General features: G+C 37.1%; 1 protein-coding gene across 5 annotated transcripts; it reads left to right on the top strand.

Moving 5' to 3' along the window:
• The first annotated feature begins 18,785 nt into the window (after positions 1 to 18,785).
• On the top strand, positions 18,786 to 69,277 carry LOC145669704 (uncharacterized). 5 transcript variants are annotated; one of them, XM_081737999.1, is made up of 3 exons: positions 18,786 to 18,921; positions 37,760 to 38,820; positions 68,052 to 69,277. In XM_081737999.1, exons 2-3 carry the CDS (start codon positions 37,787 to 37,789, stop codon positions 69,229 to 69,231), a joined length of 2,214 nt encoding a protein of 737 aa, XP_081594125.1. In that variant the 5' UTR covers positions 18,786 to 18,921; positions 37,760 to 37,786; the 3' UTR covers positions 69,232 to 69,277. The 5 variants fall into 5 exon arrangements, with proteins under 5 accessions (XP_081594125.1, XP_081594126.1, XP_081594127.1 ...); XM_081738000.1 differs by having other exon boundaries at positions 66,088 to 68,195; XM_081738001.1 differs by lacking the exon at positions 68,052 to 69,277 and adding an exon at positions 51,282 to 51,596.
• Positions 69,278 to 72,089: the final 2,812 nt, after the last annotated feature.

The following is a 72,089-nucleotide window of genomic DNA, read 5'->3' as shown; positions in this document are numbered from 1 at the left end:
GCGTCTGGTGGCTTCAATGGATGACTGGGCCCAAAGATTGGTACTCCAAGTGGGATAAGAGGATGGGTGTAAGGGTTAGGTGATAGGAAGTCAATTGTATTTTTCAGGATATGCTTTATAGCAAATTTTATCTTATTTTGGTATTTTTGTTTTTAGCAATACGTGTTGCGTTTTCGCTCAGCAGTGTTATAGTGAATAGTTGAGTGCAAAAGATATACATGTTTTTGGCTTTTATTGTTTATTTATTTTTTCGAAAAGGCAGTCTAAGTCGGGACCTCCTCTCGAATGGGAGTGAGAGGGAAAACTGTTAAAAAGGAAACCTCAAAATAGCCGTAATATTGTTGTATGTAAGCTTTCGAGCAAATAATAAGTGTAGGGAGTCCTGGAATTGGACGGGCCGTCCCATTTTGAAAGGATTAATCCTAATATTTAGTGGGTGTGTATAAAAGATGTGCCATTGGAACGCGATTGTCTGGTTGTGGGTAGTGTGATACAGTGGACGTATCTGTTGTAGGAGTGTGCTGTCGTAACGCGATGGAGGATTGTGTTCGTATTCGAGAATAGCTCTGTACGCTAAGTAACGTTTGCAACAGAATATACCGAGAATAATTAGCAATAATAAACTTAGAGGTGTTACTCTTAAGCGGGTGATATCAAAGAATGGAAGGGCGAGAGTTTTGGTGGAGAACAGAAGTAGTAAGGATAATGGACTTCTGAAAAAAGAGAAAAGAAAAATAATGTAATTGTGTTAATTGGAATGACTTCCGGATTTGAACTGGGTGCCGAAAGTTGGAAGGATTGAAAGCGTCTGTAGAGGATGAATAGAAATATCGAGTTAGTAATCATGAGGAGGAAATGCAATGACGTCATTGTAGAACTTGTAGATATTGAATATTCAAGTGGTATCCAACTGCTCCAAGGTAATGTTGTATTGTTGTTGGTGAGGGTAATATTTTGAATATTCTCAAACTATAACTTAATGGGATATTAAATAAATTTGATTTAAATTCGAATAATCGATCACTGGGCAATTGAAAGAGAGGATCATTTATGTGTAAAGCATGTGTTAACACTAAATGACGTGGTGCAATTCGATCATGGTGGCATAAGTCCGGCTGCAAAAGAAGAATTATATTTTCCGTTATTAACTTATGTTCACAGGGTAAAGTTACTTAACCCATTAGTGCACAAAGTTTATTAGCTATGGTATTTCAGATTATTTGCTTGTTTTTCATACAGGAGACTGCTATGGACATATTTTGATAAATATATATTTTTGTTACGTCGTAATAGGATAATTACGTACCTCTGATAAATCGGACGTTGTGCACAATAGTCACTTAAATCGTTAGGACTCGTTTTGTACTGATTCTGTATTTTCTGAAAATGTTCTTACAACGAAAGACAGTAATATACGTAATTTTGAATAACATAACAAAGAACCCATTAATATTATATATATATATACATATATATATATATATATATATATATATATATATATATATATATATATATATATATATATATATATATATATATTACTAATAAAGAAAAATACAGCTAAATTTGTATACAATTTACAGTTTGTATATTGCAGGACTGTTCTCAATTCGTATACATTGTTCATTCTTACCATTACATTACCAATTTACTGACGATATGCATGGAAATATTTAGGATGAGCTCCTCTAAGGCACTTATGAACGTAGATTTTCCTGAACATTTATGATAACCACATTTCCGTTCAGTTTTACTTCCTATAGGTCAATGATCATAGAGATCATTGCGCTAATCTTGAAGGGTTTTGTGTATTGGCCTTCCTGGTCGAAATACCGTTCCGTACTTCGTCAATAATGGAAGAGCCTTCTAAAACTGATAAGTGAATCAATGTATTTCTTGGGTTGAAGCTTGTTAGCCAATAACCAAGAATTCACAACTGAAACAAGTAGGAAATATGCAAATATTGGCTAGTATCATTTTCTCTTCTTTATTCTTGTTCTGTACGATACCACACTGATCTAGTATATCTACTCCTTTAATTCCTTTTTATTGCTGGCTATAATGTTAGGGTGCGCCACACTTATCCTTGACATCTTTTCGTGAGACCACCGACTTGTTGAACCCAACGAAAATATTTTGTTGCTCGTTGCCACCGTAACTTCATTGCTGTTGTTCAACCTATCAATGTTAGGCTAGGGGCAACTCCTCGTTCTTACTTCATTTCTTTGATGTCCCTTAGTGGGCAGTTGCGAATTCGTCCTTGCTGAATTATACATGATGCACAAATACCCATACTACTTAGATGATTCATGATATCTTTGGAAGTAAGTAATTGCCGAAGAATATTTTATACCTAGCATTAGGTGAACGCATGCTGAAGTTAGCAAACATAATACGACACTCCCATCCAGTCCATACTGATAGTCTCTTTCTTTTTCTTTTCCTGTATTCAATTGGAAACACATCATATAACCTGAATTGGTACAAATGACCCAGTTTTGGGACCCTAAGCGGATGGTCTTTCCTCTTATAAATTGTTTTGCATAAGGCTCATACTTTCATCAATTGTAATTGTTTCAAGACCAGAGCGTTTTCGGAACTAAGACGAAAACTTGCGTACATATGGTTTCAGCTTGAATAACAAATCCGGATCAGCGACTCGTTGGGGATTGTTGCCAGGCCGGAATAGAACCTTAAGGACTTTTGCAGCACTTTTCATGTTTGCAACTACGTCTGAGACAAAAAGAAGGACTTTATTGTTTTTTACACATTCTGGCGACAGAATATTCAGCGATTTTGTAAAAACCTGTGCAATTACTATGCCATTTACCTTTTCAAGAACTTTTGATGCAATCTAAAATGTTTATGTGCCTTCTTCCCCTCCCAAAGTTCCAATTAGAACTTTGCAATTGAACGTCCAAGGATATATGGAAGTTTCATCAATTGAAATCCATATATTTTTGTCAGCAACACTTTTACGAATATCGTCAATAGTACTACTGTACGCGCTATTAACGTAAATTCTTCTCAAAGATAATTCACTTGGAACTTTTTGTTTTGTGCATTTCTCGAGAAAGTTTCTAAAGGAAACATTTTTTTACTTCCGTAAAAGAATATCCGCGTTAATGAGAGGAACACAGAGAGCATTCGCAAAACTGTTAGTACGCGAAACGAGATTCGTGACTGCTTCCAAGAAGATTTTGAACCTTTTCTAAAGCTGATTTACGTGTCCTTGCAGAATTGTGTTTTGCAGTGCTTATATGGTGTTATAAAATAACGCTTTTCGGCGGAAACTACGGTTCCACATAATTTACAAAACAGTATGGAAACATCTGTTCAAAAAACAGTAAGCCCGAACTCACGATTTTTTCCAGCTTCTGTTGCCTAGAAAGACCAACATTCGGCATCTTGAAATACTGAAACGCAAATAAATGCCTGTTCTGTATCACGCACGCCTAAGGTTCACAATAACTGCTCACCTGGCTACTTCTTGAAAATAAGCATTTTCGTTTGTCATTCCAAGAACCGAATACTGCTTCAAAAGTCTAAGAACTGAATACGCACTAACACCCCCGCCTCTCCACTTGTCACATGCCAACAGGAATAGAACAGTTCTTATCAGACACCGAGATCGTTTGGCCAGATAAGAGCGTTCAGATCTGTGGGATGCAGCCATCCATGAGTAAATAATGAATAGTGGAAGAGAAAACCTGTGACAATGTCAAGAAATTGCATGTAAATTGTGAAATTGCACTTTTCCTGAATATATCATGAAAATTGCAATAATGGCACTTATGGCATTTAGCCATGATGAACTGATTTAAGCAAACGTGTCTCCTTCTAAATCAGAAAGGTCGCCCGCTTCATATTATCACCATATGTCAGTTCATTGAAACTGCAGTTTTGCAGCTTCTTACATAGTATGGAGTTTGCCCTAACATACCACCGCCAAAAGTCCGAAACATAAATATTAACAGAATGGCTACAAAGTACTTACTGTAAATAATTTTAACAAAGTTCAAATAAATGTGAAAAAACAATCTTTCTACAGCCAGTGTCAGAAGATGAAATAGCAAATTTAATAAAATCTCTCATAAACAAAAGTACAGCTGGAGTTGATGAAATTTCAAATAATTATTGAAATAATGTTTCCATCAGGTGAGAAAGCCACTTTGTCATTTAGTAAATATATCACATACAAATGGCGAGTATCCAGAAAAATTGCTGAAGTTAAGCCCTTGTTTGAAAAAGGTGAAAAACAAAAACACAAATAACTACAGACCAATATCTTTCCTACTTGTCGCTATAAGAGGAAACAATTATGTATAACACGGTAATTATTATTATTATTATTATTATAATTATTATTATTATTAGCAAGAAAATGTTATCTCAGCAAAACGACACGGCTCCCTTAAAGGTCGATCTGCAAACACGGCAATATTTAATTCCATTGACAAAGTAAGAAATATTGTAGATAAGAAAGAAAACTGTATAGGAATCTTTCTTGATTTGTCAAAAACTTTCGACACAGTTTACTTTTGACCAAAGTGGAAAGCTACGGGATATGCGCTAAAGCAAGGGACTGGTTTGGTTCATACTTAAAAAAATGTAGACAGGTCGAAGAAATAACGCACAAAAATAATAATATTCTAAAAAGCCATTTATCAGATGAATTATATATAAACTACAGAATTCCTCAAGGATCTATTCTAGGGCAATTGCTCTTCCATTTATATATTAATGATTTTTTTAAAAGGCTTATCTTCGCCAGATGTTACCCTTTTCGCTGACGATACCACTCTGCTATTGAGTGGAAAAATTGAAAAATTATTGGAACAGATTGCTAGGCAAACACTAAATGTATCTCTTTGGATGAAGAATATTAATTTTTTTGTTAAAGGGAGCGGATCCACTACGTAGTTTGTATCAGTGTCAAGAGAGGTCACCAGCGTAGGTCGCTTCTAGCGCCTGTAGTGAACTCAGTTGGTTCTTGCTTCTCAAAGTGTTTCCATCTCAACATACCAAATGGTTTCGTTTCGTTTCATTTCATTAAAGTACAGGGTAAATCACCCTGAAATTGGAACAGGCCAGTTTTTTTTTTTTTTTTTTTTTTTTTTTGGCACTGTAGATTTTTTCAGATTTATTAACATCGGCGTTATCTACTTTTTCCCCTGTCTTTCATCGATGACATTTCCAAGTGGCGTCTGTTTATTTTTTTTTAATTTATTGTAAAAAATTCGCTTTTAAGTGAAAGGCTTTCATGATATTGAAGTTTTCTGCTCGATTCTAGGCAATAGGTTAAGGAATATGTTTTCAGTGTTTTCGCGTTATTTATTGTTCTAATGGAAATGTTGCACATATTTTATGTTGATCGCTTCGTTAAGCCCTAAAGAATGTGCATTTATGTCATACTGTTAAAAATTGTACATTTGTCGCATGCTTACAACGGTGCCAGGAACGTAGCTAGGAGAGGACATGGGGGGCCACGGACCCCCTAAAAGTTGGCTTAGCCCTCCAAATATTTATTTAAAGTTATTTATATGGAGCCCATTTGCTAATATGGCTTCCCAAAATCAGAACTCTAACTACGTTCCTGAACGGTATCAAAAATTAGAATTTCTAATGTACACTCATGTCCAAAATTATTGTCGCATGTCTATATATATGTTGTTCTAGGAATAAAATTTGATAACAAATCCGTCCAGTATTTCTTACAATGTTAGTATGGGAATATGTGGCAAATTTCAAATGACGTGGCAAATTTCATGTCAAAAGAGCAGTAAATAGGAACAGTAAAACGAAAATAAAATTGCCTTGTCCATTTAGCAACATTTTATTTTACTCATTATAATTCTCATATGTATAATTCTTTTCCTATGAAATTTACCACAAACATACATTTCCCGATTATACACATAGTATCAGTATTTAAAGCAACCTGCAAAATCATTATCAAATTATATTCTTACAAGAAGACAATTATAGATATGCGACAATAATTTTGGACATGAGTGTACATAGACCCCCTTTGCTTGGCACAAGGATATAAAGCAGTTCTAGAGATGTTAATTTGATACTATTCAAGGTAACAATCTACTAGAGATTAATTTGATTTTAAGGTCTTCTACTTGGTCTAGTATCTAGCACACTTGCCTTCAGAGCTCGCTATCCAAGGTTCAATTCCGGTAAGAGATAGGGTACAGTAGAACAAAAAAATGTTCAGATACCGCTAAAGGCAGTAGATCTCCTGCAGCCACCATATAATAAGAGTAAAGCGTTAAAATAAAAAAAAGTACTGATTTTCTTGATTTTTAATTTAAAAAAGATTATCCCAACTGGTCACTAACTGCCTTGTAGAATCTTATGCCTTAGCCACTAAGCTTATTTCTGAGCACGAGCGCACCCACGGGTTACTCCGCTTACACCAGACCCTCAAAAACAAGAACTCAAAAGATTCCGTACACTTCCGTAATAAAACCACACTTCCTTAGCAGATAAATTGTTGGTGTATTCTCATAATTTGATTTTAGATTTCATCTGTACTATAAATCCTAATTTTTTTTTTAAAAAAAAATAATCTAATTCTATCATAGGGAAGTTTGATAAAATTTTAAATATGTATAGTTTTTTCAAATGCAGAATCGTTTCAATATTATATACAAGCACTGTCTTGTAGTACTGGACACCTCTCAATACAAAAAATTCTGGCTGCGCGTCTGTGTCCGAATAAGTCTGAAGGTAAACATTTTTTAGATGTATAAAGTACAGTACTATTTATAAATGAATTCAGGGAAAGGGTTTTTCTCCTCCCCCTTTCCTACCACACAACAGTGTACCTAAGTAGCAATTTGTACCAACTAGAGATCACCAGTTCGTGCTGGCAGGGTCAAAAACAAGAGAATGTCATTCCCCCCCCCCCACCTATCCCAGTTGGGTTGGAGACCGAGGTGTTTGGAATCTTGGCTAAGATAATTGCCGCTAGTCTAAATTGTGAATCAGTTAGTACAAAAAATATACTGGAAAAGGAAAAGGTATTGTGGTTATAAAATTTCATCCCTTCACTTCAGCTGTTGCTTTTGGCAATGAGATAATATCGAGTTCGCAGAAGGGAGCCTGCAAATGGGAACAGCTCTTCAATCTTCTCTTCCGTGGTCAATAAACCCTCACCCCCATTTGCAGTGACCTTCACAAAAGACTATTTCTGCTTCAGAAGAAAAATAATATTGGTTTCTTTGTCCATTCATCTGTGAAAGCTTTCAGGAATGTTTCGGAGCTCATTTGGGTGTTTCATAAGCGGCCCATACACGTAAACACATGCCTGAAGAAACAGCCCGACTTGTATGAAAAATGATAAAACCACAGGCAAGTTGATCGTGTATGGCCTCGTTCATTCATGTTGAAAGTTTTCAAAATCTTCTGAAAACATGTTTGATGTTTTTGCCGTTCTGCATGCATGTTTACCGTGTATGGGCTCGTTCATGCAAGGTGGCTGTTTTATATTTAGGTCCGCCAATCACGACAGCGGAAGAAATCACGTGAGTCTCTCCTCCGTCGCATGCCAAGGTCGTGCTGTTGCAGAAAGAAAAAGCACGCGTTTCCTCGTCCCCCACATTTCTCAAACTACTTTCAGTATGTTGGACAGCACGTTGGTACGTGTGTGGGCAAAAAATTCTTTCAAGATGCATGATGAAAGAAACCTTTCATAAATGTTGGTAATGCAAGTGCGTGCGTCTATGGCGCGCTATGAACATATTTCGCGAAAAATTCATACAGCCAGGAGTGGAAGCGGAAACTATTGAAAGTCCTGTTGTTGGCGGGAGGTGTTCCCAATCTCCACAGAATGTATACTAACAAAAATTATATTACTTGTGCTCATAAAAGAATGCCAAGTTGAACTTTTGATTTTATGTTTAGCGTCCCTTTGAGCAGCTAGGCTACATGAGACGTAGATATACAACTCCTGAAATCCGAATCGTTCAATGTACTCCCACCGGGAATCGAACACTGGATCCCGTTCACGTCGCACATAATAGCCATTAGACCAGCAGGAAGGGTCACCCCAAATAGAACGTGGATAGCAAACAAACCGATTCATTTCCCATCTTCACAATGATTAGTAGGGTGAAATAACAACTTACAAACATTATTTTGAAAAGAATGTGGTTAGTTGAATATATAGATAAAATATTCGTCGGCTTCACCCCTAGATCTCCCAGTTTGCTCGGTTTACGGCCTCTCAGTTCATGAACCTAGAACCATATTTAATTTCATTTGGGGCTTTCCTTTGGGGCTTCGCCCTCAGCCCCCCTTATCCCTTTTGATCGGCCAACGGCCTTGCATCTGATAAACTTGCAAGCACACCGAATTTCATTTCAGATCCGGAAATTCGCTCCGTGTACGGCCTCACATCTCATTAGGCGTTTACTCGACCTCATAATCCTGCAAGCACATTCAATTTCAGTTGTAGTTGCCAAAGGATTAGCTCCAATCCAGGTTTGCAGGTTGAGTCAGGTTGAGTACGTGGGGGCTTCGCCCTCAGATCCAGGGGCGTAAATAAGGGCCCCGTAGACCCTGCATTGCGGGCGGTCTCAAGCCATCAGGGGCCCCCAAATCACGAAGTGGGAAGTAGGGAATGGGGCCCACTCCACCCTGTCTGCGGGAGGACCCCCAAGCCTTTAGTTACGCCACTGCTCAGATCCCCTACATTTGCTCTGCCTATGGTGCTTCATATCATACAACTGCACATTTCCCGAATTTTTGTTCAAATTCCAAGTTTCATGTCTCTAACATGCCGGGGTTCCGAGATTTGAACATCTTTTCTTCCCGTCTCTTTTCTTTCCTTCTAGGATATACATAAAAACGCTTAATAAGCATTTGATAATCTCCATTGAAAAGTCTAAATACCACATTCCATGTTCCTAACCTTCAAAGATTCCAAGATATCGACATCTTATTATAAGAATTACAATGTAGCTCTTTTCTTCTACTTTCACTAAAATATCAAAAAATGCTGAAACATGTATTTATTTATTTTAAATGGAAAATCCCAATACCAAATTTCAAGTCTCTAACCCGGAGTGAACATCTTATTATAGTAATTGTAATCCACGTCCATTTTCTTCCCTTCTGGGCTATATTTAAAAAAAAACAACAAAAAAAACACTGAAATACGTACTACATTATTTTAAATGAGAAGTTCAAATACGAAATTCTATGTTTCTAACCCTCAGAGTTTCCGAGATATTGGCAAAATACGAATTGAAGCTCCCATTCGATTTTCCTTTTCTCCCCTTCCTATTTTCCTTTCCCTTCCGTCATTTTCCTTTTCTTCCCTCCTTTCCGCCCCATCTAAACATCACAAAACGCTAAAAACATGTCAAATGATTTTCAATGAGAAATGCAAATATCAAATTTAAAGTATCTAACGTCACGAGATTCGGTAATATTTCCATTTTATTAAAATATTTCCCACACCATTTCCCCTCTTTCCCTGTCGCACTTCCAAAAAATCATTCCCTAGTGGTACTCTACGTTACAAATCCTATGTATTGTCCTATTTTTTTTATTTTGACTTCTGTATAGTTTAGTTTTTATTTCCTTCCTATATAAGTCACTAAATTTGTTCACCACTCCAGAAGCTGCATTGTATTCATGCCCATAACTTCTTTTGCTCCACCCTCCGTCCACGTATACAGTTATCCATGGTATACCATCTGGATCTACATGGCCCTTTTCAATCGCTAATCTTCTTTCTTCCTCTCCAGCTTTTTTCATCTGACTCCAAAGAGAATCTGTCCACACCAACAAAAGATATACATTGGTTTAGAAAACAGGACATATCGTTATTTTGTTCTAATTTTGATTCATTACAAATCTCATTACCCATTTACTTTCTACTTTGAGTGATGTCAATAACGAACAAGATAAATTTCCCTAGTCATCAAGAATGTGACTCAGTTTCTCTATGATTGTGCAGAAACTATACGGATAAATAGTTATTTTTTGTCTCTGTATGCTTTGTCTGGTATGTATTGTAAAGACTAGCAACGTTCAGAAAATATCAGTTTGAATTTTACTTTGTATAAAATGTAGATAGCGACTGAGGCTTCACCTCTTGACTCCCACATATGCTCACTCTACGATCTCGCATCTAATAAACATAAAATCATCAATGTTTGGTTAGCCTACAGCCCCGCACCTTATGTCCATGCAAGAGTGCTGAATTACAGTCGAAATACCGGAGGATTTGTTGCAGAACGGTTTCTAAAACTATTTCCTTGTGGCCAAATAGCGTTCTCGCTAGCTGTGTGGGAGATTCGGGTAATATTTCGTGAAAGATCAATGGTTTAGATTTCACGTTAATTTAGATTAAAGTCTCGTATGGCTCCGGTGCGCAACCATCTCATCACACACACCATAAAGTATTCTTGACAACATCAATATGAAAATTCCACTAGAGCAGCAAAACGAGTGTGATCCACAATTCGTTATATGGCGGTTTACGTAGGTTGAGGATCATAACGAGACTATGCTCACTACACCCCACCCTTCAACAGCTGCTCATGTTGACCCCATTTTGTTTAACCCAAATTTATCCCGCATTCGCATTTAGATATGAAATTTATGCACCGATCCTGAAGGAGACGTTGATGATAATGAATGAAATGGTTGAATGAAGAAAGTGGAGGAAAGAAAAGAACCCCCTAAGTAAACGCACACAGTGATATCTGTCCGTTTGGCGCGAGATGGGATCAAATCAGGAAACCCACGTACCAGGTGAAAGCTCTATCATCCACCACGACTCAAATATTCGCAGTTAGGCGGCGAATTCATGCTTTCTTTCACACTCCCCCGTTCAATATGAAGTAGTAATGAATTTACTTGTCCTTAATTTATTTACAATTCAAAATTAGCCGCTTCGGAGACCCATCAATATGTTTCTTCTTATGAGATCGCGGTAGTTCAGTGGTGGAGCGCTCACCTATAGCGGAGGGCGTCCCTGCTTCGATCTCGGTCCCACCAATGTGGACTTTATGGTGGACAAACACCGCGTAAGTGTTTCCCTTAGATTTCTCTAATTTCCTTCCAATTCCTTCATTCCACCATTATCGCTTATTTCATCATTACAGCCTTCCTTAGTCGCGGTGCATAAGAAGAAGAAGGAAAAAAAGAGATTTTCTCAAAAGCAAAAGTAATTTATTATAAATCCGTCATATTTGATCGCTATCAAAGCTGAAATCACCGATTTATGTTCTTAAGTTTTTCGAATTTTCCACATTTTTTGGCAATTGAAACTATTACGTTGCCCTTGTAACCAGGTCAGCAACTAGAAGGGGGCAAGGGGCCAGACCTCCGTAAATTTTTCATGGCTCGCAGATCTCAATGCATCATATACTATATTAACACAAAAAATCATGAATTTATATATTTGTAACAATTATTTTATGACTTGGGCCCCCCTAACATGTTTATGGCACCCCCAGACTTCTATGGCTGGTTGCGGGCCTGCTTGTAACTAAGATTACTTTCATCGCGCAAGTTCTATTGTGATAAAATCTTCTATACAGAATTATATCAATGAAACTATTATATTAGCCACTTGTGATATTGTTGATTAGTAGGAAAGTCTATTTTTCAGGTTCTTTTTTCCCTAGAAAGATCAAACGGATTTGTCAATTATTACTTACAGGTTCCAGATCTTGTTCAATCTTGTTGAATAGTTTGAAGTTCATACATGGGATATCCATAATACTGAGGAATTCTTCTAGATGAGAATACCCACTTCCAATAGAAACAGTGCCCCAAACAGCTGCAGTATTGATTACAGATCTTTTAGACTGTTGTTCCTCCTCCGTAGAGTGACATACTTCGCGTTTGCACACGCGGCACTTGAAATAGAGGTAAGACACTAGTCCTGAAGAAAATCCATTTTTCTCTCTATGAAAATCCGTTTTTCCTAAGACACATATCTTTCTGTTGTTTTCTTGGAGCTTTACGGACCACTTGAGAATGTGTCCCAAATTTACAATTCGAAATTTGGTGCTTATATGTTGAACGGTATGGCATCCACGAGAGTGTGAATAGGGTGAATAATTGAAGGACAGATGGTGAAAAATTACTTTTTTCCTGTATGTAGGGCTACGAAATGTGTTTATCTTTTTAAAAATTCGAATTAGATTTTCTTCTCTATGACTATTATATTATCTCCTATTGTCGCTCGAAAATTAAACCAAAAAAGTAACTTTTACTTGAAGTTCAAATGTGAAACTGGTTTTGTTCTTTCGTTTGCAATTCAGATAGATTAAAACAGTTCAATTTTAGACTCGGTTTCATGACTTTTCGGGGAATAACCAAGAGTAGAAAATCATGTGGAGCAAAAGCCGCGACGAAAAAAAAAAAACTCCACGTTGCGGGCGAAAATCATGCTGCCGGAAGCTTTGATGTAAACAAACAACTGAATTTTGTTGTAGGAGGCTGAGTCCCCTTCAAGTGTGTGAGCTGACCAAGTATTTCTAAAAATTACTTAGTAGGAATAATCTGTAAATTAAATATGATTTTTAAAATGCTTTCCACTAATAAATTACGTATAGATTTAAAGTTTGAATTTCAGACCTTTTTTTTTAAAGTAACATTTCGATACATAAAGAAAATATTTATTGTTGAAATTAAATAAGAGAAATAAATCGCACGAAAAAAAATACTTTTAAGTATAAGTTAGTAAACAACGTGTATATATATATGTCTCTGCTCTAGTGACTAGCACGTTCGCTTCTGTGCAAGGGGTCCTGGGTTCGAGTCCCGAAGGGAGAGCATAGAACGATTGTGGTTCGGATTCCATGTTAACCAGTAGGACCATGTTTCATGTAGCCTCGCTGCTGACAAGGGACGCTAAACTAATATATATTTATGATTGGAGAGAAAAGTGAAATTTGCCATTGCTTCATAAAAAAGTAATTTAAACAAGAATACTTATGATATCTACTGACCCTAATTTCCATTTTTGCAAACTTGTCAAGATCAACGGGTTATCAGTGGTCGATTTGGAGGGAATACGGAGAACGTCGTTCTCCATTTACCAGAAAATCGAATATCCGTTCCCCTACTTTATTTCGTTCTCGGACGCGTTATCCCGAAATCTTAGATGATAATTTTGTTATTCAATCTATTAGAGCATTTTATATTAATACCTAGAGAGTGTTCCCCCACTTCTTTAAAGCCAAATCGACTACTGCAGGTCGTAAGATATACAAGGATCGTAAAAATAGTGACTTTTTGTTTAATGTGGCATATTGTTCCAAGCCCTTCATATATAACATTGCGAATAAAAGCAGCTATTTGCGTAAAGAACACGCTCAGTCAGACTACAAAAATAGTTTTGGAGTAAAATCCACAAAACTGGATTTACAATGTTCTTTCCCTGTATACATTTAGATAGAATGATAACAATTTTATAAAATAATCATTTTATGTTGGTTCAAAGTAATTAATAATCAGGATGGAAAGTAAAATAAATCTCACCTTTCTTTATCATCTGATTCATCCCTTGCAATTGGAACCTCCATAGAACTTTCGCTTGTTTCTTCCAAAGATACACAAACAGAAGTGTCACACTTGGAGCTATCTTCTATTTAACGCCTTTTTATCCAAGATAAACGAATAGCCTTAGAAAGCTTATTTCTCTTTCTACTTCTGGAAGGACATAGTTGCGTCCCATTTCTAAAACACTAGCTGAATAAAATTGTGCGTTGGTAACTCTGTCAAGACTTATCCAGGCTGCAAGAAGTTCCGAAAAAAAAACGTCGCCTAAAGTGGGCGGCGCCACCTCACAAACCAAGAGAGTGCATTTTACATATTACGAAATTGTTTCATGTCTTACTTTGAAATGCATATGTCTATATCCAAAACTGTGGTACCAATCAAAAGACAAATGTATAGGGATTTGCCTGATATGCAATATATAGGAATAAATAAAGTATTTTTCACAAAAATAGTGCTCAAAACTGAAAGTTTGTTCCTCATATGGAATTCAGTAGTATCAGCAATACACTTTTCCATTTTCAATTAATAATAATTTAACATCTGTCACGATATTTACGTGTATTATTATTTTATGTCAATGAGAAATGTGTAAAGAATCATATACTTTTTAAAAAAAATGTTTCTGACAATTGATAACAGAGAAAGACATGTAATAAAAATACATAATTAATAATTAATTATGCAGCAATTAATTATCTAATTTTGATTAAATCACTTTTAATCATACATATAGTCAATGTAATCGTGTTTTCATGCAGACAGAACATGAGTAATGCATTAATATTAGTAAATCTCAAAATGGCAAATGTCCCCTTAATGTTGAAAAGTCTGTTGCTATAAATTTTCATAACAAGTGCACTAAACCAATATACCCAAACCTATATCTGAACCAAAATAAAATCAACTATACAACGCGCTTCGTTTTTAGGTCTTACTATAGATCGTAACCTGACACGTTAATTTGATATAGAGTCAGTCATTAATAAATTAAAATATGTTATGCACTAAAGATTATTAGAAAGAAGATAAATTTAAAATGAGCTAAAACCTTGTACCATTCGTATTTTAGCTCTATCTTGCAATATGGCATCATGTTCTGGTAAAATTCAAGTCAGAGACTTAATGTTTTCAAAATTCAGAAGAAAGCCATAAGAATACTTTGTGATAAGAAGCCGACTTTTTCTTGTAGGAATCTCTTTAAAAAGGTCAATATACTTACACTGGATAGTTTATATTTGTATCATCTGTTTTTCTATTTGAAAGAACACTTACCAGTATTCGTAACAAATAAGGATATACATAATCATAATACGCGAAATAAGACTGATTTTCAGTTGTGTAATCACCGCTCAGGAATGTATCAAACAAGTGTAAGTTAACCCTGGAATACACAGACAAAAAAAGGTTACGTGAATACACAGGTGGGGTGCCAGCGCACCCCATACAATTTAACGCTACTAAATTTATAATACACGAACTTAACTTTATTTATTTTATTTTATCAGTTACAAGAAGGCACAATAGCAGTTTGTATGTATTTTTGAACAGACACAGCTATTCCTTACTGCACAAAATGCAGACTTCCTTTCTGTGCTCAGCAGAAACCGACTCGTTGCATCTGAAACAAAAAGATTTAGTTTTTCTGTCCATATTCCTAGGGCACATTCGACATCGTGTTTACTCTGGAAAACTAGATTTTGAATCAATTACAGGTGACAGTTCTCTTTGAATTCCAAGGATATTTCTCATACAAATAGACAAATTAGTTGGAAGATTTGTCTTGAGGCGTTCCAGCATGTAGGGTCTGGAAAACTGCAACCCAAATTTTATTTAGAAACTCCGAACGGATGGTTGAGAATTCCATTTATGGCCGTTTCTTACTAATATAGAGGCTCCTCCTATAGCTGGATCATTTTCGATGTTACCCTTAGTGTCACTCGTGCCACTTCCACTAACTTCATCATTCACTTCCGATTATACTTCAACATTGTCATCGGACTCACTGAAATTACCTTCAGAATCATAATCTTCTTCTAATGTGTTCAGTACAAAGTCTGTAAAGTTGCTTGAACCTGCACACACTTTCGCCATCATGCAAATAAACAAATATGCATGCAAAGTATCTAAAACGAATTTTGTCAAAAATGGAACTTCACATACGTAAATACACAGGTGGGGTGCTGGAGAACCCCATCCCTTGAATATATTCTCTTATAAAACGAAACAATTTGCTTCACACCCATCACCGTGAATGTCATGCTCCAAAATGAGAATACACGGAAGCACCAACCAATGTGCTTGAGAACAGAGCCACAATGGCGACGAGTATAACGTCTGGGGTGCTCCAGCACCCCCCCTTTGTATTCCAGGGTTAATTTGTACAACATGTTGCCTATTGATATAAAGTGTGAAGAAAATATGAAAAGGTTCAGATAAAAGTTAAAATTGTCTCTATCAGAAAAATCGGTAGCAGTATACGAGAGAACCCCCTGATCTGCGTTTCTTCTGTGTTCTATTACCACTTCTACATGAAATACCATAAATTTTCTACGCAGTGCAATAGTAAGTAGGGGTGTAGTATACATGAAGCTGCATCAATTTCCGAAGGAGCAGGACGCTCATACCAAGGATGTTATAAAATAGAGGATCTGCCCATACGTATCTTCATCATATGAACTCAATGAAGCCAAAAAAACAACCGAGCATCGTCTGAGCAGGTACGTTTGATTGGCTACTCTCGTTTCCGCCATGATTGTTGGCTCGGAACATTGCGATCTTAGTGGCTCGGAATGGGCAGAGTAGGTGTGGCGAAGCTGTGACGTATGGCTTCACGATTTTGTTGTATGAGCAGATCCTCTATTTTATAACATCCTTGGCTCATACTTTTAGGGATTATTCATTGAGTATGTACAAACTTACACAGGGGGTAAGAAAGCGACTTTTACTTACCTATCAACTGATACGAAAATAGAAAAAAACGTACATGTACTTTATATCTGTATGTGTAGTGCCCTTGTACTTTATCTATGACTATGTATGTGTGTGTGTGTGGTGGGGGGGAATTTGAAGCATATCGCATGTCTTGAGCACATGGATACTTCTTACGGTAATAGTATACAACGGGTCCTCATCATCTTCTGTGCGCGTGGATACTTCCTACTGTTGCACTACGTATAAAAATGACTTTATTACAATTACAAGTGGTAATAGAACACGCAAGAAACCCAGATCATGTTGTATTCACACTCCTGATCTGCGTTTCTTACGTGTTCCATTACCACTTTTACATCAAATAAAATCATTTTTATACGTAGTGCAACAGTAAGAAGCTTCCACGAGCACGTGACATGCGATATGTGTTTCAAATGCCCCACATATAAACATACACAATGTACAAGGGCACATTATTATTCTTCGTATACCATATTTAAAAGAATCCTAAAAAAAAGAACATCTGTAAGTACAAGGGCCATTTCAAGAATGCAATAAAAATAAGGGAGGAACTACCAAGCGAAAATGCGCACAGAATAAGTACAAGGGGCATATTATTGTTAATCAAAAAATATAAATCACTGTAAAAGTTAATGCCTACAATGACCTAGTGAGCAACATACAAGTGTCTAACGCCCACGTGATGAAATTTTAATAAAATATTAAAATGTCAATCCACAGAAAAGAATGACTCATTAACTAGTATAAAACATACTATTAGCAACATTGCAAAGCACCAATATAAAAACAGATAAAAATTGTACATCTTACTTACATGTGTTCCTACAGCCATATTCTGCGATCCTTCCTCCCAGTGTGCTTCCACCTACATTCAGAAAACAAAGCAGAAGCTACGTCAATGTGCGCAGAACCATAAAAAAAATGCAACTCCACGTAAGCGTAACCTCTAGCTACAACTGCAGGACGTTATACGGCCCGCAAGAAAATTCCCGAAAATGCAAATTACCAGTAAGTGAAAATAAACAACAAAAAATCACACTTCGCGTTGCGTTCAGCTAACAAAAACCTCTACAAATTGACCCCACACCTTGACGCAAAGCTCTACGGAATAACCTCTCAAACCCGTTATCTGCACAAAACCTGGTAAGCAATCACGCTACACCTGCTACTACTGCGTACAACTCTCAAACAGTTGAAGAGAGTTCGCCGTGGATCATAATAAACAAGGAGTACGATCACAAAGGTGAAATACGTATCTTGGTTTTATATTCGTATCCCCAGGAAAGTGAAACACACTCGCTTCGTAACCCCATTTTTAAGTTCTTAGATGTTCAATGAATAACCTGTAAAAGACTGCACTTCGTGCGTCCTCGGACAGTGACGAGGACTGACATATACATTATCCAAAAAATGTTACAATTTTCGTAATTTCTGTTCACGTTCGGCTAGTTTATAGTAGGTTAGGTTAGGTTAGGGTAGTTTGTATTATTTTAGTGTAGGAGTCCTGCATATGTTTCCAAACATGATAGAATTTCGCTTATTTCTACTAATATTAGCTTAGTTTGGGATAGTTTAGGTTCGTTTATGTTAGGTTAGGTTAGATTTTGTTATGTTATGGTACGTCTAAGTACTTACATCATTCATTTCTCCTGTAAATTTTGTGTTTCTATGTTCTTCTTGACCTCTTGTACTAAACCAACATCAGGAGTATAGTTGCAACGTAATTCATTATTAGATTTGGGTTACAAATAGTACTAATCCGCTATTTCTGTATCCAACCTTTCTACTTTTTAACCTTCACTCCAAGCAATAGGGAATGTATTCTTGGAGGAGAAGAAGTAAGCAATTGTTTCGACAGTGGTCGGTACACGAATACCCCCTGTTTTGTGTACTTCTTTGAGGAAGAGATTGGAGTCGAATTTTCTATATACCTACACTAAACTTCATTTTCTTTTATATTTAAATGCATTTACATCGTCTTCTCTTTATAATTTTTTTCTTTTTTTTCATTTTACGCTTTCCACTTTCCTCTAACTTTTTGACATGTGCAACTTTGCTTTCAGCCTTCTTTCACTGTCTGAACTTTTTCCCCGATTTTGACCTTTTCCTGACTGAAATTTTTTGTCCGATTGTGTCCTTTATTCCCAATTGTGTCCTGTACATTATTCAAGTTAGTTCCTGAATCAAAAATTCTGCGTCTGAGGTACACATAAGACAACTTTCTCACTGTAGCACACAGGATTTTAATGCTGGTGGACCGACCTATTTGACTGATAATGGTGGCAAGATAAGACGAGAAGAAAGGCACAAGCAAAATGAAAATATCTAAAGCAGATATCCGTAAGACTAATAGTTAATTTGTACGAAGTTACATGCATATATAAGATACAGAATCCACACGATACGCGTGTAACATTAATATTGGTAAGGCACAGTTTTTCTTCCTTCAGTTAGCGTATAAAATAATTAGAAATCTAATGTTTTACTCTTGTAACAAATAGTTAAGTCTTCGCCATATTTATTGCCAGTACTGAATAATAACTTTCCGCTTTATAAAGATTATGTTTACTATGTACGTTAGTTTATAATACACTTAATTGACTTAATAAGGGTTATGTTTAACATAAGGGGTCCAGAAGCACGTAAAAAAAAAAAGAAGCAAAATTTAGATAAACTGTTGATGCGAGTACTTAGACCTAACACTACCTAAACTAATCTATCCTAAACTAACATAATATTAGTACAAATAAGCGAAATTCTATGATTAATAATATATACATATATATACGACCACTTCACTAACGTAATGTAACACGAACTAATCTGAATTGACCTAATCCAACCTTATGTGAGCAGAAATTACTGAATTCTAATATTTTGTGGAAATAATTGCAGGACCCCTTTGGCTAAACATTAGCTCTTAATGACTAACCAACAGTGTTTCTTCCTTGGTGCGTTCATAAAAAAAAAAAAAAGGTTAGACTGCACTTTATACCGAACATTCATTGGAACCGATTCCTCGGAGCAGTTCAGATCAGTTCCCAAAAGTAATCCAATGAATCGAAGCAATCAGCAAATAAATTCTATACAAGTTTTGCAGACCACCAAATAAGCAATCATAACCTATCTTTTCACCAGCAAACTAAGATATATCATGACAATGATGATAGATTACGATTGCTAACCAAATGATCTCCCACACTCACCAAGAACTTAGTCTTCAAGTACTAGGTACAAGGGCAATATTCTTGAGAACTGACGCTGAAATATTCCGAGAAATCAATGCAGGTGAAACGCTATCAATTTTGAGATCTAAATGAGAGCTACCACCCCCCAAACCCCCCGTTCAATTACACTAAAAGCATCAAAAACAATAAATAATCAAACCACTACTATAAATCTAACGTAATAGGGAAAAAATTACTGTAAAATAATAAATTAACACTCACCACTAATTATAAATCAATCCAGCATGCCAAAAAAATTAGTTACATCACCAAAAAAAAAAAAAAAAATCATCGACGACCCAGCAGCAGCCGGAACAACCAATAGCAGACTATCCACTTCTGACTACGGCGCATTCGGCCCACATTAAATTTCCGTCTACCGAACAAAATCCCGTCCGCACTTTCGCCAATCCCAAGAGGTTCGCCCAGTACATGGCTGAAGTAGCACTCTCATTGGCCGGGTACGGACGACGTCACAAAGATTCAAGTTCAACCTGCTACTATGTGTGTTGCTTTTGTTTCTCTGTTTTGCGTGTGTGCGTGTTTAAAAACAGAGACAGGAGATACCAATATTATTACTTGTGAAATACATTGCAATATAATTCTTGATTTATGTCCACTTCTTACGTGGTACAAATAAATTATTCTTAAATAAGTCTTCGTCCAAATAAAAGTGTTATAAAACAGACTTCACATGAATGTTATTATTGACTACAATTTAACATTTTTATGAAATCATTGAGACAATGTTAGCTGGTGGTACTCACAATGAATACACTAGTTTTTGCAGAAATTGTGCCCTTTGTTATGCAACATCTCCTTTTGATTTTATATTTACGTACAGAACTTGAGTTCCACTCAGTTGATGTTGTAAAATTGAAAAAGTTACTTTTACCATGTACAAGAATGTTTCTCAGATTAACTTTACATTACACGCTCCAGTTCGTCTTTATTTGCATTCAAAAGTAGGTGTTGTTTACAAGTATTTTTGCCAAATAGCGTTGTAGTTTCGTTATTTATAAGCCATTCTTGGTTCAATTGCATGAGAAATGCCCACCAAACTGAATTAGATGGCCATTATTAGCTAGCAGTCTTTATGAACCATATAAGAATACCAACTTGAACATACAATATGAATTGCATTATATTTCGTTGGAGTTTTGCATCCCTTTCAACACCAAGGTTAGAATGAGATATGGACCTACTGCTTCATTTGAAATCCGAAGCACATGGTATTACGCCGGGAATCGAATCCGGATCTCCTGGGCTAAAGACGCGTACGTTAACGATATAGTTCCAGACATTGTAAAGTTAACCCTGCTTTTATTCCGAATAATATACCAGGGTCAACTTTACATCGCCTTAAAGTTTAAACCAGTGGTTCCAAATTCCCAGCCTTCTGAAGAGGACTTGAAGAACAGGCGAGAGATCACAAGATGAGTACAGAAATAAACTATAAAATTGTAAAAAAAAAAAAAAAAAAAAAAAATGTTACGTGTTTGGTATTTTGTCTTTCTTATACTTCCATTCGAGATTTTAAAGTAATAAATCACTTAATTAACAGATGGAAACAAGGCGAGTAGTTTGAGGTTTGGAGTCCCGTTCAGCAACAAAGTTATATGAGACGTTAAACTACAGCTTAACGTAAAATCCTAATTGCGTAAGTTCTCGCCCAAAATCTAACTCAGGTCTCTTGTGCCGAAGACGTCTATGCTAATCATATAGCTACGAGGGAACTAAAGGTGAAAAAATGGTTATGATTGCATCATCGAAATTATGATTATTATTGAAGACTTGAGATTTCAATGCTGAATCTGAAATCAGGCAAAAAAGCACATATAGCCAATGAGTGGGAGAGGGGTTAACGAGAACTATACAGGGTTTAAGGAGGCGCCAGGTAAACCGTTATGAACCACTGCTTTAAACATTATCACAATACTTTATAACCTCTTTTGGCTCTGCCCTTGTGCGGAGTTGATGCAAAGCTAGCTTGTACAGACGTCAGCACAAATTGAGCTGTAGTTTACACATTTGATGATATAATTGCATCAATAAAGACATTACAATAACATCTGGTACAAAATATGTCTCCACGACCAATGCACGTACGAACTGCAGAAGTTCGTTTTTTTTAAAAAAATTATCTGTATTCGAAACTCGTAATGTTTAAATAAGCCTATTCCATCAGCGGATTTTCATTCTGCTACGAATGCTTTCAAACAAGATTTGCATCATAATCCACTGGGCAGTGTAGGGGACCTAAGAAAGCAGCACATGGAGTGAAATTAAGAGCAATAATAACAAATCTGGAAACACTAGCTCTAAATTGTATGTTGCATTTACTGCAGATTTTGAAATCACATTTCAAAAGCTGGCAATTTAGAGGAAAAAGATAGTAATTTAGATTTGATTTTCAAATTGAATTTAGCGTTCCTTTGAGCAGGAGCCTTATGAGCTTCTGCGGGGGGGCTAACACGGGCCTCCTGTGCCAAATGTGTATACGATATCCACTTACCCATTAGGAAGCTATATGTAGCAAATTAGAAACGAAAGAGAATTTCTTAGGAACTAGCTTGTCTATGCACTGAACCATGTAAGTATAGTGTTACAAACTTATAAACAACAACACTAGACGTCTTCGGTGTGGGAGACCTGAGTTTGTTTTCCGGCGAGAACTTATGTAGTTAGGATTTTATGTTAAGCTGTATCTTCGCTGTATGTTGTTAATACGCAAAGTTCATTAATCTCATCACTTATTCTCTTATGATGATCACAAACGATAGGGTACTTCCCGTAAATATAGAAAGGTGAAATGTAGTATCCACGCTTGGTGTAGCGTGCAAGTAAACCAATGAAAAGCAACAGAACAATATTTCCCTCCTTCAAACCCCCTAAAATGGAGTGTATTTATTATTCAACAAAAAGACTTGAAATACAATCAGAAAATTGATAAAATATAAAATATGTAGCCAAGTCTCGACTTTGCAATAATAATAATAATAATATAATAATAATAATAATAATAATAATAATAATAATAATAATAATAATAATAATAATAATAAAGGAATAACAGAATTACAAAACCAATTACAAAAACAATACCTTCCAATTAAGAAAAAATGATTGCCACAACGCAGGGCCGTAACTTGTAGGGCAGAGGGTCACTGCCTCCCACCTCCAGGGAAGCTCACTTCCGTTCAAGGGGTACTCATTTTAAGACAAAATTGTATTACTCCATATACAATACGAAGATGTAATTATAAGTGAAGCATCAAACAGGTTCACTACATTACATAAACAGAACAACACACTAAATGCAAATAAAACAATAATGAGTCGTGTGCCCATTTCAGTAAAAAAAAATGTCTACTATTAGTGGCACAAGAAATAAGATATATTCGTATATTATTGTCAGATTTGTCAATATTGCCCCCTTAATTAATTTGTTGTGTATGGAGCGGACCCAGAGGAACGACCCCGCAGACGTTCGTGTGCGAGAGATTCCAAGAATTTCAGATATCCTTTGATCTTATTGGCCGATACAAATAGGACATGAAGAGTCATGACCCACATACACCGGAAATTAAGGCAAACTGCTGTCTGCTTTCGTGGCCGAGTGTTCTAGGGCAACGTTCTAGAAATGAAAATACTTTTTTTGGCATGGGTTCAAACCTTTCTCAAGGATTTTTTAAATTTTCATAACACTTTTTCATTAAAATAAGTTTGTAGTTTTACCATACGAGTCCATAGTAAAAGTAATAATAATAATAATTAGTAAAAGTAGCAGTATTAGTAGTAGTAGTAGCATCATTGATAATAATTATATTATTTATGTAGGTTACTTGAAGAAAGTATTTGAAACTACACACATCATTTGGCTCGACTAGGATTGAAACTCGAGTCAAGTTGGAGGACATTTTTCGAGTTGAGTCGAGTTTGAGTGAAACCTCGCCCGTGCCCGCCCCTACAATTCTTCTTTACCTTCTAGTTTCCAAAGAACAAAAGACGATAGAAAATATTTTCACATTCTTTGAATTATATCAACACGTGGACAAAGATTGTGTGCTATGATTATCTAACATAACTACTAGTTTATTTTCTTATCTTTGAGAAGTTGATGGTAAAATGTGAGAGCAGAGAACTGCCATTAGAGTCACCTTGGTTCGAATCCCGGTGTAGCATTTATTATTTTTTCTTGATTTGAAGGTAATGTTTACGTAATTGATATTGTAATTCTGCTTTCCTTTATTATTATTATTATTATTATTATTATTATTATTATTATTGCAAAGTCGAGACTTGGCTACATATTTTATGTTTTATAAGTTTTCTGATTGGATTTCACGACCTTTTGTTGAACAATAAACACACTCCATTGAAGGGGACTTGGCGGAGGGAAATATCATCCTGTTGCTTTTTATTTGTTTACTTGCACGCTACACCAAGCCTGGATACTACATTTCACCTTTCTATATCTACGGGAAGTACCCTAAACGTTTTGATGATCATAAGAGAGTAAGTGAATAAGTGCTGAGATCAATAAACTTTGCGTATTAACAACTTTTAAAGTATCAGGTTGTCGGAGAAATCATGACGTATTTCAGTAAAATATGAATAATAATGATTTGTGGATATACTGGAGTTATTCGGATCATGCAGTAATTATGAATAGCTAAGATGTTGAGCGTTTTGTGTAATAGTATTGCTCTTTGTTTGGTTTTGTTTTACAGATTTCACAACACATAGAAGAGGGAAGACCAAAAATTGCAAGTTCTCCATATTTTATTGTTTTACTTCAGGCAAGGGAAGAACGCACGAATAGTGTTTGTGGTTTTTACTCTCCTCAGTGTTTCTGTGTTTCCGTGAAAAACCAGGACCCGAGGCGAGAGCATATAGCAGCGTCTCCATACATATTAGTTGTCAATTTAAAGTTGACTTCTCTGGACTATTCTTTCTGCATAATACTTTACTATTTTATCACGACTGAAATCATAAAGTTTCAGCATTATTACACTGGAATCGTAAAAGTGTGTAATTACTGAATTCACTGAAGCTCCATATTTTCTTTCTCCCAGAACAATGATGACTTAGAATAGTGGCTTAAGCGTTAGTTTGGTACTGTTGGGGACGCGAGTTCCAATCTGGGTGTGGCAATTCAGTAAATTTTTACAATCTACAAAACTGATACTTCTGATGTATACTAATATGAAAAATATTCAATTTCTCTGTGTCTAAGTTGAGACGGCCTCCCTCACAGGTGAAATGCCATCAACACGAAATACGTCATGCGTATTAACTTCATTCGTAACCGTCTGGCAAGTAACATGTTTGGACAAGAATTGGTGGATACATAAGGGCTAAACACGTCCGTACTGCTATAATATGGGCCAAAACTGAGTTCCAAGGAATTGTTCGTAACTGTGCACAAATTGCAAATTGTGATCGAACTGACTACGCTAGTCACGGGAGTGATCCTATTTAAGATGTCACCTCACATTTCTACGTAGAAGTGCGAAACAAAATGCATTACTGTTATCACCTAACAAATCTTTATATTCCATTTCTTGTCATAAGATGATGATTCTATCTGTAAATCCATAAACGTAATAATATTATTGCGTTCATGTGAACATCTAAGAAACATCTGACATACGCTATATATTTTCTGTTCCTATGAATATCTTCGAGTATGTTACGTTTTCTTTCCTTCTGTGGTAATAATAATAATAATAATAATAAACCAATGATATAATTACAACACTAATTACATAAACATCTAACCATTTAGAAAAATTAATAATTGCTACGACGGGATTTGAACCTAGGAGCTGCAATGGGATTTTCTTGCTTTCTCAATTTCTTTTAAACCAATCACCCCAACCGGAGTATCGTTCCCCATTGGCACCTCATGTTCTTTCGACGTATTCCAAACACTACAGGAACACGAACACAGAAACACTGAAGATATTTAAAATGCCGACCCTGCTCTTCAGAGGAATTCGAACCCGTAGTGGATTGCGCCTTATAATCATATGGCCTAAATTTGCCACGAATTCCTCATATGAACATAAGAAAATAAACTAGTAGTTATGGAACATGAACGTAGAACTGTCTATGTCTACGCGTATTGATACACTTTAAAGAATGTGAACATAATTTCTTTTCCTATTTGGAAATTAGAAGTTGTGATAAAAACGAAACGTAATGTAAATCGGTACAATCCCTGCAACCGATGACCAGCGCCGTAACTTAGATTTTTCTGGGGGTGCAACCATTAATAAGCTTATTTTGGCCCCCTAGAAAAACCACTAATTCTTGGGCCTCCTCTTTCCAACTTTCTCTTAATCTTTATGTTCGGCCCGGATCCTGTGGGCCCTCCTATACGCGAAGGTCTGTGGATCAGTTAGTTACTCCCTGGATCCATTCCGTATATGACAAAATTATTAAGGGGACAATATTGATAAATCTAAAAGCCATACGAATAAATATTTCTAGAGCCCCTAATGGTAGATATTTTTTACTGAAATGGGTCCACGACTCATTTTAGTTCTATTTACTTTTTGTGTGCTCTTTTATTATGTAATGCGGCGACCCTATTTGATGTTTTTTCTATTTTCATGTTCGTATCTTATATGGAGTAAGAAAATTTTGTCTGAGAATGGGCCTCCTCGAACGGCGGGGAGCTTCTCTGGGGGGAGGAGCAGTTGCCCCCTGCCCCCATAAGTTATGGGTCTGCTGATTGCGTAGCCTCAACTTGAACGTTTCGTGATATTTTCCTCATTGAGGAAAGTCTATGTAACTTGTTTTTGAGTTAAACAAGGAAATCTCGAGTAAGCCATTAAGACACACAAATTTCTTATACAGGATCTTCTTGTTTATATTTGTTTGTTTATGTTATATTTGAGTATTTTGCTTATATTTTTCAATGAAACGACTTTAACTAGGAATTAGTTTGTGTGGAAGTTGAAATGGCGCGGTGTGTGAGTGGTTAGTGCACTGAACTTCTATTTGGTGGACCTGGGTTCGAATCATGGCAAGGCTGAAAGTTTTTTAAGCGTTTCTGTGTCAATTTCAATGCATACTCAGTGTGACAAGTAAGATCTTCTCCTCCAGAAAGAAAAAGATGTTGGAGTGAGGAAAATTGCAGAAGGTCTCTCAATGGAGGCAGTTATTTACAAAATTATTTCCAGTAGTTGTTCTAGATTTGATATTTTCAACTACTTTCAAGCATTTTCTGATTGATATGTGGTCATTGGTTCTATTTCTTTGAATATACACTATATAATGAAAAAATACATTACATCCACAATAATATTGAAATTAGCATATTATGATGTTCATTGGACAACACGCTCTGAACCAGAGAGATTGATCTAAGAATGTAGAAATGTTTCGTGCGTCATCTACTCAAAATTTTACTTCCATACAGACTTGACTCACGAGGAAGGTCCATAAACCGTGAGAGTTCAATTTTGATGAAAATTTGTGACAAGATTCAATTCGAGTTGCTAAGTAACGTAGTAATAGTCACTCGATGCGCAAATGCTTCGTTGAGCTGCTACACCGACGCCATCTTGAAATCTTGTAGGCAATGTCCAAGAATACCCTTTTAGCACAAAAATGAAAAAGCTTTTGATATATCTGACTTCAGTATTGTAAACCAAGGTAAATCATCTATATGCGAGAGTACTTCCAGTGCATGACCGCCATCTTGAAAGGCGCCATATTGAATCGTCGTCAAATATGATAAATGGCAAGGGGGTCATGTGGGGTATCAAATAGCACTGGAATTTACTCTTGAATTCATTTCCGTAACCAAAGTTTAGATATCTGTTTTCACGTCAGAGTTAAGAGCTCTCTCGCTCACAGGAACATACAAAAACTGAGCAAGTAAAATTTGTGATATGAAATGCGGTCGTGCAAACAGTTGCATGATTTTAACTAATGCAATAGTAGTTATTTGATCTACAATAGCCACTATACCAATCAGATCTTGAGACTAGTAAGAGATATCGTTAATTAAATTGAAATGCCTGTAGTGAAAAATGGAATAGCAGCACTGTAACAAATTATACCTATTTCAAAGTCGCTATATATATGAGTCTGTGTGTGTTGCGATTATACGTAGCATTTAAATGCTGTAATATAAGTTAGGTGGAACGGCACATATGGTTTTAAAGAATCTGTCTTGAAGTTATTAGAAAATTAATAGAAAAAAATATTAGAAAATAATATAAACTATTGCACATAAGCAAATATTAACCTACTAAACTTTTGCTCTTCAATTGTGATGATGGAGATCCAAAACGTAGTGATTAGCACACAGCATCATGGAGCAGTGCAAACACTTAACAAATGCACTTTCGTCACAGTCTTCATGACCACAGACACTATTTTCTACTAGTCTTCAGAACATTTGTAAATTAACCAACAATTGCTCCTGTTACGTACTAACATTTCTGCCAAGCATATGCAAGCATGTCCTTTAGAACTGGCGCACAAAATTGATGATACACAACAGAATGCATTTTCTTTATGAAAATTCTGCCATATAACTTGTACACCGAACAAGTGAACACCTGCTACAATTAGTTATTTATCACAGTTTTGATATGGAAACTAGTCTTGCCCTTATTATAAGCAAGTGTTTTATCGTTAAAGGTGGAAAGATGCAGATATTTAATTATTTTATATTGAAGGGAAAAGGAAGAAAGAGGCTTGTTTTATGGATTGCAACTTGGAATTGAATCTTGTAATAATCTTTACTGCCACATATTCTTAGCAGTTGTGCATGCATTCTCTTATCACTAATAGCAGAATAGACACAAGAAAAGTGAATTCTAAGTTTCCAGGTGTATCTTCTAAGAATTGGCTGTGATCTGATAATTTAAATCTCCTACATTGTGCAATGTGGCAGCAATAAATCGATTGTATTTAGAGAAACTGTCAATAAATACATTAAAGTATTTTAACTTCGTAATATGCACGGTAAATTATAGGTCGTCAAATATGAGTATTGGAAAGGAACGCAATATTCTGCAACAATGATGGTCTTTGCGTAAGGTTTCTAGATTGGAGAATAAAACTTAACACACTATAATGGACCACGTAAAATTGCCTAAAAGAGATGTTTGGTTTGATACAATTCAAAGTCCCATACGCCTGCTACGCTAAAGGAGACGTGGACCTACTGATTATAGTGGAATCCGAACCATTTTGGTCGTTCAACTAATATGTACCAGTTTATATAATTTTTCTAATATATATCCGAACAATCCCTTTGGTATTCTTTGCTTGTCCGTACTAGTAGGCATGTGTTTCATCCACCAATAGTCTATTCCATCCCTCTTTGAAATAGGTATAACTTGTAGCATGCTGATATTCCATTTTTCACTACAGAAATTTCAATTTAATTAACGATTTCTCTTACTAGTCTCAAGATCTGATTGGTATAGTTGCTATTGTACTGCATTAACTACTGCATTAGTTAAAATCATGCAAGTGCTCGCACGACCGTGTTTCATGACACAAGTTTAACTCGCACAGTTTTTATATGTTTCTGTAGGTAAGAGGGCTCTTAACTCTGAAGTGAAAACAGATATGTAAACTTTGGTTACGGAAATGGATTCAGAGGTAAATTCCAGTGCTATTTGATACCCCACATAACCCCTTGCCATTTATCATATTTGACGACGATTCAATGTGGCGCCTTTCGAGATCGCGGTCATGCACTGGAAGTACTCTCGCATATAGATGATCTACCTTGGTTTACAATACTGAAGTCAGATATATCAAAGCTTTTTCATTTTTGTATTAAAAGGGTATTCTTGGACATTGCCTACAAGATTTCAAGATGGCGTCGGTGTAGCAGCTCAACGAAGCATTTGCGCATCGAGTGACTATTACTACGTTACTTAGCAACTCGAACTGAATCTTGTCACAAATTTTCATCAAAATTCAACTCTCACGGTTTATGGACCTTCCTCGTCAGTGCTACCAACGGCCGTCAGTGCCGAGAAAAGTTAAGTGTTAGATGCTTTGCATTTGTCTAGGCGTTCTCACAACTGGAAATGACCTGGACCCCAAGGATTGGAATTATTGTACTTAGGAGGGAATTACTTTTGTCGCTGGGTGTACAAGCCACATAGTCTGAGTGTATGGCTGTTCTGGGAGCAGATTGGGCAGAGTAGTTTTTATCAGCACGGGACGCCGTAAATCGGGCTTCGAGCCCCGATCCAGTGAAACAATTTTTGACTTGGTGAATTCGCACCTACAGAGGATTTGGTGTGTAAAAATATGTTAAAATCAGTTGTTTTCTGGCTTTAATAATATATTGATAATATAACTGTTAACGTGTTCTGAACATCGAGACTGTATTCTCGAAGTACAACAGCTAGTTTGTGGTTCAAGCCACTTAGTCTGAGTGGAAGGGAACCGAAAAAGTTGAAGAGAGTAAGGTTGCTCTGCTAGAAAACTGGGTAGCGTAGTGGCTACCGCATCGGCACAGTACGCCGAAGATCCCGGGCTGCAATCTCGTTCCAGTTGTGCACTTCATTCACCCTTTCTGTATTTTGTATTTCTTCTGTTCATTCAGTGTTAAAGGTTATCAAGTGTTGTAAGGATCTCGTAAGTTAGAGGTTGTGCAACAAAGTAACATGAAAATTAAAAGATTTGTGGTTTTATGTGTAGCCACTGTGTGTAACTAGCACCGATCCCCAAATATCCATAGAAGCAGTATTAAATTTAATTTGAAACATGACATTGGTACATCCGAGTTTACAGTCTACAGTCGTAATCATGGGAAGATGAATTAAATAAGTTAAGAAAATGAATGATGAGAAATTATCGAAATGAGGTAAAGTAATTCAATAATTAGAAGTACAGTTTAAAATTCTCAGCGACCATCTTATATCAACTACTAACATTCAAAATGACCATCTTTCCAACCGTTCCGGAACGCTATTTAGCGTAGAGACCTGCACGGGTCGAATTTTTGGGCCCGAGCCTAATCCAGCCCGAACGTGCCTAGGCCCGGCCCGAAAAGTTTTGGAGATTTTTCGGCCCGAACCCGGCCCGGCCGATATGTTTTTCAAAATTCTTGGCCCAAGCCCGGCCCGGGCCCGATAAATTTTAAAAGTTTTTTGCCCGACCCCGGCCCGATAATTTTTTTAAAAAATTAGGTCGAGCCCGAATCTTTCTCAAAATTTAGTACTAAATTTGACCTAACCCTCAGAAACATTTTCTAAACTCTGGTTCACAACCTGACGCTTGCCTCCCGAATGGTACCATTGCCTCCTAGAACTTTACCTGTCATTGAGAGAACAAAAACTCCATTCCCTGTAACAAAAATCTAACTTAATTGATTTTTAGCATAAAGATGGCAATATCGTTTAGCTATAGGCAAAACATTCCCACCCCTTCTTTTTATATTTTGAGTTCAGTGAAGGTCAAGGTCAGAGCTCAATTTACCGCATAATGCCTGCAATCCTCTGTAGTGAAAGTGGAGCCGCTAAGCAACACAAACTGTAAATAGCGATTGCATTCTTAGTAACATTTTTCACGGACACACTTCTTCAACCTTTGGCTTTATTCAAATTATCGTTTAACGAAAGTCAATAATTATTAAAGAATTGCAATTGATCGGCCCAGCCCGGCCCGACCTGAAGAGAAATCAGTGTCGGCCAGCCCAAGCCCGGCCCGGCCCAAAGAAATAACAGAGTCGGCCCGCCCAAGCCCGGCCCGTGCTGGTCTCTAGCGTTAGACAAACTTAGTTCCCAAAGAAAATCAACCAAGTTTCTGAAACTAAGGTTGAATATACTAACCATTTATTTAAGGGAAAGCCTAAATAATTTCCGTTATATATATTTCTGAATTGTGAACTATGGGTGCAATTGTTCTCGCAAATTCAGGCATTATAACTCACTAAATCTTAATAAACCTTTTCTCAATGAGTGTAGGCTACATCAGGTTTTCATAGGATTATTATTGTGTTGGTCACGTTTCAAAAGAAATAACAAAAGTATATTTTTAAAGTAATAGTGATCTAGTTAACTAATTATGTGAAAATATTTTGATAGTATATGATTTGCTAAGTAAGTAATCATTTTTTAAATACCTTATATATAACTTTATATTGTAACGTCCGTTTCCGTAGCGAGGCTATATGAGACGGTTACCTATTGGCGTAAGATTCGTACCAGACAATCTCCCACAGGGAATCAAACTTGATTCTCCCGCGTTGAGGACTCGAATGCTAACCACACAGCCACGTAGTAGCTCTAACGTCGTCTTGTGTTATGTTGTAATAAGTAGCAGGTATAACCACCGAAGTAGGCGAACTTCTCAAATGATTTCTTACATCGACAAATACTACTTTGGTGTGTAAGCTTTTAAATTCTATCTAAAGGGGTAAGTCTGCAAGGATAACCACAGTTGTGCTGTTTTATTTGGAAGTCTCGCTAGTGTATGCTTACGCTGAATTACGTAATGATTTCAATTGGAAACGGTGTATGTAAGGACACACTGGTTTCGTCACCTACGTTTCCATACGTAGGAGAACATTTCCAAAGAACGTTTCTCATGCGATTTAACTCCAAATTTAGCATCACTAGGACTTCTGGCGACAAGAATGGTGATATGAAAAAGTTATCAAAAATTAGATGGGTGATGGGAAGGGGTTGACATGTACAAATAATGACCGACATTACTTTTGAACCATAGTTCATGTCATTGAAATTAATATTATTAATTGCAATGCCGATAGCGTTAAAAGTCCAACTACAGCTTTATCTGAATGGGGGTAGAAATAGGTTGTATATATATATATATATATATATATATATATATATATAATGGAAAGAGGGTAGATATTAAAGAATTTACTTTGTATGTTTTAACACTCACTAATTCTTCCCTCTCTCTCTCTCTCTCTCGGTCTATTTTACTCGTATGTTTTTGTATTTTACACACCAAAAATAAAAACAAAAGGAAACACGTGTTGATATAAGAAAAGAAGAATGACAAGGGAAGTGAAAATCATTAGGTTCGCCAGGGAACAATTTCACTCATTTTACGATAACACGCTTGGTAACACTAGAAACAAGAAGCGGTTCATTTTCACCCTTGGACTCATATATGTTTCTCTCTATATATATAATTAAAAGCTCTTTTAAATTTGGCTATTTTCTTTTTTTTTTTTTTATTCTTGAGAGAGATTTTGTCAAACATCCTAGAACTACGAGAATAAATAATTTTTGTTCATCAGTATACTATGTAAGAGATTGCAAGAATCACATTTAAGGTTTCTTATATGCAAGTAATAATGTACTATTGATCTTCAAAAATGTTTACCTCTATATAATTGTAAAGAATATTCCGATAGGGCTTGCTTTCAATTTTACAGTGTTCATTATTACTGCTTTGATTTTCTTTCGTTCGTTGGTTTTTGCACTTTAATTATTGTGCGTGCGATATATTTTTCTTTCTTTTTATTTTTCTGTTATGTACATAGATTTATCGTCCGATCAACTTCTTCAGTTTCAGAATGTTCGTGGAGGAAAAGTAACGTGTTTTGAGAATTTCTTGTAAACGAGGACTTACCCAAGCAGAAATTTACAAATTTTTATTAATATCAGATCACAGCAGCGAAGATGACTTTGAAATTTATTATAATAACTATTTTCCAGAAACATCATTGAGTGAAAACGAGGATAGTGTTAACGACCCGTATTGTGTTACAGTTCATGTTCCAATATCATCTGAAATGAGATCCAAGGAGAACGGTGGCCAGCATTTCTTACAGAATGACTGTGAAAGATGGAACTTTGGGAAATCCCAAACCATGATAATCCAACTAGTTGGAGAAGAGGTAAAGCAAACATTCTAAAAGAAAACGGCGGCCCTATATAATTTCTTATTCACAGAATAAATGATGGCGTTTTGACTGCATTCCTCCTGCTCATAGATGAATCCATTTTGCGTCATACAGAAAAATATACAGAAGCTGAAGCTGACCGTCAATATTAGGACAACTGTTGGTCAGTGTCATTGTTAAAAAATCGAAGTATGCTTTGCAATTGTATGTGTTCGTGGGGTATATTCTGCAAAATGAACATTTATTCAGGACCATTGATCCACCAGTTGGAGTCCTGCATTCTTCAGGGAAACTTCTAAGGAATGGATTTTGTACTGACAAGTTTGCACTGTATCAGAAATGCAGTGTAGATTTATTGATAATTGTATCCGCTGCTACAGGTCTAGTGAAGATTTTAGCATCGAGGAGAAACTGCTTCCCAGTGAACAAAATGTAGATTTACGCAGTACATAGATAACAAACGTGGTAAGATGGTCTCAAATTCTAGGTTGCAATTAATGTTGAAACCACATTTTTCAACACCCTTCCATATTTAGAGAAAGAGATTCGCCTCTAGATAATCAACCATTAGGTGAATATGTGGACCTTCTACTAATGAGCCCCTTTCTAAATCAGGAAAGAAATATTACTGTTGACAGTTTTTTCAATGGTATCCAACTTGCCAAAAAGTTTTTGGCATAGGGGACAATATTGGTTGCTGCTATGAACAAGTCTCAAAGAGAAGTTCTATCTGAAGTAAAGTTCTCGAGCTGAGCTGCATTCAAGCGTTATTCTGAAATATGAGAACTGTATCATGGCCGTTTATTAAGGGAGAGGAACAAAAATCGTATTATGGCTAGTACTCTTCAGCCTTAAATTGTAGTAAATAAAGAAGGAAATATGGAAACCAAAAACAGTAATCTTTTACAACACCAGATTTAGTGTTGGTGTCATCGACCAGATGTGTCGTAGGTACACAACATAACGTGCTGGAGTTGGCCTATACACATCTTCTATAACATGCTAGATTTCATTGCAATAAATTCTTGTAAAATTTACAAAGAAGTTACTAAGAGGAATATATCAAGGAGGAACTTTATTGTGCAATTCGCTGAGGAACTACGAGATTATTCATTGAAATAACGGTGGAAAGCACATTCACAATGATGAAGAAACGCTGATGCAAGAAAGAATGGAACACAATCAGTGTAAAACATTGCACACGTGCACTACCTTCCAAAAACACGTGTATGATAAATTCCAATAAAGTGGTGAAAAAGTCGAAGTGTGTCAAAATTTCACTAATAGATAAATAACAGTATTAAGTACAATTTTCAACAAAAGAAAAATAAAGGATCTGACTAATAATAAAACTCGAAATTTGATTTTGGTATAAGACGTTGCTTTCCCTGCTTGTTGAATTATTGTGTATTGTAATTTATTTTATACTTGATTGTAAAACACATATTCCTAATAGAGTTCCTTCGTGGCTAAGCGGTTAGCGAACGCGCCTTTGCCGTGGGAGACACGTGTTCGATTCCCGGCGGGAGCTCATATGGTTCGGATTCCACGTTTCTCAGTAGCTCCACGTCTCACATAGCCTCGCTGCTGAACGGGACATTAAACTCAAAATCAACTCAACGTATTCCTAATAATAATTGTGTTGATAATATTGTTTATGCGTTAATAATTTTAAGCAAAGAAATAAAGATAAAAATCGTAAGCAAATTAACATTTTACATAATTTTTACATGTGGGTCAAATTGACCCATTCTCGTCTTTTAGATATGTGAGAAATCCTATATACTAGAGTTAATCTGTCGATTGTTCAGTACCTTGCATTTCATAGCCAGGACATGATTCAGTTACAAGTGTAATTTGACTAAGCTATGATCGAGTCTACAGATTCATACACATTGACCATTATGCTACATCAGAGATAATTTTGTCTTTCATATGAGTTTGTTTTAATATATTCGCCACCATTAAAAGAAACTAAATTGACGCCAGTGGTGTTGAAAGACTTATTCAGTTTTTCCAGTTCTTCACTAATTTCTATGTTTTAGCTGTTCCAAGGTCATCCTCAAGTTGACAAATGTAAAACAGTTTAGTTCCTTTCAAATTTTAGACTTTCGTAATTTGATGAAGAGCAGTTACAATTGCCTTATTGACTAATAGGGAAAACATTTTTAAACGGCCCCGGGCTGGAAACTTTCTGTGTGATATTATTTTACAAAACAAAGAAACATATATTTTTCTTTTTAAAATACCATCAGACTGTCACGCTAAATGGGCCACTTCTTTATCCATTAGTGATTTCAGTTAAGGAAGACCAGCTTAGTAATAATGAAAGAAACTTATTGAATGAGACGGACTTCCGTCTGTTTTCGTAAGAGATCAACTCTGTAGCTTCTTTTAAAAGATTGAATTCAGTATGTTTATCTTTATGCGTGTAAATGCAGTCTAACAATTCACTTTGAAAAAAAAGGGGGGGGGTTCTCTTATACATGGAAATTTATTTGCGAAAACTTTTCGTACTCTTATTATATTCACCGCGTTATTTTAAGGTTCCTTTCGCGAATATTGAGCAAATCGTTCCCGACAAAACATGTGTCCTGCAAGTATCTAATCGCATGGTTACCGAGTGTTTGAGTAATATTTTATATATATATATATATATATATATATATATATATTGTTATGGGGCTTTCACTTCCTACTGTTGCGAAATTGTGACATTATGAAATTCGGAAATTGAATTAATAACTTCCCAATACTACCTATGCGGCCACCGCTCGTTCTTATAGAAGATGTGTCACAAAACTTCAGGTTGCGATGTTTACCGAAATACAATTACGTATGTTTCAATCACGCGTAAGGTATGAGGAGAAATTCTAATATCAGAAGATAAGAACTAACTGCTTTATTCAAATTACACAATAGTGAATTTTACTTTCCATAACTGTGATCATGCAGTAGACGAATAAAGTGCATAATGATACAAACTTAACAGTGAATTACACGCTAAGTGCAAATTGTGTCATATTTAACGATTACAATGCTATTGTGAAGAAAAATAATCCCATGCTGTAATGAGAATATTAAAAAGTAACTTCCGTATGACAAATAGCTGCAGACAAATGCACACCTGGGAGCACCTTCGTGGCTAAGCAGTTAGCGTACGCGCTTTTGGCGTGTGAGACGGATTTGATCCCCGGGAGGAGTTCATGTGGTTCGGATTCCACGTTAATTGGAAGATCCTGTCTCATATTGCTTCGCTGCTGAAAGAGGCGTTAAACTCAAACTCAATTCAACAAATATACACCATATACGTAATTTCATTGCATGTTTTACTTAATTTTACATTCACATATATTCGTTCTCTTAACATCTATCACTATCAGATGTACCTTAAACATAACAATTACTTATGACTTGAAATGATTTATGAATGTATATATATATATATATATATATATATATATATATATATATATATATATATATATATATATATACAACAGATTTATTTTAATGCAATTTTATATAATTATTCCTGCATCCAAGAATATACCATTACCTATCAAAAATTTTCTCCCAATGGGTAATTGAGCTGACGATCTTAAGATTAGAAATCCCACACTTCCACTGAGTCAGCATGAATACCTCTATCGAGCTGCTTGATATTACTTGAATTTGCAAGACTATGATATTCATATGCGTTGCACATTCTGTTGTTTATGGTCCTATTTTTCAGTCTGCTATGAATGCGGGATCAATTTTCGCTCTCCTTCATTTCATTGAAGATGTTTTTTCACATATGGAAACACAGATGACAAACTACCGTGTGCTTACATGTATACGTAACTCGAAATTACACTTAAAACTCTGCTAAGTTCTTCCCGATTGAGAAGTTTTACTCGGTTGCTTGAACCTCCAATCTTTAGTTTACTGTTTTGGAAGATGCCTGAAGTTAAACTTGGAAACTTATAGCTCAAAACAACCACAATTAAAGCATTCATTTTTAATAGAGTGTACAAATGATAGCAAAATTCCCAGAAATGTTGTCCAACCACTGAGGTAAGACGTCACAATAGAATTCCTGCATGGAACAGTTTTTTATTAGAGAAAAAAATGCTTCAAAATAAATTCTGATAATTAATTATATATTTTGTTTCAGGTGAATACATTTGCTGCGAAACAAAAGATGAATATAGAAGGAAGTGATAGAAAACTAAAGCTTGATGCAGTTGTTTCTCTATGTAGGATAACGGATTTTTCCGAATCGAAACAAAATGTTTTGTTACCTAAAACAGAAATTGCATATAATGATTTCCAGTTTAAAATTCATAGGTCAGAATTGCACTTCGAAAAGAAACTTAAGCAAGCAATTGTGTTATGCGAGAAGTTACCTCCACTTAATAAATATGATACGTTTGGTATCACCCATCGAGGCGTTCCAGAGTATTACAATAGGCAGATGAAAACACCAGAAAATTTTCTTTCTCCCGTAGAAAATAATGACATTGAAAACTTGAACCCAGACGATATGGCATTAAAACAAAGGAAACTGCAGCCAGGCAATGAACATAAACAATCCCCAGAATCAATGTCTAGAACAATACCTGATTCAAAGCAAATTGTTTTGTTACCTAAAATGGAAACTGCTTATAATAACTCGAAACTTCAAAATCGACGCTCAGAATGGTGCTTCGACAAGAAAATTACAAAAGCAATTGTGTTATGCGAGAAGTTACCTCCACTTAATAAATGTGATAATTATAGGTTTTGTATTAACAGAAACGTTCTAGAGGATTACAACAAGCAGACGAATACAGCACAAAAATTGATTTCTTCCACAGAAAATAATTCCATTGAAAATTCCAACTCGGACGACACAGCAATAAGAAATATGGAACTTCGACGAGGGAGTGAACAGTGCCTAGAGTCAAACATGGAAATGAATAGAACGGGATTGAATAAAAGTTTAGAAAATTATCCAAAAGACGCAAAATATAAATCTGTTAACTCTAACAGTGAGAAGTTTAAACCTTCATATTCCAAACTGGAAAAGGCTTCAGCCAACACCAGATGTCACCTTGCTGTAAGCAGCATTGAATCAAAATGCACCACTTCTTCTCCATGCGTAAAACCTCTCAAGATGGGACTTAAGAGAAAGCTAGAGTGTAATTCTAATATTGATACTGAGTTTCACTATACTAATTTCTCACGAAAGAGCAGGTACGTAAAAAGTTTCGCATGGTTTGTACTTTATTTTGTACATAGAACGGAATGAGTATTGGTTTGGGCAAAATTCAGTTAATCTGTTCTGCTAAATCCGACATTACAACAACACAGAAAAATTACATGTGTCATTCAGATGTTACATTTATAAATTTTCCTTTTATTGTAGCTTTCTTTCAAAGCAGTTCGTATGCTATGTGCCCCTTAATAGTGACTACGTATTTCTGATTTATATATTGTAATAATCTTTTAAATTTGTCACCTTCAGGTTTTTCGGAACTACTCAAATTTCCGAACTGTCCTAAAACAGAATATGAGACACGGCAACAGTGCATCCATATGATTTCTTTGTGGGGTGGACATAATAATATGGGAATTGCAGTGGTACCTGACACAAGAGGTATCGAAAATCTGGGGTTTTAGTGTGTATATTTTTTTTTTCTGGAAAGTTAATCAAGAGGTACATTATAAATAGAGTTAACCTTATTGAATTGTAGCAACTTCTATAACATTTGAGCTGAAGGATTTGCTATTTTGGGGTTATTTTCCCGTCCATATAAAATATTTAAGCTTTAATGGAAATGTATTAACCGATCAAATGATGTTAGTTTTTCTGTTCATGACATTATATTTGTAACCGAAAAATATCAAGTTTCCGAACCGATAGAGGGTTTTCGCTTGAAATTGTATAAATTATGCTACAAATATATTTGCATGGAAGTAGATAGCTTTTGGAATGAGATTTACGATCATAGATGCTATTAATCACTTTGTAATTATTAACAAATACGATATAAATAAATCTGACGGACTTACTTGAATGATGTTTTAGGTCATAGTGCCGTATAAAATTAGAGACAAAAATTATGATCGACATTACCTACTCAGATTATGGCGGTTCCACGTAGTGGTCTTTGCCACATTGATTTCGTGAGTTCTTAAAGATATAATTTCCTTCTAATTTAATAGTGCTAATCGGTGATTATGAAAGTTTTCGTTTACTTTCTTTCTTTTCATTTGATCATTTTACGACCTTGATTATTAGGTAAGACTTTGATTTGAAACGTATTCTTTAGTGCTGATTTATGACTTCAACTGTATTCGAGTGAGAAATCATATTTTCGAATCCTAGGTTTTAAGATTGTATTTCCGAATTCTACAGGATGAAGTACTGTTTAGAAAAATACGTGAAAAAAAATGACAAATATCCTAAGCAAGTGTTAGATTTAACTTTGTCACAGATCACTAATCATGTTGTATATGAGTAAAATAGAAATGTATATAGATACTTTACGCTGCCCATATAAATTTTGTATTAGTTCGTCTCCTCACAATAATATTCTGGAAGAAGAACTCTTCCATTCAAGAATTTCCACTGGATCACGTATAGAAAGTTTATATTCAGTAGTTGTTTAAATACTTAATATTTTAGACACAAAATACATTAGAAATTGACACACAGCCTTCTCTGACGGCGAGACAGGGCGACGCGTTCCACCAAATTTGCTGTACAAGGGGAAGTGTATGGAGGATGAGAATACATATATGGAAGAAATAAGGAAATATAAGCTTTATTATTGTTGTTAAGTAGTAGTATTTTATTGTATATAATATTTATATCAAACTTCTGAGAAGGAATTGTTTTCTTGGAGTCGTGGTATGATGGAAGTAAAACAGAGAAAAGAGAAAAACTACAATTAATGGATAGTATCAAAGCATATAATTCCTATGTTAATACAAAGATGTTGAAGGCCATTGGTAAAAAGAAAACGTAAACGCTGCCAAATCCCGAATTTGTGATTATTAAAAATATACATCCTGGAAAAAAAGTATAAAGCCAACGAAGAAAATTCTGTCGCTTTTTCACCTACCAGTTTCGAACATCGATATGTCACCTAGGACGTACCTGGAAGATGAAGATAGTCCCCATCAGCATCTACGACCTTCTGCCAAACTTGTGGAAGGCCATGGATTCCATTGCTATAAAATTTGGTGGGCTGTGAAGCGAAGAAAGTGTCAGATGCATTTTGCATCTCTACTAAGGATCTGAACTGCCATCCTATAAGGTGATAGTCCAAGGAACGAGAAAAGTGATATTCGGATGGTGCAATGTCCTGGGAGTATGGCGGATGCAATAGTGTTTCCCATCCAAGGCGCAGAATGGTGTCCCGGGTCATACTTTTCACGTGAGCCTTAGCATTGTCGTGTAACAGGAGGGCCCCTTTGCGATTAGGAAGTACTGGCTCCAGAGTTTTGAATTTTTCTTGAACACGGCTCCACTGCTGAGAGTACGTAGTTGTATTGATGCTCTAATCAGCTGGTAGCAGTTCCCAATGCACGATGCCGCGAGCAGTCCACCAAACACACAGGAAAACTGGTGCTGGTTTCGGCTGTTTTGGAACCGGTCATGGGATGTTAACCAATGATGACGGCGCCGTAGAGCTTCGCAGAGGACCCACTTCTCATCATATTTCAACACCCTGTCCAAAAATGGGTCCTTCCTCAGATGAGAGAGCAAACAAACGCAGGTGTCCGCTCCCGTAGCCTTCTGGCCCGGAGTCAAATCATGTGTGACCAATCGATCCAACTTGAAGTGCTTTCCAAGTTGATGGAGGTGCTGCGGACTGTTTCCTCTACTCATACTGAACTTGCCACAACTATTAAACGTATGACGTATAAAATGATGTTTCAAAACGATGGAAAGAAAAGTATGGAAAATAAGTTGCATAGATAAATGTTGTGTGTAGAAAATTGAACTGCAATTTAAGAAGGGAAATCGACAAAGACGAGGAAATATACAGTACGTGTAAAAGTGACAAGAGAAAAGACAAAGAAAATTGAATGTGTTCTGAAGTAAATTAATTCGAAATAGAAAGCAAGGAAAATGTACTAAGATGTTATATAAACGAAGTATGTAAGTGAGTCTAACAGGCGAAATTCAAATTGAGATGATGGAAATAATACATTGAGTTGTATGACAAAGAATAAACTATGTAACATAGAAAACAAAACGAAGTAAACGAAAATTGCAAAGCAATTGCGATATCAAGGAATAAGTTCCAAAATATATAGTGAAATGAAGAATAAAATGGGTGATAACATTGCAGGGAGCGCGGTGGCTCAATGGTAGAGCGTTCACTTCCGGTGCTTGGGGTTCCTGGTTTCGATCCCAGCTCGCGCCGTGTGGATTTTGTGGTGGAAAACCGTGCTCGTGGGTTTTCTCGGGGTTATCCCGTTTCCCCTACTTTCTTCATTTCACCATTTTCACTCATTTCTCGTAATCACTGTCCCTTTTCATCGACCCTTTCTTCCAAAACTTTCAGCTTTGTGTGTGGTTGGATTCGGTTAAAACGACGCGTGCTGCTCAGGATAATCACATTCTTCTAAAGGGAGCCTGAGAACCACTGGTGTACACCACGATGGATTGCTGACGCGATATGACATGCAAGCAGTAATTAACGAAACAATCATCCACTCCCTCACTGTTTCAGTATACGGCTACACTCAAAGACACTTCATAGTAGTAAACTTTTGCTAGCATCGTTCTGGGAATGATCTCTAATTAACAACAATGTTATTCTCATCCGACAACCTACATACTAGCAGCATCCGTTCTGTAGCCAGTACAGTAGATTAATCTGCTATTTATGGTGGCCGGTGACCTGGGACCTTTCTAAGATCAATAAACCTTCAACAGGCACACATTCTTTCATATCTGTGTTAAAGTTTTAGCATTATTGTCTTTCTACATCACACAGAAAAAAAAAATCAGCTTCGAATATAAAAAAGTATTACACAGACGTAGAAGTAACGAAGTTGAGAAGGCAAGAGGAGTTGAAAGAAAGCATACAGAAAAATGCAGTTACTCTAAATCGAATGAACAACGTGAAAGTTTTTCAGACGAAAGGAAAGAAGCGTACGTGGTATTTGTTGATTTCGAAAAGTGTTTTAACTGCTTGAATTAAGTAATCTACAAGTTGCTTGAGATGGAAAATCAGACTCGGAACGAGCTTATTTATGAAGTAACAATTAAAAGTTGAAATTGAATCTATATTATAAAATTGAAAGTGACTATGTTCGTGACCCTTAATCTCTTGAACCGCCCAACCGATCTCGATTAAATTTTTTATCTAGGTGCGGTTCTGGCCTGGGATTTTTTTTTAGCTATTTACTTTGATAGTTGAACTTAGTTTTTGGGGGAGCAGGCGGAGACAAAAAAATAAATAAAACTTAATGACTCTTGAACCACCAGACCGATTGCGATGAAATTTTCAACATGGATAAGATTCAGGACTACAAAGTTTTTAATATTTTCTCTTTGACGGTAGAACCTAGGGCCGGGAAGGAAGACCCAATTTTGATTAAATTTTCAACGTAGATCATATTCGGACCTTGGTTGACGTTTGTAATTTTACTTTGACATTGGAACTTAGGGTTGCGGCGGAGGGATATATATGGTAAAAAAATAAAAATAAAAGTGACTTCATTACTCTTGAACCACTCTACCGAGCTCGATCAACTTTTCTGCATAGATGAGGTTCGGGCCTGTGATTATTTTTCTAATTTTGCTTTGACTGTGTAACTAGGGGAGAGGGAGAAGGGAGTATATATATATATATATATATATATATATATATATATATATATATATATATATATGGAAGTAACTGTCTTTTTGACTTCATCACTCTTCAACCGCCCGACCGATCTTCATGAAACTTTCATCATAGATGAGGTTCAGATCTGAGATGGTTTTGTCATATCACTTTTACTATGCAATTTAGGAGAGAAAGGAGGGGAAGGAAATTATCGAAATGATCCGAACTTATAAATGATCAAAAATGACCGACATTACTGTCGAATCTATAGTTTTTTGGTCGCTGAGATGCGTAGTGACACGTCTGATGCTGATTAAATGCAAATTCAGCACAGCAACTTAGAGGAGGAGGAAGAGGGATATGTGTATATACAGGGCTTGGCCAAAAAAGTAGAACTTTTGGAAAAATAAAAATCATACCTAGTATGGTGTGGGACCTCCTTTTGCGTCCGAAACAGCTTGGAACTGGCGTATACAGCTCTCAAATCATGGTGTGTGAAATTTTCTACTATTGTTCCTCCAAAACATGCTCCAGTCTCTTAAGGGATGCTGGTGGAGAGTAATGAGACAGAACACACCTTTCTAACTCAGACCACAATGGCTCAATGATGTTCAGATCTGGTGATTGTGGGACCCAGGGGAGGTGTGATAGCTCCTGGTCCTGCTCCTCAAACCATGATTTCACCGCTTTTTGCATCGAGACAGGGTGCTAAATCATCTTGATAGATGCCATGACCATTAGGGAACAATATTTGGGCCATGGGTAGAACCTGGTCCCCCAAAATGGCCTCACACGTTAGCATTCATCATTCCATGCAGGGATATCATGTTACCTGCAGAAAACCACGATATCACTGCTCATACTCTTAACAGAACGCAAACACGACCGGTTGGTGGAAACAAGGCGAAAGGTCGATTCATCGGACCACATTACGTGTTTCCACTCCTCATGAATCCAGTCCTTGTAGTCCTTGCACCACTGGATACGCCTCTTCGCATTTACTGCTGTGACCAGGGGTTTGGCAATAGCGGCTCTGCCATGAACTTTCATTTTATGAAGGTCCCGTCGCACTTTTCGATGAAACCCGGTTCTGTAGGCCCAAGTTGAGTTCAGACGTAATTTTCATTGCAGTGGTCTTCTTTTTAGCTGCTACAATCCGTTTTAATACCCTCTGGTCCCTATCTTGACAGGATTGTCTTTCGACCACTGTTGTGTTTTGCAGACGTCGTTTGCCCATGATTTGTGTATGCCCTCCTGATATTGGACACTGTGCCTTTCGATACCCCCACAATGTTCGCCACTGTTGCCACAAGCTCCAGCAAGACGGTCACCAACGATCATGCCTCTTTGGAAGTCTGTCAGGTCGCCAATTTTACCGCACCACTTTCACTCCATGACACTCACAAGTGATCTGGTTACTGCTGACGGAAGGTCCACACGACACATTGAAAACAAAGAACGATCGGCAACCGCAACACGTGTTGTACAGTGGAGGGCCAAACTTACGTCCTGTATGAAGTGTTTTTAGATTTTTTGTCCCCTATATATAAAAGGGCTGGGGGAAAACACGATAACTGAGAAAATAATGTTTGCAACCTTCCTGCTGCCATCTTTGCTCTTTATTGTAATTTACTTGCAGTAAGCGGTAAGACGAAGCACTTTCAACACGTGCCGGCTACTGGAGGATTGATGAGTTTTCGCCACCGATCGACTGTTCGTATGAAGAAGAACAGAGAGACTTAACAATTTCAAAAAGCCGAAAATATCAATTATCGTGTTTTCCCCCCGAGCCCTTTATATATATATGATCAAAATGATCAGTATCAGTATCAAAAATGACCAATTGGTTTTCGGGGTCGTTGAGATAGAGTGAGGCTTCCGATACCGTTTACATCCAAATTCAGCCCAACAACTTGGGGGAGGGGAGATATATGTATAAAACTGATTGAAAATGGCTCATATTAGCATCGAATCCATAGTTTTCGGGGTCGTTGAGGTGAAATATGATTTTTTCGATGCCACTAAAAACGAAAACAGCATATTTCATGGGTACCAAACACATGAGATACCGAGTTATGCGTTTAAATTTTCATTTTAACCCAGCGAAGCGAGTAATCGATGCTAATAAATCATACAACAATGAAATTAAAAATGGTATTTAAAAAATTATGCTCTCAGTGACATATTCGATCAGGAAACAATTTGAAAGGAGGTAGTATAACGACCAGTAAATGTGTATTCCTTCGGGAAACACCAGTTTGTAATGTGCTTAACGCTTGTTTTGCATATCTTGTATGTCGTTACAGCCCACAGTCCGTAAATTTATATATATAATCTAGGTTGCCGTTTTACCAAAATTCATCTAAACACTTTATTTCAATATTACCTTTTTTTATTGTAGTACGTAATAGGTTAAACATTCGCACACTTGAAATATTGTACATGTAGTTTTTACAAGATGGACTCTCTCTATATATTATATGATTTCCGTTGCTATGATAACTTACAAAACATGTCATATCACTATCACAACAGAACATCAATCATAATAGCAAAAAAGGAATTAGATCTATTTCCCTTTGTATTTTTTCTTCTTCCTTTCTGAACAGTGTGTGCATGTTTTAAAAGTCCATTTTGGCCGTAAATACAAGTTCACAATACCGATACATAATGTCGCCCGAAAAATCGGACTTTTTTCTTCTCCATTTCTTGTTAAAAAATTAAAAAATCCTGGACCGTTAGATACCACGTATTGTTTATTTAAGTTTTCGAATGACCCTCGTGTATGCAATAATTACAATTCATAACATCATATATTATATTTTACTTTTATATCAATATTATTTTCATATTTATCTTTATTCTTATAATTAATTTCATTTTATACAATTCAACATCGACAATAGAAGGTATATTCAACTAACGTCATAAAAGGTGTTTAATTTAAAATCCTTTCGAGGCAATTGATACGTGTTAGAAGTTGGAAGTTAATTAAATCTGTCATTTTCTTGGGCAAAATTAAGAAGATTGCAAAAAGGATATTATTATGATATTTGTATAATTGTTCTCTTAAATGAGAAAAACAAAATGTAAATTATAAATGAAATATCGACAATATCTAGAACAAAACACGATAATCAGCGTCATAACAAACTAACATAAAGAAATTATCATATTAAAAATTAGCTCCAAAATTAAATGTCATTTATGTTAACTTTGGTTACAACTTCCAAAGGAACTAAGATAATGTCTTAACTAATTTCATCCATTTGCTTTCAATATACTCTGAAGGACGCCATAACTTAAGTTCAACAATACTGAATCATTTGTTTGAGCATTTATATTATCTTCATAGAATTCAAATAAAGTACAAATAACAAACGAAATCATAACGCTATTTACAGTGAAATAAAACAAAAATCAATTGAACATGGTTTTCTCGGACGCCGTAACTTTAGCTTAAGTTATAGGACCAATGAATTCGTTTAAGTAGCATTGAAAGTCATAAATGGGAATACAGCTTTGTGTTATTTACTTCTACATTTCTTTGTTTCCTATTTTGAGAAATTAGCCATCTATGAAATTTCTACGAAATCCAATTCGAGGAAAACTAGATCTATATGCTTCCTAAGTATAGTACGATTACTATTAGTGTTGCTACTAAGATTAGTTTCGGTTACATTATTGGTACACGTGGATTTAACATTTCTTTTTACATTGGAATCACACTTTAATCTCACATGGATATTTCGAACTTGGTTTCGATTTAGGTTAGTTTGGTTCAGGTTAGCACTGTATTGCACCATTGATGGATTTTCAAAATTTTGCAATGACACACCTAGATAATTGAAATCAACGCATTGCATCACGTTCTGTAAAAGCACCATCGGATTGTTCACTATTATCATTTTGGTCTTTTCGTAGATCGAACATTTCAACAGCTCCAACTCAATCGACCAATCACTACAAGCATTGGTGGAAACACACGTTCTCTTTCGGGATTTTCACGAATACTGGAATCAACTTTCCTCCTGCTACATGAACCAAAGTCGTGTACATATCATTAAATGGTTCTATTACAATTACTTCATCTCCAGGATTAATATCATGTTGGATATACTGTGAATGCAAGCAACCAATGGCATTCATTAGACGAAGATAACCATTACTTTTCGCATATTGATGCATACTAAAATCTTCGTTACACACAGCATCAGTAAGACGATCAAAAACATTCGAATGAAGAGAGACATCTGCATAATCTAAACCAACCAATATCGCAGTATGTTTTTCCGAACACACAGCAAATTCCATCCACACATTTAAATCAGTGATGTGATATTTCTTCGTTAATGCAAGTTTAGGATCTGTATTCTCTATAGTTTCTGTGGAAGGTTCAGATTCACTTAATGCATTCATGCTAACTTGTGGTGAAATTTCTTCAGTAACTGACAAATCTTCCTGTAACTCCTTACTTTGATTATTATACTCAATAATTACAGTTTTCGCAACTTCTGTAGAATTTTGTACTTCGGTAAACCTACGTAGAATTTGTTCCATTTTATCATCACTCCGTTCAATTCGCTTATTTGTATTCTCAATTTGTTGTGATGAATGTTGACTATTACTGTTGAGTTGTTCCTTCAATTGTGCAATTTGCTGATTCATTTGTTCACCTAAGTCTTGCTTCAATTGTCCAATGTGCTGTTTAATAAGGTCAGCTAGGTCAGAGGATGTGTATATTTCCCTATTACCACTTGCTTCAGGTGTATTTTCACTACCAGGAAGACTCATTTTAGTATATCTGAAATTTTTTTTTTCCATTTCTTAGTAACGTATATTCCGTTTGGTGTATTTAATAAAATTACTACGTAAACTTCAAATCAATCTGCAGCTAGTTATTTAGGAGATTGTTTACTTCTCACAAATCTCCTGATGCGGTGAAACACCCATTTATAACGAAAGGCCCATGAAAAATAATGTAATCCTGGAGCGGAAAACACCAATTTATAACGACCAATAAATGTGTATTCCTACGGAAAACACCAGTTTGTAATGAGCTTAATGCTTGCTTTGCATATCATATATGTCGTTACAGCCCTCAGTCCGTATATTTATATATATAATCTAGGTTACCGTTTCACCAAAGTTCATCTAAACACTTCATTTCGATATTATCTTTCTTTCTTTTTTCTTTTCTTTTCTTTTCTTTTTTTTTTTTTTTTTGTAGTACGTAGTAGGTTAAACATTCGCACACTTGAAATATTGTACATGTAGTTTTTGCAAGATGGATTCTCTCTATATATTATATGCTTTCCGTTGCTATGACATCTTACAAAACATGTCATATCACCATCACAACAGAACACCAATCATAATAACAGAAAAGAAATTACTTCTATTTCTCTTTATATTTTTCTTCTTCCTTTTTGAACAGTGTGTGCGTATTTTAAAAGTCCATTTTGTGCGTAAATACAAGTTCGCTATACGGTTACAGTGGAATTAGTATTTTTGACTTTTTGATCATACGCCTACCGTGGCGGAATCTGAGTAAACAAGGAAATGATATCAGAAAAGTCACACAAAAATTGTGAAAATAGCTTCACATTTAAATAAATATGGGGAAGGATTAAACCAATGGTTTACAGAATGATTGAGACTGTGATAATTCTAGAAATGTTACCAAGGAAAGGAGATTCCAACTCTTAGGTAGTATAATTATTAACGAAAACACAGGATGATTTTTTTTAACTCACAGACTTCATTTGGGTCTAGAATTTCTGACCGAAGCCCGATTTTCGTGTGGTTTCTGACAAATAAACAAGAAAGGATGGGAGATTTATGGGACTATGTTTACTTGTTTAACTTCATCCGGGACTACGCCTCAAGAAAAACAGAAAATATTCGTCAGTGTACCTTACAATTGGAATTAATACCAATAAATCAGATATTGTACAGCTATAACCGGTTTCTTCCAACAAACGACGGAGATATTTCTTCGGCGACTTAAGGAGTCAATAACTGATATCTTTACAACACTCGCCTGCGGAGTAGTAGCCCCCCGTTGTGGCGAAGTTTGGAATTTGACCCCGACCTATGTGACGTCATAAGTCAAAGGTCAATGACCAAGGGGTAATTATGACCACACCCTCTAGATTTTGGAAATTGCCAAATCGAAAATTTGGTATGGTAGCTTAGGAGGATAGTATGTACCTCTATTAGTAAAGGGGTCAATCTCGTTCCCTTTCGATGGGTAAAAAGTGCCAAAAAGTCAAATTTCAGACGGTTTTGACCTAATTTATTTCCTTTGATGAGGTCTTATTACCTTATATAGTTATATGGGCGTACACAGGGGTCCATTCCCTTTCACAAGACATGGGTACATTAGTGCACCCCTTTAAATTTTTGGGAGGGGTACCTTGGCCCACGCCCTAAAGTTTTGGAAATTGCCCAATTTAGACATTTGGTAATATAGTATAAGTCCATAATATATATCACTATAAATTTTGGTTCACCTCGTTCCCTTTCATGGTTAAAAAATTTCCAAAATTTGAAATTTCGGAGGATTTTGACCTAATTTATTTCCTTTGATGAGGTCTTATTGCCTTAAATGGTTATATGGACGTAAACAGGGGTCCATTCCCTCTTATAAGATATAGGTATATTGATGCACCCCTTTAAATTTTGGGGAGGGGTATCTTGGCCCACCACTTACATTTTGGAAATTGCCCAATTACATTTGGTATCATAGTACTGAACCCTAGTATGTATCATGATAAATTTGGGTGGTCCACCTCGTTCCCTTTTAGGGGTACAAAATTGCCAAAATATAAACGTAAGCAATACGTTGTACCACGGGTTTGGTTTTAGGCCCGATTGATCCCCTTTGATGAGGTCCTATTACCTTATATGGTTATATGGTCATGTATAGGGATCCATTCCCTATCACAACACATAGGTACATTAGTGCACCCCTTTAAATTTTGGCAGGGGCTCATAGGACCACCCCTTCATTTTTGGAAATGGTGCAATTTAAGCATTTACAGGACGTAAATATATATCATGATAAATTTCGGTGGTTCTTTCATGGGTAAATTGCCAAATTTTTAGTACAACCACGTGTTCGGTTATTGACTCAATTTATCCACTTTGATAAGGTAATAAGGTATGAACGGGTATCCCTTTTCAATTTGGTAGGACCCTTATGGTGTCAAATGCTACTAGGGTCACGAGATTGATGATTTGGTTTTGATGCGCGAGTCTTTGATACGACAATATATGTTATGAGTCGTGGAAATTTTGAACAAAATCCATTGCATTTAAAAATGTTTTCAACTTTCAAACTAAAAAAAAATCAAACCAAGATTTTCAAACAAAAAAAATTGAAACGAAAACTTTTAAACAAAAATTTTCAAATTCTGAAACGAAAAAAATTTCAAAACAAAAAATTTAAAACAAACTTTCAAACAAAAGTTTTAAACTAAAGAATTTTCAAAACAAAAACTTTCAAACAAAAATTTCAAACGAAAAATTTTGAAACAAAATTCTGAAACGAAAAATTTCAAATACAATTTAAAATCAAACAGTGATCAACTTTCACGGTTAACCTCAAATTTTATCGTTTTTAACTATTCGATTAATAAATAAACGGTTTTCAACTATTCAATAAACAGATAAACGGTTTTCAAATATTCGATAAACAGATAAACAGTTTTCCGTTTCTCGCCAACATTTACCAGTAAGTGCAAGAATTTACAAACTAAAAAATAGTCACTTTAATTACGCATGACATTTGAAACAAGTTGTTAGTGTTCATCATAGATACACAGTGGAATCATCCATTTACATGTTTTCTCGCAGGACCTAGTGGGTGTGGAGAAACGTCTTTTGTGAACCGATTGCTGTAATCTCCCAACCATGATCAATAATAAATTTCGTCAGATATACTGGTATTATGCAGAATGGCAAGAAGTGTAGGCGACAATGGCGGTTCCAATAGAATTTCACGAAGGACTTCCACGAATGAAAGATTTTCAGCCTCAAGATGGACCACATTTGGTTATTGATGACCATATGCGAGAAGTGAATAGTGATATTGTTGATATTTATTGTGTGATATTTATAACGAAAAATGTATTTTATCAAAGTAAAGCAAATAGAAATATGAGTTTAAATTGTTCGTATTAGGCGTTTAAAAATCCGCGTGACAAGTCACAAATCAAGCATATGAGCTATCAAATCATGCCTGATCATACACTGTTTCTACAAGAAAGTTATGCAGACGCAACAAAAAATCCACATGGCTATTTACTGATGGATCATAAACAAGATACATCCGATGAAATGCGATTTCGTACAAATATTTTTCCCGACGATTTGCATCATTATGTTTACATACCAACAAAACATGTTTAAATTATTGTGCATGTGAAAAGGATGACTTAGTCTGTCACGATATCTCCTACAGTGAAACACGCTGATCTGCTACGTGCTCTGCACAAAGCTAAACCGAGATTGCGTAAAGCTATTATTGTCAATACAGACGCTTCATTAATTCATAGTATTTGTGAATGTTGTTATAATGTCTTAAAAGGCAATGTTCCATTGACGTGCGCAGAAGGCAAGATTAAAGCCTTACAAGAACACGCTCCGCTATCTCGTGGACAATACAAAATCATTGGATAAAAAGAAGAAACATTTAGCCGTAGAAGAAGGAGGATTCTTACCTGCATTATTTGCTCCTATTGTAGGAACTGTGTTATCCAGTATTTTGTTTAAACAATAAACATCATGGAACATAGCAAGAAGATTGTTTTAGTGCCACCAGAACTGCTTCAACGAACGCATGCATTATCATCCCGTGCGAGTGAAAATCGAGAATCTAATCTCGATCGTGAAATGCAGTCTATATTGAATACATCGTATCCAAGTAATGAAGGAAAATTGAATCAGTACAAAAGAATATTACAGAAATATCTTTATGTGGTACGTAAACAGTAAGAACCAATACCACTTACAATTACATCAATGAAACCTGATGATGACGTTCAGAATGTTGACGATAGCACGAAGCAAGAAATTTTAACCGCAATACCACAAATATATCGTAAGTAAGCCGAATTACTATTCCGTCGTTTAAAACAAGATGACGCAATTACTTGGGATCATAAAGGAACAGTGTAAACTACATGGATCCAATATTGTAGATTTAATGTGTCATGTGACTCGACCGAGGAAACATTCTCATCCTCAAGGCTGGGAACTTTTGCAACTACCTTGCATCGTCAAACACACCTCAAGAATTAATTGGTAATTCACCAAGATTAAACTATGTTGTCAAACATAATAGTACAATAGCATCTGAAGGATCTGCACAACCAAAACGTGCACCACAATTATTTTCTTCCGGAGAAGAAGATATGATGATGATGTTTTAGAAGTCCGACCAAAAAGAAACCGTATTTTTTCCACAATGGTCAACGTACAAACCATAAACAGAAAGTTGAAATCCATTTATTATAATCCAGCACATCATGCATCGTCTTCTACTGCAAAGAAATTATGGCAAGCCACAGAAATATCTATACATCTAGCAAAAATAAAACTTTGGTTAAACAACCTACCCACACGTTATATCGTCCTGTACGTCGTCGTTTTCGTTGAGATTTTTGTCAACAAAATTGATGATCAATGAGAATATGATTTGAATGATTTACAATCACTTCAAAACTATAATGACAATTACCGTTATTTTCTTACAGTGATTGATGTGTTTAGTCGGTACGGGTGGGCTGTACCACTAAAATCAAAAGGTGCCGAGTATAGTGAATGCATTTGAAATGATTTTTCAGGACAGGAAACCAATTGGGCTACGTAGTGATCAAGGAACTGAATTTACGAACAAGACAGTACAAACGTTTCTCAGGAAACAACGTGCAACATGTTACAACAAAGGATCCAGATATTAAAGCCAGTATCGCAAAAAGATTTAATCAGATATTGAAACATCGTATGTGGAAATACTTTGTCAAATATCAAACATACACTTACATCAAAGTATTGCCTTGTAAATGCGTACAATGAAAGTCGACATTCCAATATTAAAATGGCACCTGCAAACGTTTCTCAGGACAATTTACTGGATGTGTGGCATAACTTACACGACGAAAAACTATAACGTTCAAAACAAGATACTTTTGATTATACTATTCGTATTAGTAAAGGAAAACGTATCTTTGACATAAGTTACCTCAAGAACTGGACTTCGGGAAATATTTAGAGTAAAAGCCATTGTATCAAGAAACCCACCAATGTATCGACTAGAGGATTTAAATCATCAACTCATCGGTGGTGTTTTCTGTAGAGAAGAATTACAATCAGTACCACTCCCTTCGACGTTCCTCATCGACAAACTGTTACGTACAAGAACAAAAGGTCGCAGAAAGGAATATCTCGTCCAGTGGAAAGGATATCGTACCTCATTCAATTCGTGGATCCCTGGAACTTCATTGAAGAAGAAGAAAAATGGAACTTTAAGATTTTTACGTTACACTTTCCAGTAATAGTTCGATCGATTATTTTCCAGAAAATACATTGAATTCGTATATTACTAAATTACAACGACGTGTAGAGTTCCGCCAGAAATGGAATGTACAAATTGTAGAGATTCATTATCCACATTCTTTACGGAACATTAACAGTGAAAACAATAAAATATATTATAAATCATCAAGTAGTAATGATGAGGAATCGTGGAAGGTTGTAACAATCCCTGTACGCTATTTTAACAATATACGGGATCTTATTCATGCAATTAATACACATCATACAGAAACCAATTTATTTATATCTCATGACGCAACTAATAATATATGCCTCATAAGACATCCCAATAAGGAAAGCCATACCTCTGTAGAATTCTCACCAAGTGTAAGTTTAATGCTTGGATTTGAACCGAAAAGTGATTTAAAAGATATGCCAAAGTTACAATATACACCGGATGTACAATTAGGTTTACCATCACAAATGTACGTCTACTGTGACATTGAATGTGTCATTGTTGGAGATACATGGGTACCTTTGCTACGAATTGTCAACATGGATCCTGTGAATCATACTTTTGGAAGTCATGCAGTACAAATCTTTAAACCTGCACATTATGTTCCGGTGAAAAAAAAATTGTGCAAATGGAAATCGACATAAGGGATAGCACAGGTCATCGTATGCCATTCACCTTTGGAACGGTGTGTACAAAACTACATTTCCGTCGTCGTCGTCATGACTGATCCGTATTTGCAATACTACCAAAAACAAGCGTTGACCGGTATCGGCAACGTCTATGTGGGAAGTCCCTATCAAGCAGGACATGGCATTGGAAGTTTCCTTGGTGGTTATTTCGTTCAGTGTTACCACTTGTGAAGCAAGGAGCTAAAACTGTGGGAAAAGAATTATTAAAATCAGGTGCCAATATGATTAATGATGTGATCTCGAATCAACCGCTGGAAGAGTCGTTTCATCAACGTATGCAAGAGGCAAAATCAAATTTACAAGAAAAAGCTAAAAGTAAGTTGAAAACTGCTGGGAAGTGAATATCAAAAACGAAAATGGGATGACTGCTCTCAGTTTGAGGTTGACCTTCCAACGATCAACAACTCTATCAACCCTACAAAGACACGCAAATTATCACATAAAAAGAAGAAGAAATCATTGGCATCGTCACCAGATATTTTGGATTAATTCAACGATGGCTTTCTTGCATCATCAATCCTGTGAATGTGTGAAAAGTGAATTGGACATTTTTCAACGTTACCCACGCAAACCAGTGTTCTGGACAATCGTATTATTGGCTACAAACCAATTAGTTCAATAGCTGAAAATTCACCAATAGAATTTGTAGTGAGTGGCAGCAGTGATGAATATATTGATTTGCCACAAACCTTATTGTACACCGAATCACAAATTGTGAAATCAGATGGTTCCTCCTTCACCGAGACGAATAAAGCAATTGCACCTGTCAATGATTTTGAAAATGCTATGTTAAGTGAAGTACAAATCTACTTGAACAATAAACTGATTTCATTTCCGTCACATAATCATCCATATCGTTTGTATCCTCGTCGCCAAAAGTGCCTTTACATCGCCGTGACGGGTATGTGACAGCGCAGTACTCCGAGGAAGGGATGGTTGCATAAAAAATTGTGATTAATTTTGAAGAGTTTTTATTTTGACTAGGGAAATAACGTAGTATGGAGATTAAAGGCATACATTTGAAGCATCAGCGAACTGTCATCTCTGAAAAGATTCATATTTTCAGTTTTTCAATTTATTGTCCTATATGTAAAGTTAATAACTGCTAACAACTGCTACTAGCGCTTTTCACTCTTCAGGAATTTACTGTGACATTTTCCCAGGACACTTTTCTAAGTCCTAAATGAGTTAGTGAATTACTTGATTCGCCTCATTGTTCTCATTTGAGAATGGAAACTGATTAACTTGAACGTGAATATGTTTCGCTGTCGTCAAGCAAGGGCCGCAATAAATGTAAATAAGATTCTTATTATTAAATAAAACACAACAATATTTATTCTATGTATAGCACAATATAATAAAGTAATTAAGCAACATGATAATCACTAACGCCTGCAGGATTTTTCCAACGGGAAGGGGGCGAGGTAAAAGACCGATATAGAGTTTTTCGATTTATTGCCCTATATATATTAAAAGTCATAAGATTTATCATTGATAGCGTATATCCTCTTACTTTTTAAAATCGCCACTGTAGCCTATTAGTCAGAACCTTCATCTCCAGATATAATGTAGAGAGAAGGAAAGAGATATGAAAAGTGGCGTAAGTAATTTTACTGCGCCCTGGATCATCGATTTACTCATACCCGCCCCTGTCCCGCGCATTTCAGCTGCTGCGTTATATTTATATATAATATATAATATATATATATATATATATATATATATAAGAATATAATAATATATAATATAATATTATATATATATATATATATATATATATATATATATATATATATATATATATATATATATGTATGATTCCATGTCAAAAGGGCCCGACAAAAGGGCGAGGATAGAAAGGCCGAAGTCAAAATGGCCCGTCAGAAAGACCCCGCAACAAAAGTGCCGAGTCGAAACTCGTCAAAAGATTTCCCTCGTCAAAAGGGACCGGGTCAAAAGATCGTCGCGGGAAGAGACCCCGAGTCAAAGAGGACCCCGCCTCAAAAAAGCACAGGTCAAATGGTCCTCACCAGTAAAGAGGACGAATCAAAAGGGCCCTATGTCAAAAAGCCCAGGTCAAAAAGGACCCCGCCTTAAAAGGGCACTGGTCAAAACGCTCCCGCGTCAAAAGGGCCCGGTAAATACAATTCCACGGCTAAAAATCTTGAAATCAAGAGTGGAAATCAGGAGAAAGAAAGAGATATGACCAGTGGCGTAACTAATTTTGCTGCGCCCTGAATAATCGATTTACTCATACCCGCCACCTGTCCCACACATTTCAGCTTCTGTGTTATGTGGTTCCATATCAGAATGGCCCGACAAAAGGGCGAGAATGGAAAGGCCCGAGTCAAGACGGACCCGGTTAAAAAGGCCCCACGACAAAAGTGCTCGAGTCGAAAGGGTCCTATGTCAAAAAAGCCCAGGTCAAAGAAAACTCCGCTCCAAAACGGCCCTGCGTAAAAAAGACCCAAGTTAAAAGGCCCATTGTTAAGAGGAGCCGAGTCAAAAGAGCCCCGCGTCAAAAGGGCCCGATAAACTCAATTCCGCGCCTGATCGTTCATCATCTATTTACTCATCCCTGCCCCCCACATTTTTGCTGGTGAATATATATATATAGCTCTGTCTGAAGGGCACGGACAAAAGGGCGAAGACAGAAATGCCAGAGTAAAAAGGGACCGGAGACAAAAGGGTTCGAGTCAAAAGAGACCCAATGTCAAAAGTGCCCTAATCAAAAGTTCGACGCGACAAAAAGGCCCTATCTCAAAAATGCCCGGGTAAAAAATGACACCTCAAAAGGGCACGGCTTAAGACGGTTCCGTGTCAAAATGGCCCTACTCAAAGGGCCCGCGACAAAAAGCCCAGAGTCAAAAAGGCCTCGCGTTAAAAGAGGCCGAATCAAAGACGCCCTGCGTCAAAAAGGTCCCTGTCAAAAAGGCCCAGCAACAAAAGGCCCGGTAAATACAATTCCACGGCTCAAAAGCCTGAGATCAGGAGTGCAAATCACGAGGAGAGACATATGACCAGTTGCGTAACAAATTTTACTGCGCTCTGTATCGTTGATCATCTATTTACTCATACCTTCCTCATGCCCCCACGCACTTCAGCTGATGAATATTCTATGTCAGAAGAGTACGGACAAAAGGGCGTGGACCGAAATGCCCGAGTCAAAAGTGCCCCACGACAAAACTGCCCGAGTCAAAAACAGCCCGCGTCTAAAGGGCTCGTGTCAAAAGGGTTCGGCGACCAAAGGACCTGAGTCAAAAGGGTCCAAATTAAAATGGTTCCTGGTCAAAAGAACCCGTACTCGGTGACAAGAAAGCCCACGTCAAAGAAGCCCTGGTCAAAAGGGCCGGAGTCAAAATGGCCCCACGTCAATAGGGTTCGAGTCGAAAGTGCCCCACGTAAAATAGGTGCGAGTGAAAAAGTATCCGCGTCAAAAGAAACCAGACGAGTGGACCGAAACTTTTCAAAATTTGGTCACGGGTAGCTTGGTCTAGGGCCCCAGATCAAGACGAAGAGCTTTTATTCTAATTTCGAACTAGGGGATCTCAGGGGGACGTTTACCGGGACCGGCCTGGGGACCAGACAAGTTGACGGCCGAGAGTTACCAAATTTTGATCAAAGATAACTTGGTCCAGGTCCCACACCAAGGCAAGGCGTTTTTGACAAAATTCAACCAGGGGGTCTCAGGGGGGCGTCTACCGGGACATGCAAAAGTACTAGAAAATGACCGATATCAGTGTCGATTTCATAGTTTTCGCGGTCGCTGATGTCAATGGTGAAACTCCGATCGCATTAACTTCCAAAGTCTCTCTATTAAGCTGCGGGCCGTGAGTCAACGGGGGGGGGGGGGATACCGAAACGTAAAAGTAATCCAAAATGACCGATATTAGTGTCAAATCCATAGTTTTCGCGGTTGCTGATATCAATGGTGACACTACCATTAGCGATGAGTCAAATTCATCCACCGTTGTATGCGGGCCTTGGGTCACCAGAGGGGGGAATTCTGAGACATCTAAAAATAATCGAAAATGACCGAAATCAAATCCAAATAGTTTATGTCAAATCCATAGTTTTCGGGGTCGCTGGGCTCAATGGTGAAACTTAAAACCGCGTTTACTTTCACATTTAGCCCCCATCAGCTAAGGAACGGGGACATTATGAAGGGGGTCACGAGACAAGTAAAAATAATCCACAATGACCGATGTCACATCCGTAGTTTTCGCGGTCGCTAAGATCAATAGTGATACTTTCATTAGCGATTTTTTTTTTCAAATTTAGCCACCATTGTATGTGGGCCGGGAGTCACTGGGGGTGGGGTAGCGAGACATGTAAAAATAATGGAAAATTACCGATATTAGTGTCAAATCCATAGTTTTCGCTGTCGCTGAGATGAATGGTGATACTTCCACAGGCGTTGACTTCCAAATACAGCCCCCATCGGCTGCGGACCAAAGGCGTTGTTTTTTCAAAATTGGAACCAGATGATCATAGGGGCTTTTACCGGGATATGTAAAAAGTAGTAGAAAATGGCAGATGTTAGTGTCACATTCATAGTTTTCGTGGTATTGGTTGGGGGCCAGAGGTTTTTTTCACAACTCAAACCAAGGGGTTCTGAGGGGGCGTTCACCGGGACATGTAAAAGTAGCAGTAAATGACCAATATTTGTGTCGAATCCATATTTATCGGGGTTGCTCAGATGTATAGTGACACCGCCGATAGTGTTACGTTCAAATTCAGCCCCCATCGGTCTTCCCAATGAAAACACATGTACGTTGTTGGATACACAAAATATGTCCAATTTTAGAAATGTTTCTTAATTCTTCTCCCGTTGTTCAGTTTGTTTACATTGATATTTTATCTGATCCGTGCGAAGAACGGGCATAACAGCTAGTACGAAATGGTAAAGTGTTTTTATGAACCAAATTACAATGAATTCAATTATACAGATAATTATTATAATTATAATACATAATTATTTCCTTGTTGAAATATAGATACTTTTCAGTGGAAAAAAGAATAAAATTTAAAAGTCCCAAATCAACGTAAAGTAGACCAATGTAAAGGAAAAATGTATAACATTTTCCATATAATTAAGTTTACAAACTTAAAATTTCCATGTAATTAAGCTAAATTTCCATTTTTGTGTCGCTTTGTGCGCCTATTTCCTCGTTTTCTGCGTCACCGGAAATGGATCAATGTTATCCTACAAATATGGCGGAACAAGTCAATGCTGTTCCGTCAGGAACGATTTCGAGGTCATTTCCTTCACATCGTCTTGTGCGTGTTTTCTACCGTTTTGTAAGCCTATGTCCACGTTTTGTAAATCAATGGTAGTGTGTCAAAATGGGCATTCAATGTGGGAAGAAAAATGACCCACTCTCCCACCAAGATCGAATTTCGAGGTCGCTTTTTTCGTATTGTTTAGTGCATGTATTTACCGTTTCTGCGCATATTTTCACGTTTTGTGCGCCAACGAAAGTGGGTCAAAGACGACCTACAAATATGGCAGAAAAAGACATATTCATTCCACTTTCAAGGTCCATTTTGACCCACTTGCACTGATGCATAAAGCGACACAAATCATGCATAAAAATGTGAAGGAAACGACCACGACATTCGATGGTGACGGAACAGCATTAAGTTATTCCGCTATACTTGTAGACCAATTTGATCCATTTTCGTTGTCGCACTAAAGTAGAAACAGGAGCACAAAACGGTACAAAGCAGGCACTATACGATGCGAAAGAAACGACCTCCAAACTCGATAGTGGCGGAAAAATGGCTCTATTTCCTCACACCTTGATGGACCATTTTGACGCATTTCTGGTGATGCTCAAAACGTAGAAATAATCGAACAGAACGGTACAAAATACACATTAAACGATGTGAAGGAAACGTCCTCCAAATTCGTTTGTAGCGGAACAACATTAACTTATTTCATTATATTCGTAGGTCCATTTTGACCTACTTCCACCGACGCACAAAACGTACAAAACAAGCACTAAAAGATGCGAAAGAACCAACCCCTAAATTCGATAGTGGCGGAACAATGAGCCATTTAACTCCCACTTTAAAGGCCCGTTTAACTCACCTCGGGTGATGCACAAGACGAGAAATAGGCGCAGGAAGCTTTCAAAACAGGCACTAAACGATGCGAAAGTAATGATCTAGAAATTCGATAGTGTCGGAACAGTGGGTCATTTTTGTCACACTTTGGAGGCCCATTTTGACACACTTCTGGTGACGCGCAAAATGTGGAAATAAGGGCACAAAACGGCACGGAACATTCACTAGTCGATGTGAAAGGAAGGACCACGAAATTCGGTAGTGGCGGAGCAGTGGGTCATTTTTAACCCCCCTTCGAGGCCCATTTTGACCGTCTTCCAGTGACGCACAAAACATCGAAATAGGCGCACAAAAGGGTACGCGATGTGAAATTAACGACCTCGAAATTCGATAGTGGCGAAACTCTTGATCATTTTCGTCCCATCTTGGAAGCCCATTTTGACCCACTTTCGGTGACGCACAAAACTTGGAAATAAGGACACGAAACGGCACGAAATTCACTAGTCGATGCAAAAGGTAGGACGTCGAAATTCAGTACTGGCGGAGCAGTGGGTCATTTTTATCCCACCTTCGAGGCCCATTTTGACCGTCTTCCAGTGACGCACAAAACGTCGAAATAGGCACACAAAAGGGTACGCGATGTGAAATTAACGACCTCGAAATTCGACAATGGTGGAACTCTTGGTCATTTTCGTCCCATCTTGGAAGCCGATTTTGACCCACTTCCGGTGAAGCACAAAACGTGGAAATAGGGGCACGAAACGTCACGAAAATTCAGTAGTCGATGCGAAAGGAAGGACTTCGAAATTCGGTAGTGGCGGAGCTGTGGGTCATTTTCGTCCCACCTTTGAGGCAAATTTTGACCGTCTTCCAGTGACGTACAAAACGTCGAAATAGACGCTCAAAAGGTTACGCGATGAAAAATTAACGACCTCGAATTTCGATAGTGGCGGAACTCTTGATCATTTTCGTCCCATCTTGGAAGTTCATTTTGACCCACTTCCGGTGACGCACAAAACGTGAAAATACGGGGACTCATGACGCACAAAACGTGGAAGTAGACGCACAAAACGGCACAAAACGATGTGAAGGAAACGAACTCGAAATTCATTGGTGGCAGAACAGCAATAACTTGTCCGCCATATTTGTAGGCCCACTTTGACCCACTTCCGGTGATGCACAAAATGTGGGAATAAGCGCATAAAGCGACACAAAACTCGCACAAAAGATGCAAAACAAAGTACCTCGAAATTCGTTGGTCGCGGAACGAGTTAATGACGCGGTGAGCACCAATATGAGACCTAAGTATATACTGTAGTTCTTACCAGGTGCGCGGTGGCTTAGCGTTCACCGCCGGTGCTTGAGGTCCCTGGTTCGATCCCAGCTCGCGCCGTGTGGACTTTGTAGTGGACAAACACCGTGCTCGCGGGTTTTCTCGGGGTTCTCCCCTTTCCTACTACTTTCTTCATTACATTATTTCATTCATTTCCCATCATCACCGTCTCTTTTAGCCTAACCGGCATAACCGTGGGACGTAAAACAAGATTTCATTTATTTTTTTTGTAGTTCTTACCATCAAGGCTGAGAACTGCACGGTCAATTTTTTAGCCAAAGCAGAAGCCCAACCGGGATAGTGATGTCAACTGGCTCGGCTCGGTTCAACTGAGCGTACAGCTTGAGCTGGCTTGGTTGGGATGACCCATCGACTGGGTTCAATTGAGCCAATGGCTTGAACCGGCTCGGTAGAAACGAGTCATCGACTCGGCTCGGTTGAAACGAATCCATAGGCTGGGTTCGAGTCAGCTTAAATGAGCTGATGGTTCGAACCGGCTCGGTTGGGGTAAGCAATCAGCTCGGTTCGGTTCGGCTTGTGTGAGCCATCGGCTCGAGCTGGCTCGGTTGGATGATCTGTTGGCTCGGCTCACTTCTCGGTTCGGTTTGATAAGTGAATGAGCTGTGAGCGAGCCGTTTGAGTCGTTGACAACTCTAAACCCGGGTCGAGCAATTTTGAACATTTTTGACTGGAGTCCTATAACTTTTTACAATTTTCGGCTCGAGTCCGAATACTTGCTCCTCCTGAACTCAAAAATAGAACCTCGTGACCGATGTCCTTGCCTCCTGAAGATTTCTTGACGACCGAGATCGGCAGTCAACTAACTTTTAGTATTGAGATAAAAGCCGCCTATATTCCATGTTTATACAGGTACACGGTGTTATAATAATAATGAGTTATAGTAGTACTAGTAGTATCATTGATAGTTATATTGTCTATGTAGGATACTTGAAGATAGTAGTACTTGGAACTACACAAAGGATTTAGCTCGAATTGGCTCGACTCGACTGGAAACTCGATCCGAATTCGAGTCGAGTTGGGGGAAATTTTTCGAGACGAGGTCTCGAGTCGAACTCAAAGATGTCTGCTTCGAGTCGAGTCGAGTTTTAAAGAAAACTCGCTCGAACTCGCTCGAACTCGCTCGTGCTCATTCCTATTGTATGCATGACTGGCATATAGAGTTCTTTCGAGGGGAATAGAACCATAAACATAATATATTTAAAAAATACTTAATTTCACGGCTTTCTTCCCGGGGGGGCAAGGTAGGTATCCAGCATTTCTTATAAGTACCTTATTTGAAATATGTAAAACAGGAACAAGTGGACAAAACAATATACACACATCTTCTTATCTTCAGTTTTAATTGCTGAGTTCAATTGCAATTAACAATTACAATTAACAAAAGTTTCAATTGTCAATTACAATTAACAATTAAATGTTTCAATTGCACCCTTTGCAATTGACAATTAACAATTAAAAAGTTTCAATTGCCTGGTGACCAATTAATTGACGAAAATTGCAAAGGGTGTAAATTGACGAAAATTTAATTGCAAATTTTATGATTGAATTCAATTGCAATTGAAATTAATTGTCAGTTACAAATTGAAATCATTAGCAATTGAAATCATTTGCAATTAATTTTCAGAGCAATTACTTTAAATTGATTGATCAATTGCAATTGATTTCAATTGATTTTGCCCAACACTGGTCTGTGATTCCTTTTCCTGATTGGGGGCGCGGTGGCTCAGTGGTAGAGCGTTCACCTCCGGTGCTTGGGATCCCTGGTTCGATTCCAGCTCGCGCCGTGTGGACTTTATGGTGGACAAACACCGTGCTCGTGGGTTTTCTCGGGGTTCTCCCGTTTCCTCCCACTTTCTTCATTCCACCATTTTCACTCATTTCTCATTATCACCTTCTCCTTTAGCCTAACCGGCATATCCGTGGGACGTAAATCTCAAAGATTTCATTTCATTTTTTAAAGATTTCATTTCCTTTTTTCCTTTTCCTGATCGCACCAAATATTAGGCGTCTCTTGGCAACGTCGCATAGCAGATACATAGACTACAACTTTCATGCCACAACATGTACTGTGGTTGTCCTTATTCATCATTGTAAAGCCCGGCATGTAAGTCTTGCAGGCCGAGTATACCTTTTTAATGTTTTTATATACAGTCGTCTTTGGTTCCTTCCAAAACTATTTTCCTTGCCAACGATATATCTCAGTATCATACGGAAACACACAGTGCAATTGCCGTGGCATACAAACTCCCTAAGGGTGTCACGCGACAGTGTACTTATCAAAATGCGACGGTGGCCTTGGTCTTGAAAACATTCAACTTCAGAGCTGCTCGCTGTTCTACATAGCGTATGCCAAACGAAGGCGCTTTAACTTATTAATTTAAAGCGCCCTGGCGAAACACTGCTTATAGTTGGAGTCCCTTTCCAGCACAGTAAAAGAGCGCAAGGACGAAAAAAATGAAAAGAAAAGAAAAAAGAAAGACAGAATACGGAGAACTGTTCCTTATGCAAAGAGCGTTTGAAAACATTTCCAAAGGTACGCTATCACTATTATCAGTTAATTGTCAACAACCGATATCGGGGACAGATCCAGGAATTTTTGAGGGGGAGGGGCGCAGGTCTGAAAAATAAATTTGAGATATTTTTCTATATGTGGTTCGCTAACCAAAAATGTGAGCTGGAGTGCTTTCTAATACGTATTTATCGCCCTTCTGGAGGCAGCATTGAGGAAAGCCATGTTGTTCAACACGAGAGAATCCAGGATTACCGTAAAAAAATAAAACTTTTTTATTACCATCTATTTATTATTGCATTATTTTATTATATTATTATCATTATTTTTCTTAAATTAGATTATGCAGAGTAAACTATTTTTAATTTAATTTCCTATTAACATAATTCATATTAACTCTTCACTAATATCGTTATTTTTATACTGCAAAAGTACTATCGTGGGGTCAGATTTAACCCCATTATTTGTTTTGAAATTAAACTATGTTAAAACGTATTACCATTAGCAGTTGATTGTGGACCTTTTACTAGTCCTATACTTTAATGGATTTAACTAGTTTTGGGGACAAAAAATATTTTCAAAATATTTTTTGACTAATTGTCTTTTAGTAATAGATTATTACAAAGCGAAACAACATACTTAAATGAAATAAAGTTTTTTGTTATCCGAAAATAACAAAGTATGAAAATAAACTTATTTTCATATAAGGAAAGCATTCAATTATTAGTGCTGAGAAAATGTAACTTGTCATTTAAAAAAACTGACAATTGATGCGTTTTTGTTTCATCAGTTGCTTGGCTATAGGCCCATACCCACATGGGGATTAGGGGGCCGGGCTCCTCTAAAGTTTTACTGTCCCCCTAAAATATTCACGGTAAGCTTGCAAATGAACTACTATAATATAGTGATGAACTATAATATGGTTGGATCACCCCCCTAACTTCTACCGCCCCCCTCATATTTTTGGGCTGGCTACGGGCCTCCTTGGCTACCTATCAATACACACAATGTTTAGTCTTAAGGGACCGTCCACATATTACATAACGCTATTTTTGACCAATTTTTTCCCTCCCTTCCCCTTGTCACACTTCGTAACGCAAGGCTGAACCCCTCCCCCGTTCGTTACATAACACCTTTGTATTTTTGTTTTTTACCAATCTTGCTTATTTTGGGAGTTATTGTAATAAAACACTATTTTTAATGGGAGAACTTTTATTACAAAATGCTTGTATTCCGAATATATTTGTAGTGTTTTTCGCCAATAAATCAAATACCGGTACGTATTAGAAAATGGTAGGATGGTAATCATATTTTAACCGCATAAGATTGCTTAATTAACAGTCTTAATTCTTCAAAACTGCATACTGTCGTTTTCCCAAGGAGATCACACCTATCCTTTTCGGTCAGATGATGACCATGAGGAAATACTGACAAGGAAGATGAAGGTGGAACAGGATCTAAAGAACTAACATTGACCTCTTTTTCAGGGATCCAGGATGCTTCGTGCATTTGAAGTTCGCCAGTGTCGACGATGCAAAGTTCTCTTCCTCGTCGACCACAGATTCGAAGTGGCTGTGAATGTGGAGGAGGAGGGACATCTCGTTTGTGAACAAGCTTTCGAGCATCTTTTTCGGACTTCGGACTTAAGTTTACCTCTTTTCATATTCTTCTTGTCCTAAATCAGTGCGAGAATGCGAATAAACTCAATTTCTTCAGGCCATATAACTATATAAAATAATAGCACCTCATAAAAGGGGATAAATTAGGTCAAAACGCTCCGAAATTTGACTTTTGGCACTTTTTTGCCCCACAAAATGGAACGAGATGGAACCCAATACTAATACAGGTACATACTTTGGTCCTAAGCTACCATACCAAATTATTAGATTTGCCAATTTCCAAAATTTAATGAGGGTGGTCCTATGTACCCCTGCCAAAATTTAGGGGGTGAACAAAGGTACCCCTGCCAAAATCTAGAGGGGCGGTCCTAAGTTCCCCTCGGTCTTTGACTCCGGGCCAAGGTCATTGACCTTTGGCCTATGACGTCACAAAGATCGGGGTTAAAGTCCAAATTTCGCCACAACGGGGGGCCTACTACTTGCAGAGTCCTTATCCTTCCCTGTCTCACTCAGAAGCGGTCCTGTTTCTTCCAATTTGTTCACTAGAGACCATATTGTGTTTTTGTCTCGGGCAGAGCATGAGGAAAATTTGTTTCTTAGTGACCTTTGCGTTGCCACAATAGATTCTGTTCTCCCAAAACGAACGATAAACTCATGTTGCTCCAAAGAGTACACTATTCTCATTGTCTTTATCATGCAAAGTTGCACAGAACTATACAGCATAATTCCCAATACAACTGCCCAGTTTTCTCTTTCTTATTGACATTGTCGAGGTTGTCAACTAACGAGAAAAACTGAAATCTTTAAATCGCGCCGCACTTCATTCCAATTGTAAGGTACACTGGCGAATATTTGCGGTTTTTCTTGAGGCGTGGCCGATATTAACCCGAATGAATTTAAACCAGTAAACATATATCCCACCCTTCCTTGATCATTTGCTGTAAACCGTATGGAAATTGGACTTCGATTAGAAATTCTAGACCCAAATGAGATCTGAGAGTTTTACAAAAAAAAAAAAAATCAACCTGTACAAAATGTAAACGGTAAATAGAAAGGAAAAATAAAGAAATCAAGATTCTTACGAATAATAGGGGTAGAAAATAAAATGTGAAGTAATGAAAAATATTAAGATAGTGTTGCAGAAGAAGTACTACTTAGGGTGAGATAATAGGAAAAAACAAGGATGGTATAGAAATATAAAATTAATGAATGGTTGAATAGTGTAATTCCTACAACAAGACGAACTGCACTAACATACTATATAGAAACTGCTAGACGTATATCCAAAACGTACTACTGAGAGAATATAATGTATATAATTATAATTCAAGATATAGAAACCTGATACCGATAGGTCAAGTAGCTCTCCACTTACCTCACGTAAATTTACCACGGTTGTGATAGATTTTTTCGACTTTTTAAATGTAAATTTAATTGAATCTTCAAGTATTCTTTGTTGTAGTCGATCCCTTTAACTCTTGCGTACCAAAGGTACCCATAGTAACACACCGCTAGTGGCTTATGGACAGTGCTTACTTAACAAGTAAGCCTTTGCGCCAGTCTAGCGATCTCTTTGTTATAGAACTTTTAGCAATTACTATTGTTATTAACATCATAATATTCATAGTTTTATACAACATTTTCATTCAGGTATGCACATAGTAAAACGGGCAAAGTATTAATTACCACTCATAAAGACAGAAGCATACGAAATTTCCATAAATCAGTATTCCATACCTTTTCCTATGTGAATACACCTATACTCAGCTTTATTAACGTAACGTGTTTTCTACCTTGCTTTTCCTTGATTCAAATGTATTTTCATTTCGTAGGATTTCTGAACAGAAGACATCAAAAAGTAAGGATAATAGTAAATTGGGTGGACATTTTGGTAGAAACAGCTGCTTGTTTTCAGTTAGATCACGCAAACAGCCCAAAAATGCTGAAATCGATCACAAGGATAATCAGAAAGTTCGTGACGTGAAAGTAGTATTAGATATTATGCGTGATGTGATTAGATGCATTTTGTGTGGTAAGACTTTTAAAAACATGACTCTTGTGCACAAACACATGAAATTGCATTCCATTCATGTGTGTGCTGAGTGTGGGGACTTCTTTGTTTATGAATGCGACCTTAAGAATCATATTTCATTTCATACGAAGAACAACCCCTTCACATGTAAATCTTGTGGCAAAGGATTCCAAATAGGGCGGAATCTAGAAATTCATATTAGAACACACAGTGGTTATAGACCATTTTCGTGTAAAACATGTGGACGAAGATTCACTCAGAAAGCCGCCTTGAAGAAACACTTACTTATTCATTCTGGCATAAAAGATTTTGCGTGTAAACAATGTGGAAAATGTTTTGTGCAGAAAGTGGGTTTGGAAAGACATCTTCGTACTCACTCTGGAATAAAGCCCTTTAAATGTAGTGAATGTGACAAATCATTTTCAGATAACAGTGCGTTTACAAGACATAAAATTATTCATAGTAAAAAGAAACCGTATAAGTGTTCGCTTTGCCCACAATCATTTGCAGATTATGGTGCTTTGCTCAGGCATAAACAAACACATGGAACCGAGAAATACATTTGCGATGAATGTGGTAAATCCTTTTCTGTAAGGTCGTATTTTTTACTCCATTTGACCCTACATAAAAGATTAAAGTCATACAAATGTGAAGTTTGCAACAAAGTATTTGCAAGAAAAACATATTTATTAGTTCACTTAAAAGTTCATGATTCATACTTTTATTGGTGTGATATATGTGGCGCACACACTAGAAATAAAGGCAATCTTGTCTCACATATAAAGAGGAGGCACTTGTGTGAAAGGTATAATTGCCCAATATGTGACAAGGATGTCAAAGGGGCATATCTTAAGAGGCATATGTTAGTACATAATGAAAAACGTGATTATTTTCTTTGTGACTATTGTGGTGTATCATACCAAGCTATAAGTGGTTTGAAATATCATCTAGCTCAATCTCATATGGAATCTAATGTATAAATACGTAAAAATAAAGATCTATGAAAGAAAATTCGCATCTTTAGTACTTCCCTAATTATTTGCAAATTAACTAAGTTAAAATAACAAAGGATGATGAAAAGCCTTAGGAAACATGAATCGCTAGGGATGATGCTACTTTACTACTATGTTTACTTACAGGGTGAACCACGGAAAATTGGAATTGAAATACACTGCCAAACTGAAGCGCATGGTGGTACTAGTTGCCATGCCGTCTAGATCACAGATATCTGCCATTTAGTTTACAATAAGTAAGCATTGGCCAGTGTCCGTGCGTGTTGAAGCGGTGGAAGCCTTTGTTCACGAGAAGGGTATAGTTGTTCAGCAAGAGCTGCTACGTAAGCAGGACCGGTATTTTAATGTGCGAAACAGGAAAGCAATTGCCAGATTGGTGAAACAATGAAGAGAAATTGGTTCTTTCGTCTTCAAGAAAAATGAAGAACCTTGAAGGACAGTCAGTACACCAGAAAATATAGACCGTTCTTGTACACCAGCAGCAGCAAAGTCAACAATGATCAGCCTGTTGCCATCCAAGAACACTACACATGTCGCAAACATCAGTGAGTCACGTTTAGAAAGATCTACACTATCATTCATACAAGATACAGACTGTGCAACAGTTGCACCTGTTCGACAAAAAGCTTAAAAAAGAGATGTGAATTGTTTTTATAAAAACTGAATCGCGATAAAGACGAGCTAGACAACATTATGATGCCTGAAGAGCCTAATTTTCACCTTAATGCATGTGTCAACAGAATTTTCGTTACTTGTCGGACACAAATTCTCCACGAGATTCCTCATCAAACCCATAAAATTGTCGTTTGGTGTGGCATCATTGTTGTCAATGGCATTGTGAGCGCATATTTTATGAGGACGAGGAAACTGTGACAGTCAATACCGAGCGCTATGGGAACATGCATATCAACGTTCTTTAACCATACCTACGCAGAAAAAAGTACTTCAACACAACATGGTTCCAACAAGATGGGCTATATCACTTCCCGGTCGTCTGTGACTATCATGAGAAGAATATTTCCACCAAGTATAATCACTCGCTTCGCAGATATCTCATGGCCGACTAGCTTGCCAGATCTTAGCGCCCCAGACTCCTTTCTTTGGGAGGGGCTGCGGTGGTTCAGCAGTAGAGCGTTCACCTCTAGGGCTTGGGGTCCCTGGTTCAATCCCAGGTTGCGCCAAGCGAACTTGCTGGTGGGCAAACACTATACAAGGATTTTCTCAGGATTCTTCCTTTTCTCACACTTTCTTCAGTTCAGCATTTCATTCATTTCTCATCACACCGTCTGGTTTAGCCTAGCCGGCATAAGCCTGGGACGTAAAACTTAATGATTTCATTTTTCTTTGAGGTTACCTGAGAAAAAAGTTAATTCTATCAGCTGGATAGTCTTCTGAATATAAAGGCAATGATTCAAGAAAAGAATTGTGCAATACTACGAGACTTAATCCGTAATGTGAAGTGGAATTTCCGTGTACAACTGCTGATATGCAATGATCCGAATGGAGGTCATTTAAAGTATGTTATTTTTTTGAAAATAATTACATTGCGGTATTTTGAAAATTACCATTAATGGCAATACTTGTACGATAGCGAATCATAAAGTTAGTTAAACTAGTTCGCCGCGAGGGCAAGTTGTGGGTAGTGACTAGTCAATACGGGTCAATTTTCAGTAACTGCTGATACGTCTGAGAGCAAGGCTTGTGTGGTCTCACGTCGTGTTATATGTGCAGAGCCGGCTAGATTCATTGGCGCATCAACTGGATGTTCACTCCAAATTGGAGATGCTTGCTACGATCAGATTCCCATGGGCTAAACGGCTCAATTGCATGAACATTCATCGTGAAATCACTGCTGTATGTGGTGAGCCTGCAATATCTCGTCCAGGCATTGTAAAATGGTGTAAACAGTTTGACGTCTGACGCACGGAACTCAGGGACAAATATCTCGAAGGTAGGCCCGCAACGTGCAGTATTGTTCCTATGTTGACCGTGTGGACAGATCATTAGAGAGAATCGGCGCAAAATACTGCAGCAAATTGCCAGACTGCTGAACATTTCGTAGAGCAGTGTGTTCTGCATTGTTCACGAGTGCCTTGGCCTTCGTAAACTGTGTCAAAGATTCTTCCCTCGGATGTTCACAAGGGACAACGTGTCCAATCGTCACTGGAATTTAGCAACGGTATTCTGTGGAGGACTACGAGTTTGTGTGACGAATCGTCGCAGGGGATGAAACGAGGGTCCACCAATTCACCTCCGAATCAAAGAGAACATTGATATAATGGATGCACATATCACCACGAAAGAAGGCCCAAGGATCAATCTTCAGCACGAAAGGTCATGGCGACAGTGTTGATTGACATTGAGGGTGTGGTGCACGTGGAATTTATGCAGTGAGGAAATTAAAGAAAACTGCCGGGTACAATGAGCGCTGGTGTGATTTTGTTGCGCGATAACGCAACACCACACAAGGCCCGTCAAACGTCCGGACTGCTGTAACGATGTGATATGGCAACATCCTCCATACAGTCTAGACTTAGCGCCACGTGATTATCATGTATTCGGTAAGCTGTAAAAATATCTTGCTGGGCGGCGATTCGGAAACGATAATGTAGTGAAACCAACTGTCTGCAGGTGGTTACGTAGCGGTGGAAATGATTTCTATGCATCTTGAATCGAAAAGTTCGTTGACCGTTACAAGAAATATTTACAGTCTCTTGGTGACTATATGGAAAAGTGAACGTAGAGTGTATGTTGTCATAACCGTGTTGCCAATGTGTAGATGGTTATATAAATGATCATGACTTGAAAGTTTAACTTACTTTTTG

This window comes from Thermobia domestica, chromosome 14 (assembly GCF_964235325.1).
Source record: "Thermobia domestica chromosome 14, izTheDome1.hap1.1, whole genome shotgun sequence".
Classification (NCBI taxonomy): domain Eukaryota; kingdom Metazoa; phylum Arthropoda; class Insecta; order Zygentoma; family Lepismatidae; genus Thermobia; species Thermobia domestica.
This window is presented reverse-complemented; position numbering and strand designations above follow the sequence as displayed.

Coding starts and splice junctions, on each gene's coding strand:
- LOC145669704 (XM_081737999.1), top strand. CDS start 37,787: ATGAATATAGAAGGAAGTGATAGAAAACTAAAGCTTGATGCAGTTGTT. Junction 38,821..68,051: donor AATTTCTCACGAAAGAGCAG/GTACGTAAAAAG, acceptor TTCATTTCGTAG/GATTTCTGAACAGAAGACAT.